Consider the following 72,089-nt stretch of genomic DNA (forward strand, 5'->3'; position numbering starts at 1 on the left):
GAGAGGGCATTAGCATGTAAGATCACCCAAGGGAAGAATGCATCTTTTGAGCATGTATTTGTTGTTTTTCCTTCCGCACCTAGAACTGCTTCCACCTCTGTCTCAATTGCTCCAACCCTCCATCTTACAACTTCTTCATCTCGCTCCCCCCAAAGTGACTATTGGGCCTTGCACCAAGAAGGTTCAGGTCTTCATCTATTTTTCATAGGATCCATTGTTGATCACTACTTTACCTAATGTTTCATTATTCTATGGGCAAGTAAACATGTTGCATACTCAGGTGGTATCTAATGTAATGATGTCCACCTAGCCCATGCTTGGTCCATCTCATGGCTACAATGTCAGCTTCCCTAATGTCATAAAGATTGTTAAGAAACAACATTGATGACCTTTCCTATGGAGTGGGATGCCACTGGACCCCTACAGGATCTTGGCCTGCATCTACATCAAAATCATCTTGAATGTGAGTGTTAACATTGAGAGAGGGCCTTCGCATGTGAGGTCACTGCAAGGGAAAATAGTGCATCTTTTGAGCTTGTATATGTTGCTTCTACTTCACCACCAAGCCCTACTTCCACCTCTATCTCAATTTCTCCAACCTTCCATCCTACAACTTTCTTCATCTCACTTCCCCTTACACTGAGAGTGACCATTGGGTCTTGCACCAAGAAGGTCCAAGCCTTCATCTCTCTATCACAAGAGTCATCATTGATCACCACTTTACCTAATGTCCCACCATTGTATGAGCAAGTGATCATGTTGCATACTCAGTGTTATCCAACAAAGTAATGTCCACCCAGCTTGTATCTCCTCCATGCCATGACTACAATTATGTCAGCTTCCCTATATCCTAATGGTTGTTATTGTGGATTGAAGAGCTTCACCTCCATCCTTCAAGAGGGAGTTTGAATAGGGCCTTATAGCAAAGTTATGTCCTCAAAAGTTCACTCCAACATATCCTCTTTGCATTTTAGTTATTCCAGTATAGAAAGCTCTAGGTTAACCTGAGTTTGTCGATGTCCCCTTTGCAGAGGTCGATGGGTGTCTTCTACATCTATGTCTCAACATGGGGTCACCTGCAAGCTACAAAGCTCACATGTTTGACTCAATTGGGGTAATTTGAGCATTGATAGCAATCTTCACATGATCCCTCTTACTCACCTCAATGGAGTTGTGGATGATAATGCCAAAGTTGCCTCATCCTTGGCTCTTAGTGTTGATAGGGCCATGGGGTTGCCATTGTCATTGCATCATTGCAATCTCAACCTCCCTACCCATATGATCAGATCAAGATTGGGAGGATAATGCTCTATTAGTGGATGACTTGTGAAGGTAGTATCTAATCCTACATCTTTAGATTATAGCTTGTTTGCTTGTGTTCCCAGTGCTTGTATTTTATTGTTTTTCCCTCTTGAAGACACTTGTACTCCATTGGCTACCCATCCATGTTGACACAAACTATTTTTATCTTAAGTCTTCATGTGTTATTCTTTAGATTTGAGCCATGGTTGGAAATGATGAGATATCTCCTTAGAGGATGTATGTCACTCTTTTAGGTCCTAACACTAATCCACCATATCCTTTGTCCATATGTAGATGTTGTGGACATCATGTGTCACTTGTCACGAAGTGACATTTCATGGCAACATCTTGTATGATGACATGCCACAATGTCTTTTTTCTCCTTAGAATTTCTCATGCTCCCCTCTAAGCATCATGGTCCATTCTTAGGGGAAGGGATAAGGGACAGGGGATTATTATATGAGCGTTTAATTAACTTTTGATCTAATCCAGTCCCTACATCACAATTTTGCATCATGATGCCTAAATTTGTAGGGGCCAATCCACTATATTATCTCTATCTCACCCTATCGTACACCTATCTAGCTTTTTCTACGCATACCAATGTGATCTAGTTTCCCCTATCACATGCCTATTTAGCTTCTGCTACGCATATTGGCGCATAACTAAGTTACCCTATCACTTGACCATCTAGCTTTTGCTATGCATGTCAGCATACCGTCTAAAGTCATCCTATTACATGCTTATCTATCTTTTGCTGCATATGTTGGTGCACTATCAAAAATTGCCTGGTCATGTGGCCATGTACAATTATACAATTGGCAACCCATAATGGTGCACCATCGATGATCTCTTTTTAAAGGTTGTCATCATCTAGCACGCTCACCTGTAGCTTGTGTGTTAAATGTGGATCAACAATAACTCGAGGCTTCATAATTGGGGCAGCCATATGGGAACAAAGCTCTTGCAAGTAAGTCACGTAAGTTTCATGACTTTAGCTTGCTTTCATCATGATATGCTCGCTGAAGTGGGGGTAAAAGTTATTGTTGTGAATTTGCACCCTACCTTATCTTAAGAAAAGAAGTTACGCATCATCCACCCGCATACACTCATCCATAGTTACATTGGAGGGAAGATAATCAAGCTCAAGTTGTCGTAAGCATTGAGCGTGCGTAATGATCCTTTGCTATACTTGAAGTTGTTTATACAAGTGTGATTGATCAATGCAAGACTTAAAAGATGGATTTTAAAACACAAACTGACAGAGAGAACACAACCAATTTTGTAACCAACAATAGAGTATAGAAGTTGTAACTAACCTACAAATTCAATTTGATGATGTTTTCGAGGGACTATGGCGACTTGGTATACTTGTTTCCAGAACAAGGTCGATTGGGTTGACTTGTTTACTGCACTTTCTAACAACTTTAGTTGCAAATTGTAGCAGAGGTTTGTACTCGGATTTGACCTTGAAACTAGCACGACATTCCTGAACACAAAAACGAGAAAATGTTCTGTATAGAGGTGTTTGTCTCAATCAAACACCAGTTAAGGAATCAATTTTATAATTGAAATGAAATATGCATAAATGAAAAGCATGCTAATGTAAAACAAAGGCTAAATCTACCAATGCAATTGCTTATACCTTCAGAAATGGACTTCATATGTTACTATGTATATGAAGATGATTTAAGTACTATTGAATGTGAGCTTAAATTGTTGAGAAGAATCTTTCACAAATGCCTAGATTTGCAAATACTAGTGATATCTCCAAAACGTTGTTATGATTTGCCTTATGCCTTGAAAAAGAATAAATTCACGTTTATTCTGATTTATGTCTTTTGCCTTAAAAAAGAATAAATTCACATTATTTTTCATATAGTTAGAAAAGTATCTTCTTGCATAATTGAGGTATCCTCTTCTTAATCTTCAACAAGAAAGAAGTTTACAATGGAGAAGATTGTCTTAAATAGATTCCTTGGATGCTTGAAATCTACCGTAAAATACTCGAGTTGCAAAATTGTAAGAGAGAAATTTTGTGTTTATGCTTATCTTGTCATTTGTCTCTTGCTTACCTAAATTAGGAGAGGCGTTGCTTATATACACCTTGCAAGCATTTCGGAGCTCAAAGCTCAAAGAATGTCAATGTTAATATAGATTTCCTACATAATCATTGAGACCTACTCCCCCAAAAATGGTGTGGGTGAGAGGTCGTAACTACAAAGATGTTGGAATGAAAAGCGAAATTTAAGTTGGATCAAGCATCACAAATACAAAAAGTCCAATAACACTAAAACAAGACCTAACAATGCATCTAATTGTAGGTGAGTACAATTTAGGATGTTAGAGGCATAAATCTAGTGCCTTAAAGAGTCCAGAAGTTACCTTGAAAGGTTAATACTAAACATGCACCCATGGAAGTTTCAATAATTGAACCCTGCAAGTACTCCTACATAATCATGCCGGTGATTTTGAAATTAAAGGAGTCGCGTAGTTTTCACATTTCATTTCTTCATTAATAAAGACACCTTGTCAATGTGTCAACTGCAACTCATCTGCAAATAAGACAAAAGTGTATTTAAGTTGCATAACTTCTACCTTGTTCCTTCAGAAACATATGTACAAAAAGGCAATCTTGTTTCTGTGTTATGGCTTTGAAATCAGATATACATGATGCAAAAACGGCTCAAGGCCATTTAAAGTTTGTAATGTCCATAAAGATGATTGGGTGCAGAACATTTCTACACTATTACAGGCATACAAAACAATCTATCAATATTCCCTACAAGGAGTGCGTCAAGTTACTTGTGTGTTAACTTGAAGTCAACATTTGAGGATTAGCTGTGTATGTTGACTTCAAGGTGAGATACATCGGAAATTGTTCAAGCCTGCTCATTGTTGTAAATTGTCATATAAAGATGAAAATATGAGATCCCCATGCAGCACGGGTCATTTGGTATATAGAATGAACATGGACCGAACATGGACATTAAGACATACTACACCATACTATAATTAAGCTGGAGGTTTCCAAACCACCACCCAACGTATCACAATGATTTTCAATCACTCTTGATCCAACATTTCATGTAATGTTTGTATAGCTCGTGACAATACAAGATACTCAGTAGCCATGCAACCACAACTAACAATCGAGTCCCACAAACAAAAACAGTCCCTCGGCATTTTTTAATGCATGTACAATCTCCATATCAAAATAACAATCCAAGAACCCACCCAAAGAGTGATTAACTATGGCCTATACTTATTTCTTAACAAAGAGCAATTAAAGAGTAAGTTGATTTTCTGGGTCACATAAAATCAATGTCCTTCATAAATACCTTCTAGAAGGACAAATACTTTAACCATCACTATAATTTTACAAAGAACAAGTGTGCTTTTCCATTCCATGAATTACAAAAGATATTTGATCCAAAAAGATTTAGTGCAGAAGCATACAGAAAAATGGTGGAATATATCTGCAAATATATACATGTATGATCCCTGAAAAGGTACAACAACAAAATCCAGCAGACAGCTTTCAACTTGTATGAAATTTTTAAAAGTATCCTGAACGATGCTCCACATACAATGTAGGAAATTGAAGTAACTAGATGTAAAAAATGTGAGGCCTTAACACTTCTGATCCACTATCAGAAATAGTTGAGAGACATCACTACGTTACAAGGGAATACTCTTGCAGTTGTATTATTAAGGAAATCATAAGAATATGAAGTTCTTAGAGAAAATGGCTGTCCTCCAATATTCTTAGCCATTTACAATAGTCTGGATACAAAGCTGATAATCTAGCAACCTCAACGGGGATTGCTGAAATTAAGGTGCAATATAAGCACTTAAAGAGCATCTGATATCCCTGCTGCTCCAAATTCGCAAAATCCTATGCAGCATGTACAAAAGGATAGACCATGTTATTTGTCGATAGATTACACACAATAGGAAGTTTCTTGATCGGTCCCCTTGACAGGTGGAATCTGCAAAACAGATGCCAGAAGAATAGTTTTGATCATTACACACAATTCTGAAGTCTGAATAAATTTACATTACAACAGACTGATCTGCTAGCTAAATGACCAGTTAAGTTCTTTAAATGCTATCATTGCCTTCAAAACGAAGAGCTTTATCATTAGTAGCATGCATGTGCTTTTCAAGATGATAAAAACTATATTAAAAAGGTGAAAGAATAAGTCAGGAATGGGGTCAATTAACAAAGAAGACTGCATAAGTGAAATAAGAAAACACCTAAGACTGTTGATATCAGCATTACTCTGAAGTTCATAAACTACTAGGGTAGCTCTTATTCAATATGAGAATCAATTAACAGAGAAGATTGCACAAGCGAAATAAGCAAACAACTAAGTTTGCTGATATTGGCATTAATCTAAAGATTAGCATTCCTAAACTACTAGTGTAGATATCTTAAAAACATCTATCTAATGTTTTATTTTATAGTTTGTTTATTCACTATTCTTGAAATAAGTGTGTTTTTATTAAGAATTATAGTTTATTACATTTATATTTTTTTGATGAGCTATTTTACTTTTCTACATAAATCTTAAATTTACTTCTGAAAAGACCACCATTCATTATTTTGGCAATTCCTTTGTTTAGTTTTTACTTTAAAACGTGCAGCAAATATAATCTAGCTTTTTAGAAGTTTAATTTTATAATTTGTGTTTTTTTATATAAGTTAGTTAAGGTTTAGTTTTCTTGGGCAGTTTTAGTGAGTATGTCTCCAAAAATTGCAGCAAGAAAGATACTAAGAAAGGATTTGATCAAATTTCCCACATTAAAAAATTAAAGGCAAAATATTTACATATCCAGATTCTATTTTGATGGCTAACCTGCAAACGTGAGCATCTTAGACAAAGGTAATTAGAGCCAAGAAAGGGAACACCTAGCTATAGCAAATGCAAGCAGGTTATTGCCTGCATATATATCCTCCATATATGGCCTTTAATGATCAAGAGAACGATTGAAGTTTCTGCATTAAATAATGTTTGCTTATACCATCCTAGGAAAATATAGCCAAGACTTGCTATACTCCTGCTTGTTTGGAGATAAAATTATTGGTGTCCCAAGCAGAGAATTTGGGAGACTATCCATCGTACAAATAAAAAGAGTTTCCATGTGCTTAGGTTTAGTGATGAGTAACATAACAAATTAGCAGCAAAAGTGGAAATAAGATTAATTTCACTCTAGAAATTGCAAATGGAAAATTTAGATGAGGGAACCTGAATATTGTACATTAATTGGCTGCTCTATGGTAAATATTAAACGCCATACCCAATTGCGAGTTACACTTGACTCCAATATATTTCCAAAATGTTGCACCACTCTCTACATGCCTTATTGCTAAGTAGTTCCCGGCAATGGCAGGCATTTGCAATCCAATTAAACGTACTATAGTTTCAGTCTTCTTAAAGTTGTATTCAATTTGGAAAAAAAAAATTGAATATTACATATAATGCTTGAATATGAGTTACGATTATTAATATATGGATATAACTTTCTTTTTTATTTAAGAACTATTTTATTTTATTTACATTACTATTTTTTTCCTAAGATACTATTTCATTATTTTAATTTTAAATTTTAATTTTACTTTTAAAAAGCTTCTATTCATTATTTCCGTCTCTCTTGTTTTGTATTTACAAGAAAAGTGTACTATTTTATTACTTATTAAATTTTCAATAGTTTCATTTGGAAGTATTAATATAGATTTTAGAATTTTGATGTCTTAAAATTAGATAATAAATGTTGGCTCTGTAAAGTTGTGTACAAAGAATGACATGACGCTCTGCCTTCCTGCCACTGTAAAAGGCCTCTCAGCATTATTTCACAATGGCTCAAAGTAACAAAGATTCTGGTCACGTCCCAAAGATAGATGAACTATGAGAGTCATGCTAAAACTTCACATATTCCAGAAGCATGCAGAAGAAGAGGTTAATGAACAATGGTAGAAACATGATCCCAGTGTGTTAAAATAATAAAAATGTAAACCCTAAAGTTGTATGGCAAGAGAAACTTGTAAAGGTGAAGAATCAATTATATCACCACTCTTCGATCCAAGGCAACAATGTGATGTTAGCTAAGAATCACACTCAGCTTGGGACTCTGCACAGGAGTAACAGCCATTAGTCAACAAATGCAACCACCTTGATGACCACAGCAATACAGGAAAACATATTCCACCACAGGCCACAATGAAACAGGGATAGGAGCATCAATAATTTGAACGAAACACAATTTGGCCAATGAAAAGTCTGCTTGTCACCAATATCAAGTGGAGAATTTGCACCATCTTACTAGGGCTAATTTAAAGAATCATCTCAATTTCTTCACATTCCTAATGTTACGCAAAACTGAATAATAATTCCATATGTAAAAATGTATTTGGAATATTAATCTGACTGCTTCTGAGATGGGGACATCTTTGGGATGGAGGACACCACCAAACCATTTCTCTGCTGCACCTCCACCTCACCATGTTTCTCAGCCAGCCCAGAGACATTTTCCACACAAGAAGGGGAGTTTCTTTCAAGAGGGACGTCGTTTGAGGGCGCTTGGACATCTGGGGACTCCCAGATGTTCCTGACAGGACAAGGAACTCAGACATTTACTGCAAAAAGTCATGTTTTACAAGAAAACAAAAAAATGAAGTGCAACCCTAACTAGCCTAAAGCTAATAAAAATATAAAAGAGACATTTAGTCTCATTATCAACCATTATTTCTGTGCCTGAAGTGGCAGAAGCCTTCCTAGTTAGTATTGGTATGGATGAGCTTGAAAATGTGGGGTCCAGCAGTCTGAGTGATGAGGGCATTGGGGGTGACTAGAGTCATTAGACTCTACTTCTAGAGTTTATACATCTAGTACTTATCATATAGTATTTTGTTATTAAAGTTAGTTTGAAGTTTGAACATTGTTGAATCTTGAAAACTTGATCAGTTGATTGTAATTTTCGCGAATATTGCATCACAACTAATTTGATTATGCAATGTCTATATTTTATTATTTGATATTTCATATTTCATATTTTGACATCTGTCCATTGAATATTACAAGTCAACCGCTATTTTTATCATCTTATACATCTTTATCTTTTTAAAACTAATTTTTCGAGTACTAATACTATATGTATTATGTCAGCATCCCTTCTCTGCCGCCCCCCCACCATCCACCCACCATCCTCCCGGCATTCCCAAACTTAGGCCCCAAGACCCTGTTCCCAAAAATGTGCTCCTCCCTCCCCCCAAGGAAACATCCCCAAACCCAGAGGAACACTGCCAGATGCATCTTGCCTTGGTAATGCAGATCAAGAGATATGTCTTTGCCTTTGGTTTTAATTTTTTTTTATAGGATAGATAATCCAAATTATTTTTCCTTTCAGCAAAAAAGATTCTTTAAGCTACAACATAGATGCCAAAAAAGAAATAGCATCCTTTAGGAGAAATTTCCAAAGAAAGAATGTGCACCTTTGCCAGTGACAACCAGATTCAAGAGCTCTCAACCCATCTATGAAAACGATCAGTCCTCTTTTCAATATAATTATGAGAATGCAACTTAGTGTAACCATGGTTGACCTCTAACATAGCTTTGTGCTTCTTTTGATTCCTCCGAAATAAAAAGTCTTCTGTGTCTAGAACATAAGAAACCTGATGCACACATCACAAGATCAGAATATTGGAATGAGTCCCTACATATTTTATTCATGACACCCAAATTAGGTAACTGATTTTCTCTCCTCCCAAGCATGTTATCATGTTCAATTAAAAATATGCAAGCAGCATTCATCATTAAGATTCCTCACAACCTTAGATGTGCTGCATGTTATCTTGTACTCCAAGCCATTCACCACCCGAACACCTTTCATAGCCTTGCAGGTTGAAGCATACTCATCATCACATGCATACCTGCGTTTGTTTCTGAGCCAACAACATACTAGTGTTAGATTATAGTTAAACAGACCAGACAAATGTCAATTTCTACTCAAAGGTGAATTTAAAGGCAAAAGGAGGCACATTAAGCTTCAACTTTCCAAAGTTGCAGTACCTCGCAAGGAAGACACGGTGTGTTCCCTTGGCATCAGAAGTTGCTGAAAGAAATTCATTATTCAAATAATTGGCAAATGCAGGATCCACTGCAACTGCTCCAACTTCAAGTTTTTCAGGCCCACGTTCCATAAGTTGAATGGATAAGCTAGTAGGATTTGATGACTGCAAGTACATAAACAACAGTAACAAGAAAACGAAAAAGAATTGACCTTTGTTTCCATCTAAAAATTAAAACCTTATAAATAAACTGAAATACTTTACAGAACAAAACAGAACATACAAACTTACACATTCAAAACGATAAATATTCTCATCATGCAAATAAATACGGGCATTTGCATGATTCACAAGATCTATGAATCTCTCTGGTGCCCTTGACCCTTCATACATATACAACTGAAGCAATTTGTTTTCCATCTCATCTGATGCAATGGCTTGAAGCTGCATAAGAGTTGCATGATTGAGGAGAATTTTTAAATCTAGGGAAGGAGAAAGTAACTATGAAGGAGAAATAAAGCAGACCTGTTTCACAAGTTTGAATATCAATTTGTCCAATGTGAACAACACATATGACTGAGTACCAATTATTGCTCGGCAATCATCCTCAAACTTAGCATTATCAGCTGAACCATCAAGTAAGTTGTACAGTGTACTCATAAATCTGCAATTATTTTAAAACAGTTAGAACAATTTGTTACTTACATTCCAAACAAAATCAAAACTCAACTAGAAGCCAGTTCACTGGGTTTGAATTCAACAGCCAAATGATTCCCTCTACAATTTGAAAAAATAGATTAACTAGAAACACCATTATATCCATATCTTCAATATATTTACATTATTTACAAAAATCAGATGTGGGAAACTTGATATAACTTTAAAAGACCTTTAAAAAATACTGTTTAAACGCCTCAATTCAATCTTCAGAAATAAAATAAATTATAAAACCATGCAGCAGATCTAAGTCACAAGGTTCGAATTCAAATTCGAGTTTGGCAACCATAAAATTCGAATGAAGTTTCAGGAAGAGTAAAAATTTGGAAAAAAATCTAATTAAATTCACCTTATATAATCTTAATTATTTTTAAACATATAATATATGCACTATATCCCATAAATTATCAGAATAGTTTGTCTAATTTTTAAAATGTAAATAACAATATTACTAAAAAATTAATATCATATTACTTAAAGAATAATATATCAATATTTTAGCCAATAGTGGCATGTTGTGATGGTTAAGTTGTTGAGTTGTTATCTTTGCCTTCAAGGTTCAAATCTAATGGGGATGAGGTCCCCCGTTTGTGGCCTCACTGGTTCATAGCTCCAGGTCAAAGCATTTACCCCTCTTTATAAATATATATATCAATATTTTAAAATATTTCAAGTATACTTAATAAATTTAATAAAATGAAATCTTCATTTAGAATTAGTAATTAATAAAATAAATATACCAACATAATAACACAATATAAAAAACAAATAAACAAAATTAAAACTTATTAAATTTAATAAAACCAAACATTCGTTTATAATTAATAAATTAAATATAGTGACTACACCAACATAATAAGGTTTGACATTATGGAAAACGAATAAAAAAAGTTAAAAATTAAAACACTGGAAATTTGCCGTGAACGCACAGCCTTGGCGGGAGCTCTAGATTGAACACAGCAGAAGGTCTGTCAATGGCACAATCTACAGCTCCCACCAAGGCTTCTAGAAGGCTTCTTTAAGGGATTTTGAGAGCATGAATTCCGGTCTCTTTGAACAATTCACAGAATTTGGTTCAGTGCAATTTCAAGAAGATAACAGGGGTGCCCTTGACAATGCATTTGGTGAACATAACCTTATCATTAACCCAGTGGCAGATTTGCACTATGGTGCATAGGTACTGTGGTGTGATTGGGAATGTATTAGTCAAAGCACTATTCTATATAACATTGGGAGTCAAAATTCAAACCTATCATTTTAATCATATGTGAATTATACCTTGTGAACAAATTATCTTCCATGCTTGGGATCATGTAAACAACATATGCACAATGGTTAAAACAATATAAGTGGAAATTTTACATTGTTGCGGAAAAATAACCAATGCTTCATTTCCACTTGAACCATCCTCAGTCGGGAGATTATTCGAATAGGGCAAACAATCTAAGAAGACATTTTTTTGATTTGATGGACCTTCATTGAAGAAACTTGTATCAAGGATATCACATTTATCTATTCACTATAATCTCTCTCTCTTATTTGCATTTCTATGTATACTATAAAAAGCTATATGCCTTGATCTTTTCATTTGTGTCTATGGATGTTCTTGCAGGAAAAGGTACTTGAACATGCTACCAAATATTGTGCGTTCTCAATCTTATGACAACAGCTTAAAATAAGTTATAGTAAGGCTGAATAAAATGAGGCTCTTGAAACAAATATCTTTGATGATTGAGATTACGAGTATTCTTCCACATTAAGGAGTATGACATTTCTTCGAAGGCAACGTAGGAGCTAAGAAGATTGATACTCAAGGAGTCTAGGTGTGTGTGACTGCATGATTTGTTATGGGCCTACTCTTGAGTGCATCATGAGGAAGTATTAACTTATCACTAGAAAATCGGAAGATCGATATCAGATTCAGAGTAAGTCTAACAAGAACCCTTGGGAGAAGAGAGCCTCTAAGGGAGTAACTACTGGACCTAGCTTCCCAGGATTATTGTTCAAAGGGAGAATTTTGAGGTGCAATCCTTTGTGAATCATATCTTCTCTATGAGAAGCTCAAAGTGAAATTTCTTGTAATGCATTCTTTTATGTGAGAGAGAATTGAGGTGAAAGCCCTTGTACTACCCTCTAACTTGGTTCATGGTGGTTACTATTTCGCATATGATATGTAATGAAAGGTGATGATCTTTCATTGACATATATAAATAGAAGGCAACCATTGCAAGGTGACAATCTTATAAATGGTAGACCTATTATCATGACAGACTTCATTAAGTCGTCCCAAAGTGTTGGAAGTCATGATAATGAACATATCATGGTTTGACTTCATTAAGTTGTTATCTTGTAGTGTCGGATATCATGATATTTGTCATGATAAAGTTCATGACACAGCGATTTCTAATTATTTGATCGACTTCATTAAGTTGTTGTGCCGGAGTGCCGAAAATTAGATTACTCATATCCTACTAGGATATAACATATTCTTTTGGTAGGCATCAAGGATTTGGTGCCAATGCATCATATGATTGACATTTCAAATTGAATCATAGTAAGGATTATATTGAAAGATAACATCTAAGTTGATGGATATATGTTGATAAGCCATTCCAAAATATCGTGTTGAGATGATATCTCTCTATATGTTTAGGAGCATAATGTGCTCTATAAATCCTCCCTAGCTAAGAAGGAGTGTTACAGTTGTAGCTTCAGTTGAATTAATTCGATCTGAGATACATTGTTGTAATTGGTAAATCATCATTTCCTTTATATACTTATTCATATTACAAATATAAATATTATTATATATATTATTTACTATAATATATATATATTATATACTATAATATATATATTATAGTATATATTATACATACATACATACATACATACATACATATATATATATATTATACAATATACAAATTGTTATTTTTAATATATTAATTAAATGATGATTAAACCTTAGAGACATGTATCTTCCTCTCATATTTATATAAGATTCAAATCTGTATTTGGAACACATCAATTACAATGGCCTAGTACATTTTCAGAAATTGATCCATGTTACTTAACAAATACCACTTCTACAAAAAGTGTGATGACTGATGGTACATTTCCCATTAAGGTGTTAGGTGTAACCAATATATCAAGCAAAACCAAAATTGAACCAAACTTTTATTGATGTTTTTTTTATGCCAAACCTATGGTTCTGTACAACCCTTAAATAACAGCAATATTACAATTTTCATTTTGTTGTATTTTTAAGGCCTGTTGTTATTCTTGACACCTTTGCTCTTTCATCTGATATTCACAGATCATTGACAGCAATCAGTTTCAGACGAAATGACATGGGTGCCAACTTAACTATTGCTTATTGCTATTGGTAAGCAATGCAGCTCAGCCAAAATGCATCTCTCACGTAAATATAAACAGAAGCCTTGCCTGATGAAATTTTATCATGAAGACAAACACCAGCGTGGAGGAGGAGCATGGTCCATAATTTGATTATCAAACCAGGTAATAACAGTTGTTTTTATTTAATACCTAGTGTTAACATGATAATTTCAGTACAAATATTTTAAAACATAACAAAGAGTTTACAGGATTTCATAACCTTTAAACAATCAACTTTTTTTATTCATTGTGGTAATCTGTGAGCCTGTTATTATTATAAAAAGGACGACAGAAAAATTTAGAAAATGCCTCGTGTATGCAAGGCCTTGTCCGCAACAACTCACTTGTTATATAGATCTGGAGGATTTGTATCCTTAACACTTTTCCATTTATGTTCAGCAGATAGAGAATTTTTCTTTGCTGAAAGAATTCGCTCGTACAATGTCTGCAAGATGACAAAACTAGGGTGAACCCCAGCACATTTATGAAAGCAGTAATCAAGTGCTGCAAATCATTAAATTGATGTAACGTGCATCCATGTAGGAAACTAACATATGCTGTACCTGATGTAGCCTGAAAAGCACATAATATGAATCATTGCCATAGAAAATCTTAGAATCTTTTTGTGCTCTGTTGTTTAAACTAGATGGTACATGTTTTGCAAGAGGTTTGGCCATTAGCAAAGAGCGGTCTAAATTTGTCATGGATGTTCCTTCACCTTCAACATCATGGGCATCAGCAATTACCTCAGCCTCCCCTTCACTTTCAGCCTTACAATCATTTTCTTCGCGTTCTTCATCCTCCTCCTCTTCCTCCTCGTGATCTTCATGTGAACACTCGTCTCCTTCACCAGAGTCACTTCCTGAGACATCTTCACCAGCCTCAGATGCATTTTCACTATCCTCGGTTGACCTTTGAGCGCTTTCTTCTCCCTCGTCATCTGCATCAGCATCATGTTCTCCTCCTGCTTCTGCAACACATTCAACCTCTTCATCTTCAATCCGTCTATTTCTATACTGCCTATTGGCTGCATTCTCCTCCCCTTTAGGCATAGAATCTATACCAGAAACAACATTACCAGCATTTCCATACAATCGATCCTCAGTCTCTGGAGTTGGTGACAATTCACCTTCTTCCCTTTCAGCTTTCAAATTGCTGTGTACAACCTCACGGTATCTCAAGATTAGGGCATCTGACTTTGAATCCGCAGCCCTACTTTCCGGTCTTGAACCTGTAGGCCTTCTTTCTGTTTCCTGTACCAATATCATGTAACAATAACAAGGCTTATGTCCAACAGCAAATGCATAAACATGGGCAAAAGGATAGAAATTAGAAATGGGGCAACAGTAATTAAAAGGAAACACCAAATTTAACATTAACAGGCATAAAAAATATGAATATGTTGAACTTTCTCATTCCTTCACATTTCTGATTTCAGCTGTGGTTTAAGATAAAATACAGAGAAACGAAATTTATTAAAACAGAAAAAATAAGTTGACCTTGTGCAAAATCAGAAAATATATTTAAGCATAACAACAATTCATAAAAAATTCCTTCGTATTCTAATAATTTTAAGCACCCAAGAAAATAGATCATTAAACACAATACTTTGCTATCTATATATAAAACTGATATACAGATTATTATTGTCAAGCCTATCACAACATATAGGGTTCACTTTTTTCAGTCAGCATTTCACATTACTATTACGAGAGCTCATACTCAATTTCACATTAGTGTGCTTTAAAGACATTCCAAATAACAAAGCCAGAATCATACCTCTGCTAAAGGACCTCCCCTATCTTTTAGAATAGGCTCATGTCCATTCTCACCTGCCATTTGACCAGGCCTGGAGGGCACTGGAACAATGCCTGCAATTACATCACAAATGTTTGAGTGATGGGCAAAAAAAACACTAAAAAGACACAAGAAACTTGTCCAAAATTTCTCATACTTTATTAACATTAATTTACTCATTTGGAGTAACAAAATCCTCTATATCCTGTCTAGGTACACTAACCTGACAGGTGATCCAAACATGACCTTCCCATACTTGACTCTGTCACAGTACCATGTACAGCATTTGGATCATCAATCTTTTCAATGTGACCAACTTGCATGACTGTACTGGGCATTTCATCAGCTATAGATGCAGTGGAATGCAATTTTCCTTGGTGCAAATTTCCAGCTGGTCCCTCACCTTTACGCCCATTTTGCTCAGCTTCGTGAATAGCATCACCACCTCCTACACTCTCACCATTTGACATTCTGACACGAGTACAGACTGTTGTTTCTATTGCTACATTTTCCTCAGACTTGCCAGTTGTTTGATGTTTCAAATTCGTATTAGCAATATCAGCAATAGTACTACCATCACTTTCCCCTATGCTTGCTATACTACCCTTTGCAACAGAATTTTTCACTTTGACTGCTTCCTCTGTGTCTTCTGCCCCATGAGGCCGTAGAGGAACACCAAGCATAGGTTCTACAAAGGTGGTCCAAATCCGCATTACCTTATCCAATTGCTCCATGGTTGTGCATACCTCATCACAGGAGTACTTGATTATTTGATACAAATCTTCATGAATGTCAGGATCAGAATATTCAAACTGCAGATTTGGAATTATAGGTCTTCTATTCCCAGCAGCAATAGCAAGAAGTACATCATCTTCCTTCCTCTTTTTCTCGTTTATTTCTTTTATCTCTGCCAACAGTGCTGTGAACCAAACAATGAGATATTCATGAGTCATCTAGATTATGATATTTCATGAAAATCCATTATATTTTTGTTTTGTTATGGACACCGCAGAAAAGAGCAATTTACATATCAGACACAGAGATAAGACTTTATTGACAGAAGCTACAAAGTCAATAATTGAGACTTGTCAAGACCAAATTCAGAAAGTGAATGCAATTCATAGTAACACGACACCAAAAATTATTCTGCATTAATATAACAATGCATATCCCATGATCTTTAAAACTTGTAACGAAAAGATCCCTTTCACTTGTTAAAAAGACAAACCTTAACACTGTGTGCATTCAATTGGATAACTAAAAAAATTAACATATCCAGTTCAATTCTCCGACATTTCCTTACTACCACAAGCTAAGGGAGTTTAGCATTCTAGCAGAAACAGTGAAAGGGATTAAAGATCTCCTCATCTTCACAACTCCAAGTCTTAATGATGTCAAATTGAGTGTACTCAAGTGGTGAAACATCAGAGCTTTCCTAATCGAGACCTATGTTCAAATTCCTATGAGACATTTTAAATGCTTATTATGTACAAATCTTGAATATTGAAAGTGGTAAACCACCACATCTAATTCTGAACCGCCACCAGAAAATGCAAGTTGTAACTCCAAGGTGAATTAAACAGAAGAGATACTGCCTCATTCATAGCATCTGAACCAAAGGGCACCCCACAAGAAAATTTTTACCAATCTAATAATATAATGCATGTCAATGAGCTGTGAGCAAGAACATTTTCAAACTGAACAATATCGATGGTTGAGAATAATATAAGAACTGCAAGCATAGCCCGTCAATCACAGAAAACAAAATAATCCACAGTGCTTGGAGCACAAGTCTGATTTCCAAGAGTTTACTTTTTAGCTAAGTTAGTGGTTCAAGATCAGTTCTAAGTTCAAAGATTGAAAACCAGTTCACAAGTTTGTCAAATATTTGGAAAGGGGTTTGGGTTTGTTTTGTTAGTACAAAAACATGTAAAAATATATATATATATATGAAGCATAAGTTAAAATTAGTATGTAGCATAGCAAAAATAATATAAGCACTGCAAGCATAGCCCGTCAATCAAAGATAACAAAATAATCCACAGTGCAACATTTTTAGAGCGCAAGTCTGATTTCCATGAGTTTTTACTTTTTAGCTAAGTTCAAAGTTTGAGAACCGGTTAACAAGTTCGTCAAAATTTTGGAAGGGGGTTTGGGTTCATTAGTACAAAAACATGTAAAAAAACTATATATATATATAATCCACAATGCAACATTTTTAGAGCGCAAGTCTGATTTCCAAGAGTTTTTACTTTTTAGCTAAGTTCAAAGTTTGAGAACCGGTTAACAAGTTCGTCAAAATTTTGGAAGGGGGTTTGGGTTCGTTAGTACAAAAACATGTTAAAAAAAATTATATATATATGAAGCATAAGTTAAAATTAGAATGTAGCATAGTAGCATAAACACATTCAAACAACAAAAACACCATAAACTTGTAATCATAGTAAGCATACCATCATATAGTTCAACATAAAAGATAAAACATTAAAAATTAATCATAGCATCAAGTTCAAGTATCATTGTTTCACGTTCATTGTTCAACTAATGGATTAAAAATCTATTAATGTTCTAAGTTTTTCAATCTTCATCTTCTTCTTCTTCATCTTCTCTGGCATTAGTTGAGTCAGCAATAGAGCTAAGGCCAATGGGATCAGCAGCAGCAACAATAGTATTGTCATCAAATTCTTCAAAAAATGACCATGACAATGAGAGCCCACCAAAAGCATTTCATAACAACCTTATATGGTTGTGGATGCCAAAAACATATTAAATTTTGCAAAAAAAGCACTTAATTGTCGTCCGCAGGGCCCAGAAAGCACGTGATTCAAACATGGTTTGATTTTTTTGGCCTGGTTCACCCAGAGTCAAACTTGGTTTGAACCAGATCGAACCAGCAGGCAAAAATTGGAACCCTGCCCGAACCGGACTGCAAACCAGACCCAAACGTTGAACCAGTTCAAACTTCTGCAGGTCCAGGGGATCCAAGGACAAACCATAGTAACTTAGCTTTATAGTGAAGGAAAGAAATCAGAATATCCGTTCATTTTCCCAATCTCTGGCAAATATGATAACTATAGCATTGGGAAATCCCAGATCCCAACTGTGTTTCAGAGAACACGCAAGTCAATTGCAAGACAACAGAAGAGTTCATCAAATGTTTGTGAATGGAACCAAGAACAGTTGATATATTTCTCAACCCTTGCCAAATTTGACCAACGTGGCCTTGAAAGAAATGTAAGAATATTGTTTTGACTCTTGAGAACTAAAATGCAAGACTGACATTATTAATACCTTAAATACACCTCTATCCAAAAGACATTTGGAGGTTTCAATTTTGAGGTGCCTATCTAACCTATGTGCAAATCCAATATAGACACTATAATGTCTGCAATTCTTAAGGTGACAATAAATTAAATTGATTTTCATTAAGTTGTAAAACCATAAATGAAATATTCAAAAAATTAATTTTATTAACTAATAATAAATAATAAATATTATAAAATGTCACTTTATTAAATGAAGTTCTCCAAATAAAATGATAATAAAGTCCGCCAAGTAGGCCTGATATTCTAGACGCTTCTTGTTGTTCTTTATAAGGAGGTTGGATGAAAGAAATAAAGCATGCTTTTGGATTTGATAAACATTTCATGAATTTTAGAGACCAAAACCCTCAAGGGCTCTACCAAAGGGTTGGATAAAAACCTAGCTCTTCCTAAGGTGTGGATTCGTGACAAGTCCACATATTAGCAAATTTGTGAAGTCTTCAGCCAAAGACCAATTTGCAGTAACAAAGGGTACTTACTGGGAAGCGGTAATTTGTACCTATTTTGAAAAATAAGAGTATTTCATTATGAATATTATAATGACCACTAGTTGAAGATTGTGGGACCTGAAATTCTTCTGTTTGGATTTTGGTTCAAGTTCAATACTTTGGTACCTGCTTTTCATCGGGGTCAATAAAGATTTGTGTTGGTAATATCCTAATGTTCAATATATTCAATCTTTGGAATAACATTGCTACAGCTCTCAAATATCAAGAGGTTTCTTATGCAGTGAATATATTAATCTTGCTGGAAAAAATATTTGGATGTCAATAATGCTGAATCTATTGTGATTGAGTGTAAGTAGGTGGAATTGAGAATTAATATTCGCAGCAGAATATTGGTTTTCCTGAGCCAGTTGTGTATCACAGCACTTCACATAGAGGCGCCGGTTTCTTGCCATTTCAGGGATCGCATTTAACACAGCCATGAGGATTATTACTTGTTACAATTTGGCACTCCAAGTGATTGTATTCAGTTGTCCTAGCATGGAGAAATTACAAAGATCCAGCAATTCATGCATACTCAGCATGAGGAGGAATTTGGCATAATAATTTATTCTCAAACTGATATGCAAGGTAAGCCTGAATCTCCATTGTAAATTGTTAATGCACATTAGCGCCTACAAATGCTACTTATCATTGAAACTTCAATCAGCATTTCCCTTCCTGTCTGAAGCAGAATGTGAATACATCTGAGAATGTTATGTCTTATTTCTGAGTTCACTAATTAATTCTGAATTAAATCTGTTATTTGAAACATTGTATTACTCTGCTGCTTAGATGTCTTAACTATTCCTATTTGCAAGCACAATTTATGTTTTTAGTTATGTTTTTAGGTCTCTCTATTTAGAAATATCACAGACGATCAAGACTAAAATCTCCCAGCACCTTGCAAGCACACCTATGTAAGATATCTATGCTAATTATCATAAATCCAAGATTCATCATATATTTTCCATGGTCTAATTTTAAGAAATAAGGATCATAAGTCCATAGTCAAAGAACCATGATTGAAAGCTTCTATAAAAACATAGGATGAAATGTCCAAGAATTTACTCTTTTACATCTTTATATATTATATTGCAATACATCTTTTCATAACTAGCATTTTAAGTCCCATATGTATAATATAATATATACAAACCCCATCCCCTGCCACCATCCCCCCATCCTGGAAACTTGTCCCCCACAGCAATGTAACTATGATAAATGGTTACCTTTCATATATGCTAAATGACTCTGCTCATCTATATGCTATAAAATATATTAATGTCAACTTACTGTTATACCATGCTAAGGTCGAACTCTATTCTTAATATTCTAAATTATATACTGTTTTTAATATTACATTCTGTGTTAATTTTTAATAGTTAATACATTATTTCTAACATTTAATATTTGTAATTTATACATTCACACATTATATATTGAAGTTTTATCATAATATAAATTCAATATCATGATTCAATGAATTTACAATTAGATATTTCAAATTGTTTCATCTTTGAAATATTGTAACACCTTTTGAACAATGTAAGTTATTATCATATAATAATTAGTAATTAATTAATTATTATTAGAATATATTTATTTATTTATTGTACAGAGTGACCCAAAATATACACAACTAGAACCTAATGAAAATTTTGTCCTACCTATATATCTGAAAATTGTAATTGACATTTCCACAACTGTCACCATCTAGTTATTATTTGTGCTGTTCAGGTTTTGTGTAGTGTAATCATCGATATGAACAACAAGAATCTATTTTCTACAAATCATGGATTGAACTTTTTTTTTTTGCTCTCATTATCTCAATACTGTAGAAACACCCATAATTTTTAATAAAAGTAATTTGACCGTTTTTCTTCAATTTATTACATTTTTTTGGGTAAATCTGATTTTTCCCTTATAGTTTGCCAACATTTTTCAAAACACCTTATATTCTTGTTGCTTGCTCCACAGTATTTCAGCTAAATAATACCAAGAAGAGATATTTAAAGGTGCCAAATGCACCTCTCAACTCTCTTGCTTCCCTCTTCATCTATTGAGATGGAACTTCAGGCTAAGTTATGTCCTGGGATAATTTGAGCACATGTTGATTTTCTGCCTCGATGGGTTTAAGGAATTTGTGTTCCAGTTGGAAAAAATAAATCTCCCCATAAAAATGCGAATAACTTCCTCTATGACTTATTGTCTGCATTCTTGGGTTATGGAGGCTCTTACTCTCCTGTATTCCACTCACACTCTTCTGCCTAGCCATTTCCATTTTGTCTCCTCTCTGCTGTGTTATCACTTTCCATTCTTCTCTCCAATTTGAACATTACCTACTATCAAAGTCACAAGGTTCGAATTCGAATCTATGTTCATCAAGCATAAAATTTGAATGAAATTTGGCAAGGGTAAAAGTTCAAAAAATAATAAACATTAAATTTATCTTATGCAAATTTATTTATTTTTAATAATAAGTAACATATCCACAAAATTGTCAATAATTTGTCATTGCTAAATAATTAAACTAAATAACTCAATGTTATTTTAAAATAAAATAATATTATATTAAATATCATAAACTTTGGATGAAGTTTGGAAAGGGGTGAAATTCAAATTCGGCATATACTGTGACTTAGCCTACCATATTGAAACTATACTCCACTTCCCTCATGAATTTGATTTCAAAATATCTTCCCTCCCATCCATGGCATACCAGATAGGATATATGGTGATTTTGGACACAAAATGAGCTTCTCCATTAGTGTGAGTTTACAAATAACACTTGTTTTCATGCTATTTATGACCAAGCATAGATGTGTTCTAACAAACAACTCTTCTGCACATTATGGAGCACACAAAAAATGTATAAATATGATCATTCTGGACCACTGAATATATATTTGTTGGTCTACTTATTTCTCTACTGTCATCTGCTTTTCTTTGGCAAAGTATATTTTAACATAACAATTTTTTTTGTTAATATACATGCAATTTTTTAAATAATTTGTCCGAAAGCGATATTTGAAATTATCTTCATATCAGCAGAGCAAAGGGTTTCTTCTGAACACACTCACATTATTACATATCCTTTCCTGCCACTTTAAGTTTACACCTCTCAGCATAAAGATCTTATCTTCAAATAAAAACAAAATTAAAAAGATATGAAGATAACAAAAAATACATTGTTAGATAGGAAGGTATTAGAATATAGAAATAGCATATTTCTAACCTTTCGTGCTCAAGCTCTTCTTATCTTGCTGTTTGAAATAGAAACTGCGATGATCAAGTGATTTATGATAATTCTTTGAATAGACTTCGGCCCAAACTTTATTCATATCCATACGGCACTTCGACCATTCTTCTTGCTTTTGCCTGAGGCGAGTCAATATAACAGGACAAGCAACAGCCGCATTCTTCCGCAGTAAATCAATTACATCAAGGCCGTGGTCTCCGTAGATACGCTCAATACACCTTAAATTTAGAGCTGTATAAAAAAGGGAAAAAAATAATATTTTACATGTTAATATGATTTGTTTTCTTATAATTCATAGGTTCGTAGAACAACGAACATGAAGAATTAGCAAGAACCTGTCAAATGTTCTTCAATTCGAATTTGACCATCTTGCCTGGAACCAGTATCTTTCAGCTTTTCCATTAATTCTTCTACACGTTTAGTTGTGACAGCAGTAGATTCCAGTAACATGTCTAGCTCAAATCTGAAAATATAAAGTGAACAGATAAAAGTAAATTTCCATCACTTACTGACATTAACAATTACAACATCAATAGCATTACTTGACTTAATATTATCCGAAGACTCTGACTTGAAAAAGAATACTGCAATGATGATAGAATTCAAACCTGTCATCTTCACATCTAAAGAGACTTTCCTCATACTGGTTCTTCCGCATATGCTTGAAAGAATAATCCTCACTGCCAGATGTAACTGATACCCAAAGATCATTTAATACAGATACTGCAATTTCAGTGCGATGACTTGCAGCAGGCTTTGGATACTGCAAGGTATCGAAGTCAGTGTTGATTGAAATTTATCTGAAACTCTATGTTGTGAAGCATATTGCAATTAAAATGCAGGAAACACAAATCCATTTCTTACATTCTTTGGAAGTAACCGGTAGCTTGGAGTGCAACGTTCACAATTTGAAAGGTCCAACTCTGAAATGGGCTTATTCATGTACTTCTCTTTATTTGAAAGTAAGGAAACCTTATGGCTTGACGAATCTTTTGCCCCATAATTTGCAGGTTTTTCGGGTCTTTCTCTCTCTTTCTCCCTGTCTCTATCATGATCTCGATCTTTTTCCCGTTCATCCTTCACTCTCTCTCTGTCACGTTCTCTGTCTTTTTCCCTGTCCTTCTCCATCTTTGCAGGCTTTGGAAGTGATCCCTCTCCCCAGTACAATTCTACAGGAATTGAACACTTCTATTAGTAGGTTCAGATTTAGCATTGCACATCACTTTCAAGATTCAACTAGAAATATCCAAAGCACTACAAGTTTCACAACTAAAAAGGCTCCATTTCAAATACTGGTTTTTTCATGCCAATCTAAAGATAATGCAGACTGAAGACAAGTTGGACCCAAAAACATACTCTTGTTGAACACGCCTGCGAGAAAACCATCTGCAGGATATTTGTACAAACATGTTGAGAACACATCATGCAGGTATTTAATCAGCAAAACAAAAAATTAACAAATTGAACTTTATCAAATATAGCAAATTGTGCAAATTAAAGCACATTCTATATATCTAAGATTGTTTACATAGTTACCAATATTTTCACACTGGGAAAGAAATTCATTGAATCCTTCCATAAGATCGGGGTATTTTCCAAGTATGTCAGAAACCTGAAATAGCATACACTGTCAATATCACAGCATATCCACAACCTCAAATAATGTTTACAACTTGCAGTCAAATAACTAGCTACAACCCTAACTATTAATCTAATGGTATGGAAATCTATACTTTCTCTTCAAAGAGAGCAGATAGAAAATATTTCCATACATTTTATGGATAACAAACAAAAAAAACTCCAACAAAAAGGTAACATACCAGACTTTGCAGCTCTGTTCGATTAATTATTTCCTTGCTGTATATGTGCAAACATTTCAGGAACTCTTGATAGGTATCAGGATTTCGCAATCTGGCCTTCACTTTATCACAGAAGTGTAATTCCTGATGATAAACATCTGCATAAACATTTCTTATTAGTTCCTTTGACTACCCATTAGAGCACAGATTTTCACAACTGTAAATGCCCACTGATTAAAATTCAAGAAATTGAATAAATTCCCTAGGATGCCAGATAGACCCCCCCTGCCTGTGGATGCAGATGTCGATATATTAGAGGTGCAGATGTGGGGGAGATGTGCTTGGATGCACGCATCCACAGGGTGTTGATGTGCACCCCATGCCCATCTGGGCATGCAACGCCCAAAAAGTGACTTTTAGTCACTTAATCCCCTCAAAACCCTAGACGCCCCATTATAAGGCCGTTTTGTTAAATATTTCATGAGGTTTGATATTTTGCACTCTTTTCTCAATCTCCATTTTTGCATTTCAAAGGGCAGGTAATAAATGATCAGTGATGAAGTAACATACTATCAAATGATTTAATTCTCTATGTTTCTTTAATTTTAAACAAACACACACATGCACATATATACCCAAACATATCCAAAACCCCCAAAGAGAATTTCCAATATCCACGTACCGGGTTCTCATACCCCGCGTCCACATTTGGGTTCAAATAGAAACATAATAAATTCCTATACTAGTTTTTTGTAAAGTTGTAATGCCACAATATCAGCCAAGCTAATACCAAAGCAATACCCAAATAGTTCCTCCAGGAGTCAATAATAAGAAATTGAAACTGCATTCAAGGAAACAGCTAGAACCTCGTGAACACAGCATCCCTAAAATGGGTATCAAGCCAGTGTAGGTAATAATAAAATCACGTCACAACAAATGGAGTTTCTCTTCGAACAAGCTTAAACATTCAATATAATCCTCAAACAACCTGAACACAGCATTTTCACATGCAAAATGTCAAAACAAATGATAAGTTGTAAAGAAAACATTTGACCTCCATTCACCAGATATATCTACATACAAATTTTACTTTTTAAATATGCAGACTGTACATTCAGGCATAATTGCTACAACACAAACTGTCCCTAAATCCTAGCAATAGTTGACACTCGGCTGTAATACCCTAAAACTGGTCCCATGCAAAATGTCAAAACAAACGATAAATAGTTAAAAAAACATTTGACCTCCATTCGCCAGATATATCTACATACGACTTTTACTTTTTAAATATGCAGACTGTACATTCAGGCATAATTGCTACAACACAAACTGTCCCTAAATCCTAGCAATAGTTGACACTCGATTGTAATACCCTAAAACTGGTCCCCTAAACCAATTTGTCCTTAAGTAAACATTAAACAAAACAAAAAATCCCAAACATTGCAACTTGATATTCAATCTAATATTGATGTATGTATAGTTGCAATGTAAAAATAAAATTAAAAAATCATATTAAAGTAAGACTATAAATTTAGCTTACAAAGAATTTCCCAAGGTAAACTAAACTGAAAAAGAAGCCACGGGGTCAAAGCATTTACACAAAAATACTCAATAGCTAACCCTGGAATATACTTAATATGAATTACTTACTTTTCAAAACATTTTTGTCCTCAAATGAAGAAGTTGTGATAGACTGCCCTGCAAAAGCTTCTGCACCTTCCCCTCCCTGTGTTTGCCTTCGTATCAACTCACCAGCTGTCCTGGCAGATTTACGTTTGTGCGGAAGTCTCTGCATGGAATCTAATTCCCTGTCTCTTTCTTGTTCCGAGTCCTTTTCATCTCTTTCCCGATCCTTGCGCTCCCTATCTTCCTTCCTTTCTTTTTCTTTCTCAACTCTCTTCCTGTGCTCTTTTTCAAGCTTGACAGGTGGCTTTTCACCATCATGATCAGAAGGCCTTTCAACACTACGATCACGATCAATCTGTGAAGTAACAGTTTTCTCCCGCTGGCACAAACCACAGAGAAAATATCAGATGAGGGCAAATATTATGCATCTAGCCATTCAGACAATGATAAATGATAAGCAAGATAGCATGTCATCACAAAAATCCGAACCATCTTTTCCCCATGAATATGTCTCTGTAAAGTCAAGCTAGGGCTTCTCTCATCCCTTCGAGAAGGAGGAAAAGTTGCTGGTCTTGCAGAAGATGGAACATGTGGCACATGTGCTGAGCCAGAAGAATCAGGTAGAAAATAAGTAAATTCCTCCAGCAAATCTTGATGATCCTTGAACAATGAAGCCACCTGTCAAGCAAAAAGATTATATTCGAAAATGTAAAGTTGGATAATTAGAAGTTAAACAAATATGAACTTTTTAAGACTCCCATAAGATAAGGAAGTAATTATAATACACAAATACAATGGCACAATGCCAAAGAAAAAATTGAAACCTTCTGTACACTACCTCTTGATACACTTCGCTGATTGTCTTGTTTCCCTTCCGATACATATTCAAAATTTCCAGAAAAGCTTTGTATACTTGTTCATCATATTGAAACCGAGTCTAGCAAAACGCATCAATTAAAATTTAGAACTCTTTGTGAGGCAAAGGTTTGTAACTTCTATTCCATAATCAAGAACTTGTACGGCCATGAGATTTACCTTGATCTTGTTGACATAATTAATAGCTTGATCAAATTCAACAGGTTGCTTTTTGGGTGGGGGTTCATCCTCAGGTGGAAGAGTAATTTCAAAACCTTTAGGAAGAAAGGTGTTGAAACCCAAAATAAGATTGCGATGCCCTTTAAATAATTCTTTCACACGGGCAATAACACCAGCTGTATCAATTCTGCAAGACAAACAAAACTCTACTCAGAATGAAGTTGAAGGCAAAACTACTCCATAAAAACATTTTTATATTGTCAATTACAAACCTTTGCGCCTTGAAATCTTTCATTACTTCAAGAAATTCATCGTATTTCTCTTTTCTATCTTTAAACATTTCTTTCACTGCTTTCAAATAAGCCAGTGCATCATCTGTTGTTAACTTCTGTGTTCCTCCTAAATTTTGTGGCGGTCCAGAGCTGTTTCAACTCACCCAAGGCATTAAAATTTTGAAAATTCTTCACAAATGAAATATAAGATAATCTAATGTTTATTTGGAAAAGAACAAATTTGAAGTCAATCATACATCTTGACAGTAATGTGATAATGATCTTGTAACCACTCAAACAAAAATAGTTCAAAATCAAAAGTTCACAATCACATACAAATATAAAAACTTAACAAAATGTAAATTTGTAAAGCAGACTATATATTCATGATGCTTTGACCTACAATTAAGTGCAATGACTTGCAACCAAAATATCCCAGATTCAGAATTCACTAGGTTGTTCCCCACAAAGAAGAAATCAAACTTGCAAGAATGCAGTTTGTTCCCACTCCATAAGGCTTATAGAATAGTCTTTTCCAATAAAAATAATTACAGGTCATGCTGAAAGACGATATTACCATGCTGTACACAATAAATTGCATCAAACAAGCTAAAAACGCATAAGGTAAACTTGCTGTTGCATGCAATCCTAATTTCCCCACAGAGATGAGATACCAAAATTGCAGAGTGTGATTTGTTCCCTCTTCATGACGCTCATAGAATAGTCTTTTCAAATGAAAATATTTGCACAAAGAGTCCTGTTCATAAGAAGATATTGCCACGCTGTACACAAAGTAAATGGTGCCAAACAGGCACCAAAGCCCTAAGCTAAACATGATATTACATGCAATCCTACCAGATAAAGAAAACCCGTGATATGTCATGAAGCATCAAATAATGAGATGAAAAACCTGACATTACAAATTGTTTGATAAAGCAATTAACATAGCACTGACTAAACTTGAAGATAGCAATGTTTAGATTGCAGTCCGGTTGCTTGAACCACTACTAATGAACGATGACCGATGCAGAATGACCAAATAATAGCAGATTCTAAGAAAATTGGCATTAGATTACATACACGTGGATTAGAAAAACATCAAGCACGTAAAGAAGGAAAGATACTAAAACTGCAGGCTGCTTTTATCAACCAAATAAGATCATATAATCCATGATGCATGAACTCATTTTTTGTCATTCGAAACACAAAACAGAGATAAAGTCTCCCCGCCAAACATGAGGCACATATGGTACCCAGGGATTAAATTCCTTTCACGGTTCTCTCAAAAAGCTACAATGAAAAAATAATTACCTTTAAATTAAAAGGGATAAGGACAAAAACTTACGATTCGCCTCTAGATGTAGAAGGGCGCTTCACTTGAGCACCCCCCATGTAGCTCTCCTCCCTTCCTCTTTTCATTTATATCACCACCAGTTTCACCTCAAGCTGCTTTTGCCAAAAAAAGAAAAATCATACTCTTTAAAATTAGTTTAGGTTCCTTGTTTCTACAACCCCTTCATGCTCCTTTCACTACAATCACAAAAGGCATGAATCCTTCACAGACAAAACCCCAAATTCTCAACATTCAAGATGAATACAAATTCAAAACCCAAAAAACCAAACCCAATAAAAACACAAAAACTTAGATACAAAAATTAAGATCAGGCTCCTCTAAAACACAGAGAAGAAAAAGAAAATAGAATCACATAAAATTGAAGTTTCTGAAACAAAACTATTCGACAACATATTTAGTCCAGAGGTCACGAGATCGAGACTCACGTAGCTTATTTCATTTTCAGTACCTCGTCCCGCAAGTTTTTCTTTCTCAAACAGATCCTTGCAAGCTTAATGCTAGATTAAAACTAAATGCTTTCATTGAAACCCCAACTATTACTAAAGCCTGATAAAAAAAAGGAGCGCCAATTTAAAACATGCACATGCAAGGGCCTTTCAGGTCTTAACAGACTAACCTCTACACCAAACATTTTCGAGAAACAAACAGAGGGCATTACAATACAGTACAAAACGAAAATAAAAAAATAAAAGCAAATTGTGAACCAAGATGAGCACCAGAGACCTTGTTTTGAAGCACGGAAATCCCTTGTTCAGAAAAATTCTGACCTCCGCCGATCCGGTGCAACGAAAATCAATCACAATTCCATAAAATCCATGAAAACTAAAGCAAAAATATATCCTCGTCCTCCCCCTGCTCTTCCTCCTCCAAAATAACACTCCCAAACATAACAACTTCAAATGTTATTATTGAGCTATATATGTCAAATTAATTTTAGAAAGCCAACAAGGGCAGTGGTTTTTATCGCTTAATTTTTTACCATGGTAAATGAAATCTGACGTGGTTTAACTAGACGGAGTAATGTAAAGGTTAAAAGGGAGATTAATCTTATTTTTGGATTACCGGCTGGAATTCGCCGCTAAGCGCGTTGCGTTGTGGGGCCAGCGGGTAAGGATTTGCGGTAAGGTTACCGGCTGTGACCGAGGACATTTTGAGGGACTTTTTAATTAAAAAATTCGTTCGCTCGGAATAATGTGGGGATATTTTTTGTTTGGTCTACGTTATAGGGGTGAGGAGTGGTATTATGAGATGAAGGGGAGAATAAGGGAGAAGGGGGCATAATTAGGGTTGGGGATGTGACTTAGGTGATCTATTGTTGTTTGAGGAGGAGACTTTGAAGACTTTAATCTTATTTTATTTTTAAATCTATAGAGTCATTTGACGTAGGATATAGAAGCATGTAGTTTAGGTTCATAATTTTTGGTTAAGAGAAGGACTAGAGCATATCCATTCTACCAAATTTGTTTAGAGCGGGATCTTGGACTCATCTCTTTTCTTGATGTCAGAGTCATACACTCAACAAAACTTGATTTCTAAAGAGCTTGTTAAGAACCTCTCAACTTCGGCCTTTTTCATGTAAAGAGGTTTGATTACATGTTAAATGAAAGTATTAGAAATATTAGAATAACTATTAAATTTTATTATAAATACGGGGAAGGGCCCTAATTTCAAGAAACACCAAAACCAAGAAAAAGTGAAATAAATTGGCCTCATAACTAGTTCTCAAAGAGAACTAATGTTTAAACAATAAACATTAAAGAACCCTTAATTAAAGAGCAATGTTACTAGGGAAACAACAAGGTGATGAGGCAAAAGGTTTAAGAGGGATCAAATTCATAAAGGGAATAGATACAACATGAATTTAATTTGTTTTCTATGGGAAATTAAGAAATTTATTTAAGATAATTTTTATATTTTATTGTAAAGGCTTAGAAGGGCTCTCGTACTATGAAAGGGCAAAATTAAGAAAAAGTGAGCCAAACAAGTGTCACAACTAGCTTTCAGACAACAAAGCATCTACATAGTAAACATCAAAGAACCACTTATTAAAGCCTAATATTTTTGGGAAATAACAAGATGGTGAGGTGGAAGATTTAAGAAGGGTTAAATTCATATGGATAAAAAAGTATTAGTTTTTTTTTTTTTTTTTTTTTTTTTAATAGAAAATTAATCATATTGGATCAAAAGATGAATTTAATTAACGATGGAAGAAAATGTTTTAAAAAAATCAAAAAATAAGGGTGCAATTTTATTAATCAATAAAGATTAGGACAAGATTAGCAATAGTTACAAACTCAACAACAAGCTAGCAAAAGAAGAAAATTCAACCAATTAAGGCGTTGTGGGGCCAGCAGGATAGGATTTGTGGTAAGGTTACCCATTGTGACCGAGGACATTTTGAGGGACTTTTTAATTATTATTTTTGTTTGCTTAAAATAATGTGGGGATATTTTTTGTTTGGTCTACGTTATAGGGGTGACGAGTGGTATTATGAGATGAAGGGGAGAAGGGGTAAGGGGGCATAATTAGGGTTGGAGATGTGATCTAGGTGATCTATTGTTGTTTGAGGGGGAGACTTTTATGACTTCGCATCTTGTTTCGTTTCTTATGGAGGATTTATATCTATAGAGTCATTTAAGGTATTTGTATATTTTTTGTGAAGAATGAATGATTTAAGGGTATTCATTCCATCAAATTTTTTTAGAGCACGATCTTGGATTTGTAGTGCCTCTCGTGTTTGCAGTTTGTACCTTGTTTATTCTGATTTGAGAGATACTTGATACTCTTATTATATGTACTTTGAGATGGCCTGAGGGTCGGATGTTATATTTTGATTTCAATAGCGTAGATGCTATACTGTTATGTTGTTTAGTTTATCATATTTGCATATTGATGCCATTTTGAGATGACAATAGGTCTAGGATGATATATGGTTATCTAGTACTTGGACATATCTCTGATTCTATTATGTGGATAGATTTTATGCTGTAGTGATTTACTTCATTCTTGTTTCATTATGCTTTGTGCAAACATGAGTGATGTAAATGGATTATTTAAGTATAATTGAGTAAATGGTTAAATTAGATAATTGATGCATTTATTGCTTCGGCTATGATATTATATGTAATTGCACTTGATCATGTGTTTTAGTGTGTAGGAATTATATCCCTGGCAATGGTACATGGAGTTAGTGATTCAGCTATTCATATTTCACCAATGTCATCCCTGTATGGTCGACATATCCTTATTTTAATTGTTTAAATTAAATCTTTCGGTTATTATTAAATCTGAACTCATTTGCATTATGTGACTAAAGTAGTGAGCGTGTGTGTGCATTTAAAGGTTTGCATTGTCACAAAAGTTGTTAAGGAATTTTTTGTGATTTTGAGTTTTCGGGCTTTAAATTTTATTGAATTTAATTTCTAGCAGCTTTGCCTTAGGCAAATTCCTATTACGAGGGATAACCTGGTTTCGTTTGGGTTGATTCAGAGTCTAGCTAGTCTAACTAGCTATTTGCCTAAATCAATTATTCACTCAAAAAGTGAATAAGTATTGAAAGAGGAATTTAATTCCTCACTTCTCACTTTTGTAAAATACAAAATTAAGAGCTTTTTTGAGAATCCTCTTCTGGAGGATCACGTTTCTATTCGTTGTGAGAGTTGTGGGCATGGGACCTTTGTGAGGTCAGTCTCGTTGGATCTAGCTTGAGGAGACCTTGTTGTGCCATGATTTTCGATAGTTTTAGTGGGTGATTTATTTCTTTGTGTCACTTCCTAGTTTCAGCCCCTTTTGCTATCAAGTAGGGCTTTCCCATTTTCTTGTTTCAACTTAGTTTTTGTATTTGTTTTTGGTAGTTGTTTGTCTGGAGGTTGAGAACTAGTGTTCCCCTCTATTTTTGTTTTTTGGTTCTGCCCAGTTGGTCAAGTATGAACATTTTCCCTATTTTCGGGATGGGGGTTTGGGGTTTTGCACCATTATGCTGGTTATTTTTGCATACAGTGTCCAAACCCAAATTTTATTGGATTTTTGAGGCTTTTGTATTCAAAGACCAAATGGGTTTTAATTTCAAAGTTTTCCAGTTTTGGAATTTTTACCTTGTTTTGTGTGTCACCCTATTTTCTCAGGTTTTCTTGACATGATGTTGATTGTGGACCTAGATCATCCATTTGGATGTCAATCAGACCATTGTTGTACTTTTATGTTGCATTGGGATACATGTTGCATTTGTCCTCCTATGTCTATTATCGGTTGAGTGTATTTATGCATTGTGTTCTCATCCAGTTCTTATGTTATGATCTTCGTGATGGTGGTGTGCCACACACTATTAGTTTGTGGTGACTGATCAGGAAAGTACTATACATGCTAAAAAAAATTGGGCTACTATTTGCCAATGGCACAAAATTTTGGGCTACTATTCACCAATTTTCTATTGCTTATATTCATCAATTTATGGTTGACATGTTGTAACTAGTTTTGACCCTAAAGCAGCACAATTACTTGTATAAAAGGGCTTAGGGTTAGTGATTGTTTGATAAGGTGTGATGTGAAAATTGGTTCTTGCGACAGCATTGAGTTGTAAGGGATTACGGATTGTAATCAGGTTGCAATCACTAGATCGTAATAATATTGGACTTGTTGTTTGGTGGATGTAGCCCAGGGATTGGGTGAACAACGTTAAATCTTGGTGTCTTGTGTTCTTTTCTGTGTGATCTATTATTTTATGATATTGTTTATATTTGCATGTAATTGTTATTTCTATCTATGGATAGATCCTAACACACACAAGTACGTGCCCATACATTTTTCAGGTGACTTGTGAGGCTCGATCTTCCATGGTGCTTTTGGGAGTTATGATCATTAGGGTTGGGTTGGGAATATGCATGCCTACATGCACTCATTGTTGGATGAGCATGGGTGGGGTAGGGTAGCATATGGAGGGGGCTTCTATCTCGTAGCCTAGTGATCATTGTGCCCAGAGGGTTGGCAGAGGAAGTTATTAATCAAGTGATAACTAAATAAAATATTGGGTGGTAATAAAACTTAAGATAATAAAATGTGTGTGTGAGAGCCTTCCATTGAGGAATTGAACCACACGATCCTAGCTTGGGTTTTTTGATGCCAAACGACTCTCCATGTTGTCAACCCCCACTTAGTAGCCCATTGAGTGTCAGACCAGGACCTATAGTTTATGCATTGTCTCTGATCTTGGTTCCAATCATCATAATGCCTGGCATGAGTGTTAGCCATGGACATTGTGCTTTATGTGTGTTTGTGGTTGGATCATTATCTCCATCAGCATGATGAGAGTGGACCTATGGATTTCAAGTGGTTGGGAGGCATAGCTACCTATACCATTGCTAGGGACCAGTGTGCAGAGATGGTCTATTGTCCTAGTGTGATTGTTGCTGGATGTTTTCACTTGGTACTTCGGGTTTCGGAGTATGCTTTCTTGTGATTTATGTTTTGATTGGAATGCTTCTTTATCATGTTTAGATGATGTTAGTTATTGACGCATTTCCTTATTATTGTAAGGAAACTCAGGTGCAGAAACAGCTTCTTACACTAATCTCTTAAGAGAAGTATGGTGCAAATCCTATTAAAATCTTTTACACTTACAAATTCAATATCATGTAAACAACAATATTTCAGCCAAGCAAGCATAAAGAAAATAGACAGAGAAAGAAACACATAACACAAAGATTTTCTGGTGGGAAAAAACCTTTTGGTAAAACAACCCCACCCCTCCAAAACCTGCACAATGTATTATCTTCAACGCAAGGTTACAATACACTTGCAATACAAGTTCAACAGCGACAACAGAAGACTCCAGTAGCAACTCACAGTACCAACAATACACTTTTTCACATACTCCTCTTCACAACCCTAAAAATGCTTATAACATGCGCTTCACTTTTAGGGTTACTCCCAAAGGTAACCGTATTAGGGTTTTACCATTCTCCGAAAAAATAGGAACCCTAAAAAAAATTATGGGACAATGCCCCAAACCCCACTATTTGGGTAGAGTGTACAATACTCAAATTTATCAGTTGCCATATGTCTTCACTTGTCATTGAATCTTCCTAACATAGCTCTTACGTGTCATAGGAATCCGTCATAATCGTTTTAGCTATGATCTCCTTATACACAATTCAAGATGTTGACACATCAACATTATTTGCAAGAAATACATTTTATAAAACAAATAATAAGAATAGGAATTATCCAAGGTTGAGACACCTTATTCCTAACATTCTCCCACTTGTCGAACACCTTGTAAGAGCAACAACAACATAACAGGAACTAACCGCTATAGGCCAAAAGGCCAATAGACTCTGAACACCATCTGAACTTCTCAGTGCCCACTGGTTTCGTTAATGCATTTGCAACATTCTTCACAGTATCTACCTTTTCCAAATTTACCTTTCCATCTTCCACCATATCTCTCACAAAGTGAAATTGCACATCAATGTGCTTTGTTTTGGCATGGAAAGTTGGATTCTTCGCAAGGCAAATAGCACTCTAACTGTCGCACCAAATAGTAATTTGTTCTGCATCAACACCAACATCAAAACACAATCTCTTAAGCCAAATGGCTTCCTTACAAGCATGGGTAGTAGCCATGTACTCAGCTTCTATAGTGGACAAAGCAACCACATGTTGTCGCTTGCTCATCCAACTGATGGCACCACCAAACATAGTGAACACATAAGCACTGGTGGATCTCCTGCGGTCAATATCACCTGCCCAATCTAAATCCAAAAACCCATGAATACAAACTGAATGCAAAGATCTAGAAGAGTTACCATGATAACATATGGAGTAATCTGATGTACCCCTCAAATATTTGAATACTCGCTTAACTGCATCCCAATGTACCCGTCCAGGATTAGCCATAAACTGACTCAGGACTCCCATTGCTTGGGCAATGTTTGGTCTAGTACAGACCATAGCATACATAAGACTGCCAACTACACTTGCATAAGGTACTCTACTCATGTCCTCCATCTCATTGGGAGATTTTGGACAATCATCTACAGATAACTTTGTACCCACAGAAATAGGAACACATAATGGTCTACAATCTGCCATGCTGAACCTGTCCAACATAGACTTCACATACTTACTCTGACTTAACCAAAGTTTTATGTTAGACCTGTCTTTACTGATTTCCATACCCAAGATGTACCTAGCTACCCCAAGATCTTTCATCTCAAACTGTGTTGACAACTATGATTTAAAATTAGAAATCATACCCTTACCCTTCCCAAACAACAACATATCATCAACATATAATGCAACAATAAGAAGGCAATCATTTTCAACTCTGAAATAAACACAATGATCTGATTTCAATCTTACAAATCCAATTGACAACACAAAGGCATCAAACTTAAGGTACCACATCCTAGGAGATTGCTTCAAACCATATAGAGATTTCTTTAATCTACAAACAAAGGATTCTTTACCTTTAACAATGTAGTGCTCAAGCTGTGACATATAAATCTCTTCCTCCAAATCACCATGAAGGAAAGTTGTCTTCACATCCATCTGTTCTATCTCTAAATCATATGATGCAACAAGAGATAACAAAAATCTAATGGATGTCAACTTTGCAACAGGAGATAATGTTTCACCATAATCTATTCCTTCTACCTGTGAATACCCCTTTGCAACCAATCTAGCTTTGTACCTTTCAACACTGCCATCTGCACATAATTTCTTCTCGAACGCACATTTACAGCCAACAAATTTTCTCCCTTTAGGCAAAGGTACAAGGTCCCAAGTTTTGTTTTTCTCTAATGAATCCATCTCATCATCCATAGCCTCAATCCAGGAACCTGCATCTTCCATGCCCAAAGCCTCTTTCACAGATCTAGGCTCATCAGTGTTAGTAATCAAAGAAAAAGCACAACTGGAATCTAACATAGAATAGCCAAACCTTTCTGGTTGCTTTCTTTCTCTCGTGGATCTCCTCAAGGGCTGTGGTTGAGGTTGTTCTTCCTCTTCTTTTGAACTATCGGAGCTGCTAGAGCTCTCCTTATCATTAGACCCAACATGGTCTCTCTGTTTAATCTTCTCAGGGGTAGGAGGCAACTGAACAACATCTTTTTCCTTTTCTTTTTCATCTGGTTGTAGCACAATAGGAGAAGACATTAACTCTCTAAAAATAACATTTCTGCTATACAACACCTTACTAGTCACAGGATCCCAAAGCTTGTATCCTTTCACACCAGCACTGTACCTGATGAAAATACATTTAACAGCTTTGTTTTCCAACTTAGATATTTTCTCCTTTGGAACATGTGCATAGGCTTCATGACCAAAAACATGAAGATGTCTAATTGAAGGCTTCTTACCAGACCACACCTCCATGGGTGTCTTACCAACAAGGGCTGATGTAGGAGATCTATTAACCAGATAGCAAGCAGTGGCCACAGCTTTGGCCCAAAACCTTTGTTCTAAACCAGCTCCACTAAGCATACTCCTAGCCTTCTCCATCAGTGTCATGTTCATTCTCTCTACAAATCCATTTTGCTCTAGGGTATAAGGAGTTGTCGTATGCCTCTCAATACCTTGTTCTTTACAGAATTGTTCAAACTCTGCTAAGCAAAACTCACCACCATTGTCAATTCTCACACACTTAATCTTCTTACTAGTCTGATTCTCTACAAGGGCTTTAAATTCCTTGAATCGACTAAAGACTTGTGTCTTACTTTTAAGGAAATAAATACATGTCCTTCTACTATAATCATCTATGAAAGATACAAAAAATATAGACTTGGAGATTGAAGGAACTTTTACAAGACCAAATACATTAGAATGAATAAGATCCAAAATATCAGAAGATTTGTGAGAACTAGAGTAAAACTAAACACGATTTTGTTTACCATAGACATAGTGTTCATAGAAGTCGAACTCGAGATTGCAATCATTTAACCCCTCAACGAGATTTTTATTTTTCAGAGTTTTGAGACCCTTTTCACCAATGTCACCAAATCTCAAATGCCATAACATTGTCTTTTCTGTAGGATGCTTTCCTTCTAAAGTGTTTGCATTACCATCGGAACCAATAACCACAATATTCTTCGCTGCTCGTTCAGATGGTGAGGATGAAGAACTATTACATATAAGAATACATGCATCTAGCTGAAATAAGGTACCTCTCCTAGTACCCCTTGCAAGCACTATCGATCCTCTCATCATCTTGCATCCTTCTTTCGAAAAAACAACTTGCACACCTACATCATTCAGCATACCTACAGATAATAGGTTTCGTGCCAAACCTGGAATGTGCATAACTCCATTGATTCCCTTTACTCGTCCATCAGGAAATTTAATAGTGACCCTTCTGCATCCAACTATCTTTAGGTGAGAATCATCACCCAAGTACACCTTTCCACCATCAAACTCTTCATATTTTGAGAACCAGTTTCGATGAGAGGTCATGTGAAAAGATGCACCTGAGTCAACCAACCACACATCATCAGATGCATGGGCTGCCAAAGCTATGATGAATGCATTGCCATCTTCTTGAGATCTTTCTAAAGCTGAATTTGAACCTTTCTTCTTCTTCTTTGGCTCTTTGCAATCTTTACGGAAGTGCCCAAGTTTATCATAGTTCCAACATTTTGCCTTGGACTTATTGGAAGTCTTTTACTTCCCATGGGATTTGGATCTACCCTTATTGTCAGACTTATTGTCATTTTTCTTTCCTCTTTTCGTGGATCTCCCACGAACAGCAAGGGCTTCTTTTTTCGAAACGGAAGCCTTTCTCCGCATCTCCTCTGATAGCAGCTAAGACACCAAATCATCCATTTTGAAAGTGACTAACATGCTTCCGAGAGCCATCACAAGATAGTCCCATGAATCCGGTAAAGAACACAAAAGTGTGTAGCAATGATCCTCCTCCTCTAACTTGACACCAGCTGATGTCAACTGTGCAACCAACATATTAAATGCATTTAAATGATCCATTAAGGATCCACCTTCCTCCATTCGCAGAGAGTACAACTTCTTCCTTAGGAACAACTTGTTCACCAAAGATTTGGTCTAATATACGATCCCAAGTCTTTCCCACAAACTATATGCGGTTTTCTCATCTAGAACATTTAGAAGGACTGCATCGGTTAAACAGAGTCTTATGAGACCCTTAGCTTTACGGTCTTTGATATCCCAATCTGCTTGAGCTACAGTTGCTGGTCTTGTAGCATTTGAAGTCACTTCCCATAGGTCACGATCTTCCAACATGTCTTCCATCTTGAGTTTCCACAACTCAAAATTAGTGCCATTAAATTTCTCCACCTCCATTCTTCCATATGATGAACTCGCCATCTCAATCTGCAAATAAAATTCAGGATGCTCTACACAAGACTCCCACTCAACTTGAGATTAGCTCAAAAAACCCTACCCAACAACTAGGATCAAAAGTTGATCAAGCTCTGATACCACTTGTAAGGAAACTTAGGTGCGGAAACAGCTTCCTACACTAATCTCTTAAGAGAAGTATGGTGCAAATTCTATTAAAATCTTTTACACTTACAGATTCAATATCATGTAAACAACAATATTTCAACCAAGCAAGCATAAAGAAAATAGACAGAGAAAGAAACACATAACACAAAGATTTGCCGATGGGGAAAAACCTTTCAGTAAAACAACCCCACCCCTCCAGAACCTATAGAATGTATTATCTTCAACACAAGGTTACAATACACTTGCAATGCAAGTTCAACAACAACAACAGAAGACTCGAGTAGCAACTCACAATACCAACAATACACTTTTTCACATACTCCTCTTCCCAACCCTAAAAATGCTTATAACATGCGCTTCACTTTTAGGGTTACTCCCAAAGGTAATCGTATTAGGGTTTTACCATTCTTTGAGAAAATAGGAACCCTAAAAAAAAAATTCCAGGCCGATGCCTCGAACCCCACTATTTGCGTAGAGTGTACAATACTCAAATTTATTAGTTGCCACATGTCTTCACCTGTCATTGAATCTTCCTAACATAGCTCTTACGTGTCATCAAAATCCGTTATAACCATTTTAGCTATGATCTCCTTATACACAATTCAAGATGCCAACACATCAACATTATTTGCAAGAAATACATTTTACAAAACAAATAATAAGAATAGGAATTATCCAAGGTTGAGACACCTTATTCCTAAAAATTATGATGTTTAGCATGTGATAGAGGATGTTATCTATTTAGCTGGAGTATCTATTGCTTTTGGTTTAGCATATTAGATTTCCTATTCTTATGGCGTTATTACACTTTAGTTACTATTGCAAATAAATAATTTTTTTAATATAATGAAAAAATAGGATTTTTTATTTTTTTATTTATAATATTATATGTTGTCTAAAGAAAAATTATAATATATTTTATTAAAATAATTTTTTTGAATGTATGATTTTAATAGTTTTTAAAACGAATTAAAGCTTATAATAAACTATTTAATATTTATTTACTTTTCAATTATATTTTCTAATTGTAAAATGAATAAATGACAAAAATATTTTAAAAAAGAATAATGTACATAAATTTTAAAATTGGAATTTTTTTAAAGGTACCCTTTTATTGTAAATTTTGGAAAGGAATTTATACTATTATTAATTTATTTCTAATTTAAAAATAAATATTTTGAATTTTAAAATAAATATTTTGAATTTTAAAATAGATAATTACAATTTTGATATTTGTATAATAATATTTTTTAATGAAATTTTAATTATTATTATTATATTCTATTTTTATACATAGTTCTCTTATCACTTATAAAAATTTCTTTAAAATCTTTAGTTAAAAGTTGTCTATGATTTTTGAGTAAAACTTTTCTAGAAATTATGATGTCAAATATAAATCTTTTCCTAATATTGAACTTAGAAGTTATAATTATAAATCTTTCATTGAATTATAAATAGTCAAGAATTAATAAGGGTGTAGCATAAAAAAAATGGTTAGTAATAAAGGATAAATTTTTTCATAAATAAATTCAATATTTTAATATTTGGTTAAACTATAAATACAATTAAAAAAATCAAATGAACTGAGAATTTTACAAAACTAATCTCATTTTCATTGTGATGAAATTGAAAAGGAAATCTTCATCCTCCTACAATTGCATGATAGTACAAACATAAATAAATGAGGTATAAAAAAAATCGCATAATTATTTTTACCTCACATTTTTTTATTCACTCTTGCACACCATTATGAGATTGTTATAATTTTGCAAAGCATAATGAATCAAGAATTGGTAAATTTAAAATTAATTCCTTTATTTATTTTTAATCTTAGAATGAAATTATAAACTATACAAATGTGTTTTATATATTCCTATTTATCATATATTATATGAGTTTAATTTAAAAAATAGTAGTAATAGAATTATTCATGTTTTTTTGAGATACAAATTAAAATAAGACTTTTATAAATTAAAAATCAGTTTTAACCAAATTAGTTAAGAAAAATAATAGACAATTGATTTACTTGCTCATTAGAATGTTTTTAGACCATAAGGTGATATAAGAAGAGAACTCTCTAAAATACATTAGAGAATATACATATAGTCAAAAATTCATTGCATAATATCAAAAAATATTATTGGTTAAATATTGACAATTGAAAAAATAAAAAGTTCAACCTCTCCACCAAAATACTTTGAAAATAGTTTCATCACATGATAGTTTTAAAGAAAAATATTGTTATATATGCATTAAAAGTTCAAAAGAGAAGTTTCTATATAAAAAAATCATTCTAAGAAAAAAAAAAGCATTGTATGTGTTATCTTATGATAGTAGTACTTTATTTTGAAAAGAAGAAAAATGGATTATTGTGATTGGTGGAGTATGATTAATTAATTGAACACTAGTCAATAGTAGTTGCCTTACTAATAAGACTGATCCAAATAGAAGGAATATGCATCAAATATAGTCAACAACTAGAAAAACGTAATGGAGAATATGGTAATCATGAATAAGGAAAGAAGACCATCACCATCTAATATACATACTTCAGATTAAGGAGAATATTATGGAAAGGATACAATCACCATGAACATTAGATACACCAATATTAGAATATGTATGTTGTAATATGTTAACAAGAATTGAAGGATGAAATATTGTTAAGAGAGAAGTTTCATTCAATGCAAGTAGAATGAGATCTTACTAGTCAAGAGTCAAGAAAATTAGTATTGTTTCCAACAAAGATCAACCATACAAGAAATGTCAAGAATATCAAGTAAAGACTCGGAGTCATAATAGACACAGAGTAAAGGAATGAGTTTATAAGATATTAACCTATGTGGACTGGTAAATACAAACAATGATAATCAACAATAATTAAGAGGATTATATTACTAAGGATGTCATTAAGTAAGAACTAATAATCATTGGCGTGATAAGGAGTTGCAATCTGTTCATATGACATGTAACTTTTTGCAACCATTAATTCCTTTGGGTATTTAAAGAGAATCAAATGGGTTGAAAAAGAAAAAGGAGGAAAAGGTTCAAAATCCTCTTGTAGTGAACAACTGAGGATTATTGATGGTATTTACTAGTTAACTAAGTCATTACTCATTTAATAACAATATGGTGTATCAAAAAATGGTGATTCCTAAGTGCAATCCAAATTATAATTAGAATTAGAGAGCACAAAAAAGTCTTGTTTCTAGTAGGGGATATTAAAAATCTTATCTCTAATGTCTATTTTCCAAATTAGAAATAAAAATACGTTGAATACTATTATCAAGCATAGGATAAGATATTTGAGCATACAAATATTTGAATATATCGATAAATTTACTAACTTTTTCTTTAATATTATATTTACAATTCATCAAAGTAGTTAAAGAAGTGTGAGGACCAATGTTGTTTTGAAATTATTGAATGAAGGTGTTGCCAAGCATGTGAAAGGAATCGATAGAATAAGGGGAAAAGGAGCAATATCATTTCAAATATTTGTCCTAAAGGTGCATGCGAACAACTTAGTCATGATGCTATATTCATGAGAAATTTTGTTATATATAACTTAAGGAAAGTCCTAACATGAATCATAGGATCACCCCTACCATTATAAGTCTCAAGACAAGGTATCTCAATGTTGTGGAATAACAATGCAAAGGATGTCTAAGGAAAGAGAATTGGTAGCTAAAGAAGTGTGAGGACCAATGTTGTTTTGAAATTTTTGAATGAAGGTGTTACCAATTTCATGTGAAAGGAATCAATAGAATAAGGGGGGAAAGAGAAATATGATTGCAAATATTTGTTCGTAAAGGTGCACGTGAACAACTTAGTCATGATCCTATAGTCATGAGAAAATCTGTTATATATAGCTCAAGGAAAGTCCTACCAAGAATCATAGGATCACCCTTACCATTATATGTCTCAAGGCAAGGTATCTCAATGTTGTGGAATAAAGAATGTCTAAGGATGTCTAAGGATAGAGAATTAGCAATTTCATATGTAGGGATGTTGTACCTAGATTGAATGAATTGAGCTAATTGTTGCAAAGTGGTGATGATTTGAATCAAGCTACTAATGGTAGGATTATACACAATAGTAGGCATAGAAACATTAGATGTGTTAGAAAAGTTGTTGTAAGAAGTGAAGCCAATATGAAAAGATGTTGGTGAAGTATTGGAAGGTGTGGAAAGAGGATTGGAATATGTGAAAGGTACAACATTATATTCATGAAGATAATGAAAAAGGTTTAGAAGTAAAAGGAATACTTTTGGGAAGTGTAGGATTGATGTCATGCCTAAAAATCTAATAGCCCAAAACACTATTTACAAATTTTTTTTATTTAATTCACCAATTTACACTATAGCTTAGTGTTACATATTTAGGAACTTAAACAAATTCAACATTAAAAAATACAATGTTAAATAGTAACCGAAGAAAATATTAAATAGAATAGAAGACCTTTACAAAATAGAATTTTGATTATGAGTTTCACTTCACATTCTCATTTACAAAACATAAGTTTTTTTTTTCTACAATGAAAATAGACTACATTTTTCTTTCCAACAAAAACAATGTAATGCCCCACGAAGGGATCCAAAGAATTAATCTAAAATTTCACTAAGTTTTCCAAACAATTTTTTTTTAAACATGAAAGATAAACCATTTACAACTTATACTTAATAACGGAAGCAATACCAACAATTCAAATAAACATAACATACATAACAAGTTACTTTCTTTAAGGATCCCTTAACATTGAATCACATCTAACATAACTAATTATGTTCCATCTGATACTACATCCACATGAAATAATAACAAAAAGTCCAATGTTCTTAAATTACATTTTCAAATGCTCAATCATCCACTGCACATGTCCAAAGGTATGAAAGGCTTAAAAGAATATACATCCGTGTAAATAAAGTACATCATCATCCAATATTAATCCATGATGCAATTAAAGTAAATGAAACCACATATCATACATGATACATCATCACAAAAGATATAAACATCCATCATAAAAGATAGCCATGATCATAAAACACATCTAATCTAAATGCACGGTTCCTCCCAACCAAGAATGCTCTAGCCACGGTGTCTCAGATGGATCTCAAATGATAAGAATGATAAAGCACTACCACCCGACCACATGGAACCTAAGTGGTCCACTCCCACCGTGTTGAGGAGATAATCTCAAGTCCCAAACAGGCTATCAAATCACAAAGCATAAAAATACTCTCTAAGTCCAGGAATCCTAAAAGTATACTAACTCAAAGGTTCCAATCACAAACTGACATCTAATCCCAGAGGCACACAATGACATGTAGGAACCTACTATGCAAGAAGGAAAGTGTCATTGCATATATCATGTAGAAGTTACCTTGGTAGTTAGCTAAACTCCACGGGTCCCTACTGATCCTCATGCGGCCACTAGTATCATCTCATATTGACAAGGCATACTATGGAATGCAAGGTCACAACCAACCATTCTCTCTACTCCCATCCTAGTCTATACAAGCACTCGAGGCATGGGTGAGAACCAAAAAAATTATCTTTTTAGGTTCATTTAATCCCCATTTAGTGTAAATGTTATCACTTATTAACAAAACTTACAATGAGTTACCCTGGCAGCCACTTAGGGCCCTGGCCCCCATTGCAAGCCAGTTCCTAACACTACAAGTAGATAACCTACCCTAAGTTCATGGAATCATAAAATCACCCCAGTCCTATATGAGCGACTGGAAAGAAATACCAAAAGATAATCCACAATAAGAATCATCAAATATCCACAATAAAAGCATCAAATCTCCATGAGCAACTGAAAAGCATCCATAAATAATCACGACCACAACAGTTCTCTATTGGCAACTAAAGGTATCACTGATAATCAAAAGTATCCATTGGTTCTCAATAACCAAAATATATCTCAAGAACATACTGATCGAAGACTCCAAAATGGTCGAGTCAAACATGTCACAACATGACATCATCAAGAAATAAATCAACACTTCAGTCTCATCATGGCGACTGAAAAGTAATCCAAGGATAACTAATCGATGACTCAAAAATGATTAGTTCAAGTGTCTCATACAAATACATCTCAACTCCACTCATGAGCAATAACAATTAGTAAATACAAACATCTCATAACCCTCGAGCCTTTGGTAACAACCTAAGACTGGTCAACACTAGTCAACCCAAAAACCCAAAACAAGAAGCATAGAGAAAACACAATGCAGACACATGTTTTGCTTTACTAAAATCACATAGCTGCATAATGTGTGGAGTTTCTATTTATGTTTACCAGTATACTTCAAGTGTATAGGATTTATCATTTGACCTACAAGTCAACCCGTTTGTTCCCCGATAGCATTATCCTTCCATTAATTAAAAATAATATTCTAAGAATAACTTAAGGGTAAATACTTTACTCACTAAATCATTTGACACTTAATAAAATCATTCGCTTTATTTTGCTAAGATCAATGTTACTAATTGAATAACTCTTCCTTATCATTAATTCATCAAAGGATCATTATTCGTTTAAATTATAAGAAAGCCAGTTACTAGTCTTCGAATAAGGAGATTATAACTTTATTAAAAGGATTAATTAAATTAATCAATTAACATAGGTACACAATCCATGACTTTTATCATTCTAATAATACTTAATTAAAACTTAATTAAATATTACTAAAATTTAAGCCTTTTGATATTAATCGTTATAATAACTAAATTATCATTGACAACCATTATAATATCTAAAGTCATTATTCAAGTCATGAGAGTACGATTTGTCAACTTTGATGTAAATACTTCATAACTTCGCTAGAGGAATCGATATTAGCATATCAATTAAAACTTTATTACATAACTTAGTTATTAATTAAATTTAATTAACTCTAATTAATTAATTTAATTAATAATTACATAACCATACCAACAACCCAATAAATATCAGTTGATTAATAACTAACTATAATTTGTACCTTAAAAGTCAACCATAATCTAATACAAAAATATTCATATTCATAGTTCAATAATAATAACTTGTTAATATTTAATAACAAGCTATATTGGGAATCTTATTAATAAATCTATAATGACCACATTCGTCATTCTTTTATGAATACTAATGTTTCCTTAATTAATCTGTATTATCGATAATCATTTAGATCATTATACTATTATTTATTAATAATTTGCTAGACCCAACAAACATTAATAAATAATAAACTCATCACAACTATAAATAATCAATCTTAGAGAAACCTTACAAAAACTTCATTGGTTAATATTTAACTAACTCTTAGTACAATTAAGGTATATCAATAATTTACTGCATAACATAATAACTTAAATCGTAGCAATGTTATAACAATGTTATAATATAACAATGACTCCTTGATAATTAAATCTTAATCCATTATCATTAAAGTCTCTTAATTTAAAATCATCCTTATTAAAAAACTATTATTAACGTAATATAAAATTACCATCTCTTAGTTATTTAATATATATTAAATAGTATTTGATCTACATTAAATAAAAGTAATATTGAAAGTCAACCATTTTCTAATCCCTTAATATTCAAATTAATAATTCAATATCTCTTTTCGATTAACAATAATTGACAAATTATTATTAGATTGATATTTATATCTAACAAATAACAATTGTTAAAATCAATATATATATATATATATATATATATATATATATATATATATATATATATATATATATATATAACTTCATAACAATCAAATAATAATTATAAATTATTATATTTATATAATAATTAATAAATATAATAATTTATAATATATATTTAATAACATAAAGTATGAAAATCGTAATATTTGAAAATGATTTCATACACAAACATTTATAATAAAACAAAGCGTGATTAGTAAATCCCATATCATACTGCGCATGAATTTAAACCTTGTCGTATGCATAGTAAGGAGGGTCGTGCGGCCTTGTATCCTGTCGCAGGGCCTGCAACGGCAGTCGCAATACCTACAACAGTGGTACTGATGACCGCCGACTGCAAGGCTATAAATCATGGGGGTACGGGGTGGGTAATCTCACCCCTCTCCAATGTTAATTTTATTTTATTTTATAAATATTTTTCCTTAAATGTTTCTTTCAACACGCGATTCAAATTTGTAAATATTTCCTTCATTGCATTTTTTTAAATATTCGACTTCAATATATACATTTATATGTATATATATATATATGTATATGTATATATATATATATACACTAAAAATTGTTTCGAATGACTTTATTAATTTAATTAATACTAGTCACATTCTTCTACTTATTTAATTAAATTATTTTAATTAAATAAGTTCATTTTTGCCTAAGTATTTAAATTTAATTTAAATACTCCTAGCTCTAATGTGTTAATTTAAAATAACACATGATTCTCCACATATTCTCTTTTTTAAATAAATTTTATTTATTTAAAATCCTCCATATCCTATTAATTTCTTCTAGACCTAAATTAAATTAAATTAAATTTAATTTAATTTTTATCTTAATCTATGAGCCTAAGAGTATGTGTACTCTTATGATTTGTCATCATAGGGGTTTGCATTTTTTTTTAAGCACATGGTGTCTACAACTTGAGAACTTTCTACACACATGTGCCACCTCATCATTTTATCCTCCCAACCAAGGATATGAGATAAGGAGATAAGGTGCTTAATTGTTAATCCTTATCCTTATCCTTATCTTCTAGACACCCTCTAGATGTTTCCTGAGAGTCTTTAAATAGAAGCCTTGTCTCAAGCATTGCATATAGAGGATTATTGGATTGCATTGACACGCCGTCGCTTTGAGTCTAGAATCACCACACTGAGAGCTTGCATTATAGGTACATTTCCATATGGGGTTCATAGGCTGCATCTTGGTGATTGGTTAGTTGGTAAGGTTTACATTTTGTATTGCATTTTAGTTTTTGTTGTGCATTCATATTTAGTTTACACATTCACTTGTAGTTTTAGTTTTCATTCTAGTTATTAGCTTGTATTCATAGATAGTTTTCATCATTTCATGTTCATTGCATCATAGAGTACCTTTGAGTCTGACTTCCTCCATAGTCATATCTTGAATGTATTCGTCTTTTCATATAGTCTAGGATCATATTGCACATTCACTTTGCACTCACACTCACATTTGCACTTCCACACAAGGGATTTATTTATTGTTGTGTTTGTGAGAGCATACCAAACATACCCTCCATCAGAGATACACCAATAATGGCTACACATAGCTGCCTTTGTTGAGTATTAGAGGTGGTTGGAATTTTGGTTTGTTGGTTGCTTTTGTGAATTTCTTTTAGATTAGCTTGATTCCTTAGGCTTCCAACAATTTTTACATTTTTCTAGCACACATTTTGGCACGCCCGGTGGGACCCACGTCCCTGATCTCGCTTCAGAAGTCCGCTTATACAATTTTTTGCAGTTTGAATTAGCATTTTGTCATCTCTGATAGTCACAGTGTCGTCCGTGTTGCGCGTCTATGCATATTAGCGTCTTTGCAGATCAGCGTCTCCGAGAACAAGCGTCTGCGCCGCCGCCGAAAAAAATCAGGTTCTTTTCTTTTTGCATCTGCGTATTACTTATTCTGTCGTCTGCGTTAGGGTTTTATCGCCTGCGCTTATTTCTCTATCATTTCTGCTCTGTGATTTGTCATCTGCGATATGAAATTGGCGTCTCCAATTTTCATTTTAGCGTCTTCGCTTTTCATTTTAGCGTCTGCGATTTTCATTTTAGCATCTGCGCTCTGCATTTTGGTGTCTGCGCTCTACACTTTGTCGTCTGCACTCTGAGTTTTGTCGTCTGCATTCTATTCTTTGTCATCTTCGAGTTTTAGCGTCTTCGATTATTGGCGTCTGCGATTGTTATGGTTTAAACTAACGGTTAATGGTTTTTTTGAGCATTTTGTGAGTTTGCAGGTCAAGGATTTGTGTTAGAGGACGAACTAAAGTGCAAAAGAAACTAGGTCACATTTGAAATTGGAGCGTTTTAAACGGGTACATTTAGTATAGAGCACATTTGGATTTGGGCCTTAAAATGAACTCACATTCAAAGCCTTAAGGAAAATTAACTTCCTTTCAGCATTTTCGTTTCAGCATTTTCATTTTCAGCATTTTCTTTTAGTACTTTATTTTTTGCTATTTAAAGTTGGAAAGAACCTTGTATGCTCTAAACATGCGTGTCTTCAATTAGAGTAGCAAACTTAAATTTTTGTGGATAACGAACAAGTGTCTTTTAAACCCCAAGTCCACTTACGTATTCTCTCCCCTCGCACCTTTGGGCGACCTTGGGTGCACAAGAAATAAGTGAATTTATTTTTTATTTTATTAGGAGGCCTACTTGGAGATTTCATCACCCCTTGGGATGACCTCAACTCCAGCGTTCTGGCGGAGTATAAAAATCGAGAGGTGAATCGAAAGACACCTCTCTTGAAAGTGTAAATATTGTAACTCTTGGCTACGCCCCAAAGAACTTTATACCTTTGGGAAGTGAAGGAGGAGATTGGGTTACCGTTTCCCCCCGACTGTGTGGCAGTATTTTTTTTCATCTACAGAATTGGGCCTCACGTACCTAGTGTATATCGAGGATGCCCTTTAGCTAAGCCTTGTACAACCTAGTATTAGCCTTATTAGGATTGTTGTTGTGTTTGGTGTGTTTGTTCAAAAAATCAAAAAAATAAAACAAAACAAAAACTTCAAACAAGCCAAAAAAAAAAAAAATGAGTGAAATTGTGAGGGAACCTTTGCACCAAGATAGGTTAGGTGAGGTCTCTTTGACTCACAGTCATTTCTTGGAAGTTTTTGCATTAGAGTCACGTTTCGCGTTTTGGTTGAGTCTATTTTTGATGTCAAAAGGTTTGAGTCTTGTTTTGTTCTTGCCATGACCAAAAAAGTCAACCAAACCAAGCATAAGAAAGTGAAACTGTCCAAACCCCCTGTCTACAAAGAAAGGAAGAGACTAAACCACGGTGACAAACAATTCAGCTACGCGATCAAGGACATTCAAAAAGAAGAAGCTAGGCAAGACCGCTACGATAGGATCACCTATAACGAAAAACTTTGGAACTGGTCTGCTTTCCCAGGTGTAAACCCAAGGTTCTTATTTCCTGTAAATGAAAACTGAATCAACCGTATAAGTGGCCATCATACATTCGTCTTTCTTATTCATTTCCATTTCTTCCAATCTTTAAACTTTCTTCTAAGAGAGCTAAAAACTTTTTTTTAAAAAAAACATCTTTCTATCGTGACATTAGACCTTACATCCATAAGCAAACACCTTATCCTAATCACATTCTCTTATTTGAGACCACAAGTCAGTCTCCAAATAGCAAGCAATCCATTTAGTGTCCTATCTTGCCTAAAAGATCATATTTGACTATCTTTGGTAAGAAAAGGATACTATTATCTTTCAATATCATTTTGTTTTCTAAACTAAGGTCTCTTGTTCAAATTTGGGTAGTTGACCCACTAATCATCTAAGGTTAAGAGCTCTCATTTTCATTTTCTATTTCTCTCATAAGCCTTCATTCATCATTTGGCCATTCTTGTATGGTAAACACACGATCAGGAAGGTTTACATTCAACCCCAAAACACATTTGTGGGAATCAACAAAGCAATCAAAAATGGAGAACCTTCCTCCTTCAGCTGCAACTTCATTAGGGGATGTGCTTCCCTCTAATCCGAACTTTGGTATGCCTAATATCCAAGAGCCACAACAACCTTTTCATAATGGCAATCCAGGTGATAATGATGAAGAAGTAGACCAAGATGAAGACCCTATTGATTTTGGTGATATTTCTAGTGAGGTTAAGACCTTCCTTGCAGACCCTTACAATGTAGAGATGATGGAGAAATCCATTAAGGCAAACAAGATTGACATATTCTTAAATCTGATCAAGGATGGTGTTAACGTTCCTAAAAGTTTTGATGAGAACATCCTATTTACTCAAGTCAAGAAAGGTGGTGCTCCCTTAGCACCTAGTTCAAGTGCAATGTCAACATCAAGCAAAGGAAAAGGACCTACGGTGACAACTAGTGCAATGCCCACATCTAGCACTTTATCACAACCAACGCTTCAAACCAACCCTAATATCTTTCAACAATTCATCAATGCTCTATCAAATTTTTCCACATATGCTAATGTTCCACAAAACATCTCAACAACTTCAAATGTAGGAGGCCTTGGTATTAGTCAAGCACTAACTCAACCAATGGTCATTTCTACACAGCGTACACCTTCACCTCAGTTGTATGTGCCTACGACCATGGTAACAACATTGGCGCCAAATGCAATGAGTGCATATCGACAGGGTGGTTCAAATGGAGCAACTCCACCACCCCAGCAGTCACAAGCCCAAACGAACTCTAAAGTAACACATCTCACTCAAATGATTCATGAACTACAAAATGAGGTGCGCAGCACAAACAATAAAGGGGTAAAACACTTGTCTCTTGATGAGATTTGTCCTTTTGATAAATCTGTTCCTGTTACTCCATTCTCAGTTGGTTTTGAGATTCCAAAGTTTGACAAATATATGGGAAAAACATGCCCTGTCGCACATGTAAGGGAGTTCTATATTTTGTGTCAAGAAGTGGCATACAGTGATGATTACCTTAAGAGACTCTTTCCACGAAGTCTCGGAGGCCCTACATTTGAGTGGTTCATAAATCTACCTAAGGATTCTTATACTACCTTCGATGAATTGGCAAATAAGTTCATAGCACAATACTCTTACAATATGGACAATCAGGTTTCATTAAGTGACTTGTGTAATGCTAAGCAACGAAATGGAGAAACTTTTGCCAATTTCTTGCAAAGATGGAGACATCTTGCTAGTCGTATGCCATACAAAATTGAGGACTCTCATCTTGTAGATATGTTCCTCAAAAATTTGATACCTGAAATGTCCTTTCACTTGAAAATGGCGAGTCCTGAGGACTTTCCTACTCTAATCAAAAAGGGTAAAAACATTGAAAGTGGACTTTTAGAAAAAGGCACCATCAAACATTATCGTTCTTCATCTTCCCATAATGAATCGAACAACGATAGCAAGCCTAGATCATGGTCTAAGAATAGGGGTGTTACACACGATGGTGTTACGGATGTCAAAAACCTTCGAGGAGGTAGCAACAATAATTACTGCAACCGTAACAACAATAACTCAAATCAAGACAACCAGGGTAATCAGCAAACTCGATTCTTTCCGCGTAACAATTACAATCGTGATTATGATCGAAATAGGACATTCACCAACTTTTGTGAACCATTGGAAGCCATCTTTCAAAAGGTGGTAGATCATAACTTGATGGTGTTTCCTAATACACGTCCTTTTGATGAAAATCAACCAAAACCTAGGTGGTATCAAGAAAATGAATATTGCAAGTACCATCGCATCAAAGGACATGATACCAATAAGTGTTTCAAACTCAAAGTGTTTATCCAAAACCTTGTTGATAATGGAGAAATTGAAGTGGAAGGAGGTCCTTCCTCTAAAAATGCTAAGTTGAAAATATTTCAAAAGCCATTTCCCGATCACAATGATAGTAACAATAATACGAATCAAGCCTCCACATCAAACGTTGTACCTTATGATTACTCTACTAACCACATATCAAGGTTTGACTCCTTGTGTGGTAAAATAGATACCAATGATATATGTGGTTTTGACTCCTTGTGTGGTCACATCGAAAGGGTAGACACTCATGTGAATATCCTTGTCTTACAAGCAGCTGATTGTGATGTAACCACTTGATGTGGAAGACTCACTTTGCAAGCAGCTACTCCCAATAATAGTAGTTCACCAGCTCCACACGCGCCTACTGCGCCATCCACTCCACAAAGGCCCGCTTCACGCTCTGATGTATTATCCCAACTAGGTAAGACTCCTGCACAAATATCCATCCTTGAGCTTCTTACCACCTTGCCTGTACATAAGGAAATCTTGGAAAAGGCCCTTTTAGAGTCCCGTGTCCCTGATAATATTAATGCCGCCCAATTCACTACCATAATTGGAAACCTTACTACTCAACAAAATTTGGTCTTTACAGATAAAGATTTCCAAGCTCCGAATCCCAACCATAATATGTCGCTCCATATTGAAGTCCTTATACAATGCCACAAAATAAAAAGAGTCCTCATAGATAATGGATCCGGTCTAAATCTTTGTACATTAAAGATAATTCATTTCTTGGGACTTCCAAAGGATCTCCTTGATTCTAGTAAAAGAATTACTATAAAAGAATATGATGAAAGAGAAAGGGAATCAAAAGGAGTTATTATGTTGCCTCTCAAAGTTGGACCAACCATTATCAATACTGAATGTCATGTCCTAGATTTAGATTTTCCATATAACATCTTGCTTGGTAGACCATGGATACACACTCTTAAAGCAGTACCTTCCACATATCACCAATGTTTGAAATTCTTGCACCAAGGGAGAGAAGTTACAATTCCAGGGGATCCTACACCTTTTGAATTTTGTAGAAGATTGGAAGGTACTCCAGCAAATCTTTCTCCTATAAGTGAGTTTTCTGCAGTCATATCTAAGCCTCTTGTGATTAAAGAAACTACTTCCCATACAGTACCAGAAGTAGCTCATGAGAGTTCAAATTCCCGTAAAGGAAAAGAGAAAGTTGAAGATGTTAAAGTTAGCACTACAGGGAAAAAGACTACCTTTACTGACTTGGGAATGGGAGAGTATAAGTTTGAAAATGCCTTGTGTATTGGACAATTACCTCTTTCCCCTTGTTCCCATGGAAAGCCTTCACAATTGCCATCTTCTACTAATAAGGAAACCATGCAAGTTAACAAAACAACGTTTGAACATTGGGGTTCCCTTAGTGATGAACACATGGAAGATAACATTTTGGATTGGTTATATTATGATGGAAAAGACGAACCTGTGGAGTTACCTAAGGATAAATATGTCAAAGCACTTCCCATTGTTGAAAGCATGGGATATCATGGTACTGGTCTTGGCCCAAATGAGAATGGAATTAGACAACCCCTAGAAGCTAATAGCTATCCTAAAAGATGCAGTTTGGGTTCCCTCAAACCTAAGGTTACCTTTGCTGACAACTATTTGGCCGAACCTGAATCTGAGACTAAAGAGGAGGAATTCTTCGAAGTGCCTTTCCAATACGTCGAAGATGACCTAAATAATCATGTCCATACCATTAGTGTAAATGACATTTCATCTGTTGATCTACCTCTCATTAACCCTGACATGATATAATGGGACCTTCAAGATACGCCACCAAGTTTGGACATTTGCAAGTCTAATGAGGTAGTGATGGCACTCTTTGGCCTTAAAGATCTTCGAGATTATGAGCATGAGATCCAATATGATGAAAAATCCTACTTTGATAGCCAAATCAACTCTCTTAGTCGCAAAAATGAAAAAGAAAACAAAAATAAAAAAATCAAAGAAAAATCCTCTAGTGAAAACCCTTCTAGGGCGCTTTTGGATGAGGAAAAAGATAAAATAAAGGATGCATCTTCTGGTGAAAACCTTGTAGAGGCGCCAGAAGAGGGAGAGTTGAATTTTCCATTCAGATCCTTGCCGCCAGAAAAGTCATCCATTTTGAATGAAGACACCATTGCAATAAACTTGGGAACAGAAGATAATCCACAGATTACCTACATTGCTGCCACCTTGAGTCCTAAAGAACAAAAAGCTATGACAATATTCTTGAAAAAAGGAAAGATCAACTTCGCTTGGACCTATAAGGATATGCCTGGATTGGATACTGATTTAGTGGTACATCATTTGACAATTGATCCAAAAATTAAGCCAGTAAAACAAAAGTTGCCTAAAATGCATCCTAAGGTAGCACTTTTAGTCAAGGCAGAATTACAAAAGATGCTAGAAGCAAAGTTCATTTGACCCATTGACTATCCTGAGTGGATCTCTAATATTGTTCCTGTAGGAAAAGCATCTGGGGGCATTCGTGTTTGTTCTAATTTTCAAGATTTAAATCTCGCATGTCCTAAGGATGATTTTCCACTACCCAACATAGACATTATAGTGGATTTGACAGCTGGACATGAGATGTTGTCTTTGATGGATGGATTTTTCAGTTATAACCAAATCAAGATTGCAGAAGAAGATCAACATAAGACGGCATTTATCACGCCTTGGGAAACCTTTTTTTATCAAGTCATGCCCTTTGGTTTGAAAAATGTTGGCGCCACATACCAACGCGCGATGACTACCATATTCCATGATCTTCTACACATTATAATGGAGGACTATGTTGATGACATCTTAGGAAAATCCAAAACTAGAGAGACCCACATTGATGTCCTTATGATTATTTTTGAAAGATTGGAAAAGTATAAAGTGCGCCTTAATCCAAAAAAAGTGTGTATTTGGGGTCAAATCTGGTAAATTATTAGGTTACATTGTATCCAGAAGAGGAATTGAAGTAGACCCTACAAAAGTAAAGGCCATCATGGATATGCCTCCTCCTTCCACATTAAGAGAGCTTTGCAGTTTTCAAGGGAGATTACAATCAATCAGAAGATTTGTGTCACAGTTAGCTGATAAAGTTCATCCCCTTCAGCATTTACTTCGTAAAGGAAATCAGTTTCAATGGGATTGCTTGTGCCAAAAAGCATTTGAACAAATCAAGGCATATTTGACTAATCCTCCAGTCTTAGTCCCTCCAGTAGCTGGACGACCATTGATCTTGTACATTTCAGCTACTTCAGTTGCCTTAGGAGCACTCTTGGCACAATTAGATGATAATGGAAATGAACAAGCCGTATATTACCTCAGTTGAACACTAGTTGGTTATGAGCTGAATTACACTCCTATTGAAAAAGCATGTTTGGCCGTGGTCTTTTGTACATAGAAACTATTCCATTATATGCCTAATCATACTACATTTCTCATTTCCAAAATTGATCCACTCAAATACCTATTGTCAAGAGCCACCCTCACTGGTCGAGCAGCAAAGTGGGTCTTAATCCTAAGTGAATTTGACATTGTGTATAAGGATCGTAAAGTTATTAAGGGACAAGTAATCGCAGATCAGTTAGCTGAAGCACCTCTTCCAGGAAGTCACCCTATTGTGGTAGACTTTCCAGATGATACCATTATGACTATAGCCCCTAGTATATCATGGAAACTGTTTTTTGATGGATCCTTTACACAAAAGGGATCAGGGGCAGGAGTTTTGTTTGTAACACCACAAGGGGATTTAATTCCTAAGTCCTACAAAATTTCATTCCCTTGTACAAATAACATTGCTGAGTATGAAGCATTAGTGAGAGGAATGCGTCAAGCCATTAAATAGAATATTAAGAATCTTCTTGTCTTTGGAGACTCACAACTGGTTATCAAACAAGTGACTGATGAATATCACACCAAAGATGGGAGATTTCTTCCCTACCGCTGAATAGTTGAGAATCTTAAGCAACACTTTACAGAAATGGTCTTTCAACAAGTTCCAAGGGCTAACAATAAAGTAGCAGATGCCATGGCCACTATTGCTTCTATGATTGCCATGCCAGAATATAGTCCAAAATGTGAGTTTCTCGTTGGGAATCTTGTTACTCCTGCTTATGAACAGAATGATTCTGAAGTGGTGTGCGAGATTGTTGGTCCTGAGTCTCCATGGTATGCCGATATCTTTGCCTATCTACGTCATAAAACTATTCCCATAACCCTCACTCCAAACCAAAGTAAGACCTTTATTCACCGAACCGCTTGCTATACCATTATAGGTGATACCCTTTTTCGAAAACACTTTGATGGAACCCTCCTCCGATGTCTCAATTCAGATGAAGCCAAAACGGCGTTAGAAGAGGTTCACCAAGGGATTTGTGGTGCCCACTCTAGTGGCTTTACGTTAGCGAAAAATCTTCTTAGGACAGGTTATTATTGGCCCACTATGGAAGCAGATGCATATCATTTTGTGAAGAAATGTATCCCTTGTCAACAGCATGGCGATTTGATACATGCTCCTGCCCAAGACTTGCAACCTACCATCACACCATGACCCTTTTCCCGCTGGGGATTTGATCTTGTTGGTCAAGTGTATCCTAATTCTTCTAATGGCCACAAGTATATTATTGCCGCAACTGAGTATTTCACGAAATGGGTTGAAGCCATTCCCTTAACCTACATCATCGGCAAGCAAATTTCTAAATTTCTCCTAAACTATATTATTTTCCGCTTTGGTATACCTCAAGATATTATCACTGATAATGGAACCCCATTTAAAAACCAAGAGGTAGCCACATTATGCTGAAAATTTGGAATAACCCATCATTTCTCCACTAGATACTACCCTCAAGGAAATGGCCAAGCTGAAGCCACAAATAAAACTCTCCTGAAAATCCTAAAAAAAAATGTTGATGAAGCTGGCCGTAATTGGCATCTCCAGATTGCTCCCGCACTTTGGGCCTATCAAACCTCTATTCGCACCCCCACAGGAGCCACTCCATTCTCCCTCGTCTATGGTTCTGAAGCCATTTTACCCATTGAGATTGAGTTATCCTCCCTTAGAGTCTCTCTACAAAACCTCATATCCGATGAAGAATACCGGGTTGCTCGCTTACAAGAGTTGGCACTCCTTGATGAGAGATGCCTCTGTGCCTTTAACCACCTCCACGTGTATCAACATCGCCTCCAACTACAATATAATAAGAGGGTCCAGCCGAGAGAATTTGAAGTGGGTGATCTAGTACTACAACATAATATGAGGAATCTCCAGAACCGTGAAAAGAAAGGAAAATTTGAGGCAAATTGGCTAGGTCCATTTGTTGTTACAGCCAAATATGGTTCTGGGGCATATCAGATTACTACACCTGAGGGAGATCCACTCCCTGAACCTGTAAATATTCAGCATCTCAAGCGCTTTTATGCTTGAGCATTTGTAGATCTTGTACAGTCTTTAAAAGTCCTAAAAAAACCAAAAAAAAAAGAAAAAAAGCCAATCCATTGTCTATCCAAACCCTTTCTTTCATTCCTTTGTTCCATTTGTGCAGAGTAATACTTAGTCTTTCGCTTGTTGCTCAATCCAACAAAAGACCTCTTGTCTGCGAGGCCTCATTTTTATTTCCATTCTAACATGCTTCCTATCAAATGGTTGTTTAATCGTATTCTGTTGCACACTCTTACGATAGTGACCACACTTGGATACACATAAAATCAACTTTTGGAGGCTTAATGATTTGAGAAGTTCGTTCGTTTCACAAATCCCTGCCTGAATCACATAATCATATTATCACAAAACACTTGATTCAACATTTCCCCGTAGGTTGAGTCCTTCCTGTAGGCGATTTGGGGACTTTCACTTTTCCAGACTTAAGGCTCTTGGCAGGAACTGTGAGATAAATGACTACTTGGTCATGAGGTCTCTTTTGTTTGGTTTGTCATATTTTCTTTATGTCTTTTATGGTTTTTACTGTGTGTTTGTCTCGGATATTACTGCCTGCCGCAATGGGGGCAATTACACAAAGGAGCTTTAACATTTATGGTTCTATAGCATATAATGCATGCACTCTTTTAGAAAATAAAAATAATGGTGTGCTCTCCACATAAACACAATAGAATCCCTTGTTTTCACTTAGTTAGGGTCCATGTAATATAGGGTTTCATTCGAGTCATGCTTGAGACAAGCTTCTATTTATCTCCTCCTCCTATGCTATGCTCCTGGATCTTTATGGATGATGATTTTGATAGATATTCATTAGGCCACATCTTTAGATGGAGTGTTCATTTTTTATCCTTTTAAGTTATATTTCAGTATAGATTGCATTAGTTTATTCGTCAAATTAAGTTTCTTAGTGCTCATTAGATAGTCTAGTTCATTTTAGCATTAGCATTACATTTAGGGGCACATACATATCGTAATGCATAAGTTTCATAATCGCTAGCCAATTTGCATCACACATGTTAAGCATCATATAGTAAATAGAAAAGATACATCACATCCTGCATCATAAACGTTAGTCTCATCAGCATCACATAAAATCTATACATATGCATCATAAACACTCATACATATATAGGATCATCAACTCATGTCATGTATATATATCACAAAAGAATCAATGTCTGTACAGTCCAAATACCTATAGAATCATATAGTACAAATGCATCATCTGCATCTATCTGTCAAAAATATTGAATCTCTATACAGAATCCAGGAGCCATGCTATGGGGGTCCTGCTCCTCCTGTGTCACCCCCTCGAGGTGGTCGGCTCTGCCCTACTGACTGCTCTGATCTGGCTCTGCCACCCGTGGTCTAGGAACTAGCCCCTCTCTCAAAATCAGGCTGCCGCTGGTCGACAAGTATGACATCATGATACAGTGACTTGTAATAGGCTGCCTCTCATACTGCCCGTGCCTCAGATCACCTGGCTAAGATGGCCTCCTACATCACTATCATGCTGGCCCCCGACGTAACCATCTGCCTCGCTATATCACGCTGCCTGCGATACTCATCGACCTGAGCCTGATATGTCGCTCGCTCGGCATGCAAGGTAGCCACCTCTCCCTATAACCTCGCTCGCTCCTCAGCATCAGCACGCACTGCCATATCCACAAAATCCTCGGCATCCACTTGTGCCTGTAAGGCTGCTAGTGCCTCCTGTGTGCTATCTGCTCTGACTCTTTGCAGCTGTACCTCTGCCTGTAGCCTGGCAACCTCTGCCCGTAGACTATCCCGCTCAGCCCTGACTATGTTCGGCTCCTCTCCCGGTACCTGTCTCTATGGAGGCGCCTGTGGTGGTACCTGTGCCTGTTCTTGTGCCTGCACCTCAGGTCCCCTCTGTGGTGGTACCTGTCCCTGTGCCTGTATCTGAGGTCCCCTCTGTGGTGGCACCTGTGCTGCTACGGCATCCCTCCTAGCAACTGCCCTGCGACCATGTGGTCCCTGTTGTGCTCCCTGAGCTGGCACTGCTACCATAGCATCTTGTCACCCATCTCCTGCACCATCTCCCTCTCCCCGTGCCTGCTTTGCTAGTGGAACTACTCTAGGCACTGTCAGCCTGACTAGCTGGTGTCCTGCCCACCACTGTGCATATGCCGGTGTCATACCAGCATCTCCCCTGTCCTGACCATGAACCCATGGCACTCTATCCAACGGTAACCATGATTCCTGGGCAAATCATAGCGTCGTCCCCCAACCCCATAGTCGACCATACTCGCGGATCACTACAGGATACAGGAATCTGTCTGGAACCACATCCTGGATACGCCCAAACTACCGTCGCACCCGAGAAGGCATATATCGCATGATCACGTGCGCGGATTGACCAATAATCTAACAATCGGTCTGAGTAAATGGGAGATACATCTAATCCTCTGTATCATCCTCACCCCCCTGCTGCCTATACTCTCCCCTAGTGCTCCACTCCATCATAAGGAGTCTAGTCAAACATGATGATCTCATCTAGGCACCTACGCCAGAATCCCACTCACTCTTTCGATGTATACTGGATAGGAGGCCGATATCTGCATGCGTATGGCTCTCCAGGCTGCCTGGTCTCTCTCCGTGTGATGGGTCAAGTAACCCCGATGTGCTCCCAAGACCAGACCATCAGTAGTGTCAGTCCTGGTCCCATAGTGCACTGTGTCCAGTATGCACACGTGTAAATCATGGTATAACTCTGCTAAGATGGTCTGTCCACAGCAGTAGACCTCGCCATCCTCCTGTAATAGGGTGCTCTACACCCATGCCCAGCCAATAGGCCACCCATGCCCTGTATGATCTGGTAGCATCTACCATATCAAAGAGGCTAGATATACCACCAGTCACGATAGTCTCTGCTCCAAGGCTCCCCGCTAGCATAACCAGGATCGTTGTACTGGTAGTCTCTGTCGTCGCCTACCAAAACACTCTCTCAGGAAGGGATTAGCTCCCTCAACTACATACTTTGGATATGTGTCTCTGATCAGCACTCTAAGGATCCACCATACATCCAGGAGAGTGACGGTCGCCTCCCTTGTCGGTAGATGGAAGCTCCCTGTGGGTGTATGTCATCGCTCTATGAGAGCCGATAGCTATGTTGTGTGAGCTCTCAAGTCTGGCCACTCATGGACATGCTCCAGTCCACACAACCGCACGTGTCCCCAATCCGCGTCAATGACTCTCTCCTGTATCACCATAGTCGGTGGATAGTGCTCCCGTGACCTAAAGAGCACCGTGCCCTCCTACAGCATGGACATGCAGTAAGTCAGTCATTTCATTTCTAGAATGAAGCATTTCATGCTTGCCATTTCTCATGTCTTTTGTGTCCGACGAAGACGCTGATCGGCGGAGACGCTGATCAGCGCAGACGCCAATCCACAAAGACGCTAGTTTGTGCTTACGCAAAACTTGTTATTCATCTCCACTCGGTTTCGAAGATGTCATGGCAAGTTCTGTCATCCCCGAGGCCACTTACCTAGCGCGCAGACGACAAACTAAGGTCTGTCTTCTTCGTTGGTCTTGTCACAGCCTTAGCATCTGCACAGACGATAGGATGTTCCTGGTCATCTCCGCAGGTGCCGGTATCCCTCCTCTATCGTCTGCGCAAACGACAAGGTGGAGACTGTCGTCTCTGCCCGGGTTTATTTTTTGCCTCATTTAGGGCATCATAAATGCTTCTAACCTAATCTACCTATCAAATTACCAGGAGGATCAGATGACTCATCGGTGCCCCCATCGCGATTGGTCTCTGGTGCTCCCGAACGCGCTCACCAAGCTGCAATCTCTCAATCGGGTCTATAGCTGCTCTGGATGCTCTTCTCGTGGTGTGACAATGACCTTCCTATGGGTCCCTTGGAGGCTTATGTAGGCCCCGTGGACCCAGTTTGCGCACTTCTCCGCTCTAAGCCGTGTCTGTCTCATGATTTCTCCATATTTTATCCTATTTTTTTCTTTTCTTTCTTTCCTTTCTATCCGTTCCAAGACCTTTTCACGAAAATTGTCCAAATTTGTATTTCTTGCGCAATTTTCGTGAGGGGGCATCAGGATTCTCTTTCCTTCTCTAGGGCAACCTACATTTTATTTTCTTTGATATGATGTCATCCCGACATCACATCAAAGAGGGGCAAAACCTATAAACTAAAAATTGTCTCGAATGACTTTATTAATTTAATTAATACTAGTCACATTCTTCTACTTATTGAATTAAATTATTTTAATTAAATAAGTTCATTTTTGCCTAAGTATTTAAATTTAATTTAAATACTCCTAGCTCTAATGTGTTAATTTAAAATAACACATGATTCTCCACATATTCCCTTTTTTAAATAAATTTTACTTATTTAAAATCTTCCATATCCTATTAATTTCTTCTAGACCTAAATTAAATTAAATTTTATTTAATAAAATTTTTATCTTAATCTATGAGCCTAAGAGTATGTGTACTCTTATGAGTTTTCATCATAGGGGTTTGCATTTCTTTTTAAGCACATGGTGTCTACAACTTGAGAACTTTCTACACACATGTGCCACCTCATCATTTTATCCTCCCAACCAAGGATATGAGATATAGAGATAAGGTGCTTAATTGTTAATCCTTATCCTTATCCTTATCTTCTAGACACCCTCTAGATGTTTCTTGAGAGTCTTTAAATAGAAGCCTTGTCTCAAGCATTGCATATAGAGGATTATTGGATTGCATTGACACGCCATCGCTTTGAGTCTAGAATCACCACACTGAGAGCTTGCATTATAGGTACATTTCCATATGGGGTTCATAGGCTGCATCTTGGTGATTGGTTAGTTGGTAAGGTTTACATTTTGTATTGCATTTTAGTTTTTGTTGTGCATTCATATTTAGTTTACACATTCACTTGTAGTTTTAGTTTTCATTCTAGTTATTAGCTTGCATTCATAGATAGTTTTCATCATTTCATGTTCATTACATCACAGAGTACCTTTGAGTGTGACTTCCTCTATAGTCATATCTTGAATGTATTCGTCTTTTCATATAGTCTAGGATCATATTGCACATTCACTTTGCACTCACACTCACATTTGGACTTCCACACAAGGGATTTATTTCTTGTTGTGTTTGTGAGAGCATACCAAACATACCCTCCATCAGAGATACACCAACAATGGCTACACATAGCTGCCTTTGTTGAGTATTAGAGGTGGTTGGAATTTTGGTTTGTTGGTTGCTTTTGTGAATTTCTTTTAGATTAGCTTGATTCATTAGGCTTCCAGCAATTTTTACATTTTTTCAGCACACATTTTGGCATGTCCGGTGGGAGCCACGTCCCTGATCTCGCTTCAGAAGTCCGCTAATACAATTTTTTGTAGTTCGAATTAGCATTTTGTTGTCTCTGATAGTCACAGTGTCGTCTGCATTGTGCATCTACGCATATCAGTGTCTCCGCAGATCAACGTCTCTGAGAACAAGCGTCTGTGCCTCCATCGAAAAAAATTAGGTTCTTTTCTTTTTGCGTCTGCGTATTACTTATTCTGTCGTCTGCGTTAGGGTTTTTTTGCCTGCGCATATTTCTCTATCGTTTCTGCTCTGTCATCTGTCGTCTGCGATCTGAAATTGGCGTCTCTAATTTGTATTTTAGCGTCTTCGCTTTTCATTTTAGCGTCTGCGATTTTTATTTTAGCGTCTGCACTCTGCACTTTATCGTCTGCGCTCTGAGTTTTGTCGTCTGCGTTCTGTTCTTTTTCGTCTTCGAGTTTTAGCATCTCTGATTATTGGCGTCTGTGACTATCGAGATTTAAACTAACGGTTAACAGTTTTCTTGAGCATTTTGTGAGTTGTAGGTTGAGGATTTGTGTTAGAGGACAAACTAAAGTACAAAAGAAACTAGGTCACATTTGAAATTGGAGCGTTTTAAACGAGTACATTTAGTATACAGCACATTTGGATTTGGGCCTTAAAATGAACTCACATTCAAAGCCTTAAGGAAAATTAACTTCCTTTCAGCATTTTCGTTTCAACATTTTCATTTTCAGCATTTTCTTTTAGTACTTTATTTTCTGCTATTTAAAGTTGGAAAGAACCTTGTATGCTCTAAACATGTGTGTCTTCAATTAGAGTAGCAAACCTAAATTTTTGTGGATAACGAACAAGTGTCTTTTAAACCCCAAGTCCACTTACGTATTCTCTCCCCTCGCGCCTTTGGGCGACCTTGGGTGCACAAGAAATAAGTGGATTTGTTTTTCATTTTATTAGGAGGCCTGCTTGGAGATTTCATCACCCCTTGGTACGACCTCAACTCCAGCGTTCTGGCGGAGTATAAAAATCGGGAGGTGAATCGAAAGACACCTCTCTTGGAAGTGTAAATATTGTCACTCTTGGCTAAGCCCCAAAGAACTTTATACCTTTGGGAAGTGAAGGAGGAGATTGGGTTACCGTTTCCCCCTGACTGTGTGGCAGTATTTCCTTTCATCTACAGAATTGGGCCTCACGTACCTAGTGTATATCGAGGACGCCCTTTAGCTAAGCCTTGTACAGCCTAGTATTAGCCTTATTAGGATTGTTGTTGTGTTTAGTGTGTTTGTTCAAAAAATCAAAAAAATAAAACAAAACAAAAACTTCAAACAAGCCAAAAAAAAAAATGAGTGAAATTGTGAGGGAACCTTTGCACCAAGATAGGTTAGGTGAGGTCTCTTTGACTCACAGTCATTTCTTGGAAGTTTTTGCATTAGAGTCACGTTTGGCATTTTGGTTGAGTCTATTTTTGATGTCAAAAGGTTTGAGTCCTGTTTTGTTCTTGCCATGACCAAAAAAGTCAACCAAACCAAGCATAAGAAAGTGAAACTGTCCAAACCCCCTTTCTACAAAGAAAGGAAGAGACTAAACCACGGTGACAAACAATTCAGCTACGCGATCAAGGACATTCAAAAAGAAGAAGCTAGGCAAGACCGCTACGATAGGATCACCTATAACGGAAAACTTCGGAACTGGTCTGCTTTTCCAAGTGTAAACCCAAGGTTCTTATTTCCTGTAAACAAAAACTAAATCAACCGTATAAGTGGCCATCATACATTCGTCTTTCTTATTCATTTCCATTTCTTCCAATCTTCAAACTTTCTTCTAAGAGAGCTAAAAACGTTTTAAAAAAAAAAACATCTTTCTATTGTGACATTAGACCTTACATCCATAAGAAAACACCTTATCCTAATCACATTCTCTTATTTGGGACCACAAGTCAGTCTCCAAATAGCAAGCAATCCATTTAGTGTCCTATCTTGCCTAAAAGATCATATTTGACTATCTTTGGTAAGAGAAAGATACTCAAATCTTACTTATTTGGGATCACAAGTCAATCTCCAAATAGTAAGCAGTTCACTCAATACTTTACCTTGCTTATTTGGGACCACAAGTCAGTCTCCAAATAGTAAGTGATCCATTTGGTGTCTTATCTTGCCTACAAGATCATATTTGACTATCTTTGGTAAGAAAAGGATACTATTATCTTTCAATATCATTTTGTTTTCTAAACTAAGGTCTCTTGTTCAAATTTGGGTAGTTGACCCACTAATCATCTAAGGTTAAGAGCTCTCATTTTCATTTTCTATTTCTCTCATAAGCCTTCATTCATCATTTGGCCATTCTTGTATGGTAAACACACGATCAGGAAGGTTTACATTCAACCCCAAAACACATTTGTGGGAATCAACAAAGCAATCGAAAATGGAGAACCTTCCTCCTTCAGCTGCAACTTCATTAGGGGATGTGCTTCCCTCTAATCCGAACCTTGGTATGCCTAATATCCAAGAGCTACAACAACCTTTTCATAATGGCAATCCAGGTGATACTGATGAAGAAGTAGACTAAGATGAAGACCCTATTGCTTTTGGTGATATTTCTAGTGAGGTTAAGACCTTCCTTGCAGACCCTTACAATGTAGAGATGATGGAGAAATCCATTAAGGCAAACAAGACCAACATATTCTTAAATCTAATCAAGGATGGTGTTAATGTTCCTACAAGTTTTGATGAGAACATCCTATTTACTCAAGTCAAGAAAGGTGGTGCTCCCTTAGCACCTAGTTCAAGTGCAATGCCAACATCAAGCAAAGGAAAAGGACCTACGGTGACAACTAGTGCAATGCCCACATCTAGCACTTTACCACAACCAACGCTTCAAACCAACCCTGATATCTTTCAACAATTCATCAATGCTCTATCAAATTTTGCCACATATGCTAATGTTCCACAAAACATCTCAACAACTTCAAATGTAGGAGGCCTTGGTATTAGTCAAGCACTAACTCAACCAATGGTCATTTCTACACAGCCTACACCTTCACCTCAGTTGCATGTGCCTACGACCATGGTAACAACATCGGTGCCAAATGCAACGAGTGCATATCAACAGGGTGGTTCAAATGGAGCAACTCCACCACCCCAGTAGTCACAAGCCCAAACGAACTCTGAAGTAACACATCTCACTCAAATGATTCATGAACTACAAAATGAGGTGCGCAGCACAAACAATAAAGGGGTAAAACACTTGTCTCTCGATGAGATTTGTCCTTTTGATAAATCTGTTCCTGTTACTCCATTCCCGGTTGGTTTTGAGATTCCAAAGTTTGACAAATATATGGGATAAACATGCCCTGTCGCACATGTAAGGGAGTTCTATATTTTGTGTCAAGAAGTGGCATACAGTGATGATTACCTTAAGAGACTCTTTCCACGAACTCTCAAAGGCCCTGCATTTGAGTGTTTCATAAATCTGACAAAGGATTCTTATACTACCTTCGATGAATTGGCAAATAAGTTCATAGCACAATACTCTTACAACACAGACAATCAGGTTTCATTAAGTGACTTGTGTAATGCTAAACAACGAAATGGAGAAACTTTTGCCAATTTCTTGCAAAGATGGAGACATCTTGCTAGTCGTATGCCATACAAAATTGAGGACTCTCATCTTGTAGATATGTTCATCAAAAATTTGATTCCTGAAATGTCCTTTCACTTGAAAATGGCGAGTCCTGAGGACTTTCCTACTCTGATCAAAAAGGGTAAAAACATTGAAAGTGGACTTTTATAAAAAGGCACCATCAAACATTATAGTTCTTCATCTTCCCATAATGAATCGAACAACGATAGCAAGCCTAGATAATGGTCTAAGAATAGGGGTGTTACACACGATGGTGTTACGGATGTCAAAAACCTTCGAGGAGGTAGCAACAATAATTACCGCAACAGTAACAACAATAACTCAAATCAAGACAACCAGGGTAATTAGCAAACTCGATTCTTTCCGCGTAACAATTACAATCGTGATTATGATCGAAATAGGACATCCACTAACTTCCGTGAACCATTGGAAGCCATCTTTCAAAAGGTGGTAGATCATAACTTGATGTTGTTTCCTAATACACGTCCTTTTGATGAAAATCAACCAAAACCTAGGTGGTATCAAGAAAATGAATATTGCAAGTACCATCGCGTCAAAGGACATGATACCAATAAGTGTTTCAAACTCAAAGTGTTTATCCAAAACCTTGTTGATAATGGAGAAATTGAAGTGGAAGGAGGTCCTTCCTCTAAAAATGCTAAGTTGAAAATATTTCAAAAGCCATTTCCCGATCACAACGATAGTAACAATAATACGAATCAAGCCTCTACATCAAACGTTGTACCTTATGATTACTCTACTAACCACATATCAGGGTTTGACTCCTTGTGTGGTAAAATAGATACCAACGATATATGTGGTTTTGACTCCTTGTGTGGTCACATCGAAAGGGTAGACACTCATGTGAATACCCTTGTCTTACAAGCAGTTGATTGTGATGCAACCACTCGACGTGGAAGACTCACTTTGCAAGCAGCTACTCCCATTAACAGTAGTTCACCAGCTCCACACGCGCCTGCTGCGCCATCCACTCCACAAAGGCCCGCTTCACACTATGATGTATTATCCCAACTAGGTAAGACTCCTGCACAAATATCCATCCTTGAGCTTCTTACCACCTCGCCTGTACATAAGGAAATCTTGGAAAAGGCCCTTTTAGAGTCCCGTGTCCCTGATATTACTAATGCCGCCCAATTCACTACCATAATTGGAAACCTTGCCGCTCAACAACATTTGGTCTTCGCAGATAAAGATTTCCAAGCTCCCAATCCCAACCATAATATGTCGCTCCATATTGAAGTCCTTATACAACGCCACAAAATAAAAAGAGTCCTCATAGACAATGGATCCGGTCTAAATCTTTGTACATTAAAGATGATTCATTTCTTGGGACTTCCAAAGGATCTCCTTGATTCTAGTAAAAAGAATTACTATAAAAGCATATGATGAAAGAGAAAGGGAATCAAAAGGAGTTATTATGTTGCCTCTCAAAGTTGGACCAGCCATTATCAATACTGAATGTCATGTCCTAGATTTAGATTTGCCATATAACATCTTGCTTGGTAGACCATGGATACACACTCTTAAAGCAGTGCCTTCCACATATCACCAATGTTTGAAATTCCTACACCAAGGGAGAGAAGTTACAATTCCAGGGGATCCTACACCTTTTGAATTTTGTAGAAGATTGGAAGGTACTCCGGCAAATCTTTGTCCTATAAGTGAGTTTTCTACAGTCATACCTAAGCCTCTTGTCATTAAAGAAACTGCTTCCCATATAGTACCAGAAGTAGCTCATGAGAGTTCAAATTCCCATAAAGGAAAAGAGAAAGTTGAAGATGTTAAAGTTAGCACTACAGGGAAAAAGACTACCTTTACTGACTTGGGAATGGGAGAGTATAAGTTCGAAAATGCCTTGTGTATTGGACAATTACCACTTTCCCCTCATTCCCATGGAAAGCCTTCACAATTGCCATCTTCTACTAATAAGGAAACCATGCAAGTTAACAAAACAACATTTGAACATTGGGGTTCCCTTAGTGATGAAAACATGGAAGATAACATTTTGGATTGGTTATATTATGATGGCAAAGACGAACCTGTGGAGTTTCCTAAGGATAAATATGTCAAAGCACTTCCCATTGTTGAAAGCATGGGATATCATGGTACTGGTCTTGGCCCAAATGAGAATGGAATTAGACAACCCCTAGAAGCTAATAGCTATCCTAAAAGACGTGGTTTGGGTTCCCTCAAACCTAAGGTTGCCTTTGTTGACAACTATTTGGCCGAACCTGAATCTAAGACTAAAGAGGAGGAATTCTTCGAAGTGCCTTTCCAATACGTCGAAGATGACCTAAATAATCATGTCCATACCATTACCGTAAATGACCTTTCATCCATTGATCTACCTCTCATTAACCCTGACATGATAGACTGGGACCTTCAAGATACGCCACCAAGTTTGGACATTTGCAAGTCTGATGAGGCAGTGATGGCACTCTTTGGCTTTAAAGATCTTCGAGATTACGAGCATGAGATCCAATATGATTAAAAAGCCTACTTTGGTAGCCAAATCAACTCTCTTAGTCGCAAAAATGAAAAAGAAAACAAAAATAAAAAAATCAAAGAAACATCCTCTAGTGAAAACCCTTCTAGGGTGCTTTTGGATGAGGAAAAAGATAAAATAAAGGACGCATCTTCTGGTGAAAACCTCATAGAGGCGCCAGCAGAGGGAGAGTTGAATTTTCCATTTAGATCCTTGCTGCCAGAAAAGTCATCCATTTTGAATGAAGACACCATTGCAATAAACTTGGGAACAGAAGATAATCCACAGATTACCTACATTGCTGCCACCTTGAGTCCTGAAGAACAAAAAGCTATGACAATATTCTTGAAAAAAGGAAAGATCAACTTCGCCTGGACCTATAAGGATATGCCTGGATTGGATACAGATTTAGTGGTACATCATTTGACAGTTGATCCAAAAATTAAGCCAGTAAAACAAAAGTTGCGTAAAATGCATCCTAAGGTAGCACTTTTAGTCAAGGCAGAATTACAAAAGATGCTAGAAGCAAAGTTCATTTGACCCATTGACTACCCAACATAGACATTATAGTGGATTTGACAGCTGGACATGAGATGTTGTCTTTGATGGATGGATTTTTCGTTATAACCAAATCAAGATTACAGAAGAAGATCAACATAAAATGGCATTTATCACGCCTTGGGGAACCTTTTGTTATCAAGTCATGCCCTTTGGTTTGAAAAATGCTGGCGTCACATACCAACGCGCGATGACTACCATATTCCATGATCTTCTACACATTATAATGGAGGACTATGTTGATTACATCTTAGGAAAATCCAAAACTAGAGAGGCCCACATTGATTTCCTTACGATTATTTTTGAAAGATTGGAAAAGTACAAAGTGTGCCTTAATCCAAAAAAGTGTGTATTTGGGGTCAAATCTAGTAAATTATTAGGTTACATTGTATCCAGAAGAGGAATTGAAGTAGACCCTGCAAAAGTAAAGGCCATCATGGATATGCCTCCTCCTTTCGCATTAAGAGAGCTTCACAGTTTTCAAGGGAGATTACAATCAATCAGAAGATTTGTGTCACAGTTAGCTGATAAAGTTCATCCCCTTCAGCATTTACTTCATAAAGGAAATCAGTTTCAATGGGATTGCTTGTGCCAAAAAGCATTTGCACAAATCAAGGCATATTTGACTAATCCTCCAGTCTTAGTCCCTCCAGTAGCAGGACGACCATTGATCTTGTACATTTTAGCTACTTCAGTTGCCTTAGGAGCACTCCTGGCACAATTAGATGATAATGGAAATGAACAAGCCATATATTACCTCAGTCGAACACTAGTTGGTTATGAGCTGAATTACACTCCTATTGAAAAAGCATGTTTGGCCGTGGTCTTTTGTACACAAAAACTATGCCATTATATGCTTAATCATACTACATTTCTCATTTCCAAAATTGATCCACTCAAATACCTATTGTCAAGAGCCGCCCTCACTGGTTGAGCAGCAAAGTGGGTCTTAATCCTAAGTGAATTTGACATTGTGTATAAGAATTGTAAAGTTATTAAGGGACAAGTAATCACAGATCAGTTAGCTAAAGCACCTCTTCCAGGTAGTCACCCTATTGTGGCAGACTTTCCAGATGATACCATTATGACTATAGCCCCTAGTATATCATGGAAACTATTTTTTGATGGATCCTTTACACAAAAGGGATTGGGGGCAGGAGTTTTGTTTGTAACACCACAAGGGGATTTAATTCCTAAGTCCTACAAAATTTCATTCCCTTGTACAAATAACATAGCTGAGTATGAAGCATTAGTGACAGGAATGCGTCAATCCGTTAAATGGAATATTAAGAATCTTCTTGTCTTTGGAGACTCACAATTGGTTATCAAACAAGTGACTGATGAATATCACACCAAAGATGAGAAATTGCTGCCCTACCGCCGAATAGTTGAGAATCTTAAGCAACACTTTACAGAAATTGTCTTTCAACAAGTTCCAAGGGCTAACAATAAAGTAGCAGATGCCATGGCCACTATTGCTTCTATGATTGCCATGCCATAATATAGTCCAAAATGTGAGTTTCTTGTTGAGAATCTTGTTACTCCTGCTTATGAGCAGAATGATTCTGAAAATCCTAAAGAAAACTGTTGATGCAACTGGCCGTAATTGGCATCTCCAGATTGCTCTCACACTTTGGGCCTATCAAACCTCCATTTGCACCCCCACAGGAGCCACTGCGTTCTCCCTCATTTATGGTTCTAAAGCAATCAGTCTCCAAATAGCAAGCAATCCATTTAGTGTCCTATCTTGCCTATAAGATCATATTTGACTATCTTTGGTAAGAGAAAGATACTCAAGTCTTACTTATTTGGGATCACAAGTCAATCTCCAAATAGTAAGCAGTTCACTCAATACTTTACCTTGCTTATTTGGGACCACAAGTCAGTCTCCAAATAGTAAGTGATCCATTTGGTGTCTTATCTTGCCTACAAGATCATATTTGACTATCTTTGGTAAGAAAAGGATACTATTATCTTTCAATATCATTTTGTTTTCTAAACTAAGGTCTCTTGTTCAAATTTGGGTAGTTGACCCACTAATCATCTAAGGTTAAGAGCTCTCATTTTCATTTTCTATTTCTCTCATAAGCCTTCATTCATCATTTGGCCATTTTTGTATGGTAAACACTCTCTTAGGAAGGGATCAACTCCCTCAACTACATACTCTGGATATGTGCCTCTGATCGGCACTCTAAGGATCCGCCATACATCCAGGAGAG

General features: G+C 36.0%; 1 protein-coding gene across 3 annotated transcripts; it reads right to left on the reverse strand.

Annotated features, from left to right (window-relative positions):
* Positions 1-4,768: 4,768 nt before the first annotated feature.
* On the reverse strand, positions 4,769-29,330 carry LOC149551573 (paired amphipathic helix protein Sin3-like 4). 3 transcript variants are annotated; one of them, XM_089787079.1, is made up of 25 exons: positions 29,166-29,330; positions 28,434-28,534; positions 27,089-27,238; positions 26,817-27,003; positions 26,620-26,718; positions 26,271-26,459; positions 25,806-26,160; positions 24,177-24,313; positions 23,893-23,968; positions 23,713-23,742; positions 23,221-23,525; positions 22,965-23,119; positions 22,692-22,819; positions 22,333-22,587; positions 15,510-16,205; positions 15,269-15,360; positions 14,568-14,742; positions 14,053-14,459; positions 13,834-13,934; positions 9,899-10,037; positions 9,665-9,817; positions 9,375-9,538; positions 9,136-9,247; positions 8,798-8,977; positions 4,769-5,294 (listed from the first exon to the last, which is right to left on the reverse strand). In XM_089787079.1, exons 2-24 carry the CDS (start codon positions 28,505-28,507, stop codon positions 8,819-8,821), a joined length of 4,338 nt encoding a protein of 1,445 aa, XP_089643205.1. In that variant the 5' UTR covers positions 28,508-28,534; positions 29,166-29,330; the 3' UTR covers positions 4,769-5,294; positions 8,798-8,818. The 3 variants fall into 3 exon arrangements, with proteins under 3 accessions (XP_089643205.1, XP_089643203.1, XP_089643204.1); XM_089787077.1 differs by having other exon boundaries at positions 14,053-14,742; XM_089787078.1 differs by having other exon boundaries at positions 14,053-14,742; positions 28,434-28,537.
* Between the last annotated feature and the right edge of the window lie 42,759 nt (positions 29,331-72,089).

The sequence above is a fragment of the Cupressus sempervirens genome, chromosome 6, assembly GCF_028749045.1.
Source record: "Cupressus sempervirens isolate cs-2001-9-10 chromosome 6, ASM2874904v1, whole genome shotgun sequence".
In the NCBI taxonomy this organism is placed as follows: Eukaryota; Viridiplantae; Streptophyta; class Pinopsida; order Cupressales; family Cupressaceae; genus Cupressus; species Cupressus sempervirens.

Coding starts and splice junctions, on each gene's coding strand:
- LOC149551573 (XM_089787077.1), bottom strand. CDS start 28,507: ATGAAAAGAGGAAGGGAGGAGAGCTACATGGGGGGTGCTCAAGTGAAG. Junction 27,239..28,433: donor TCTACATCTAGAGGCGAATC/GTAAGTTTTTGT, acceptor GAGTTGAAACAG/CTCTGGACCGCCACAAAATT. Junction 14,743..15,268: donor GGGGAGGTCCTTTAGCAGAG/GTATGATTCTGG, acceptor ATATTGGTACAG/GAAACAGAAAGAAGGCCTAC.